Source organism: Bactrocera latifrons, unplaced genomic scaffold (genome assembly GCF_001853355.1).
Source record: "Bactrocera latifrons isolate USDA-ARS-PBARC rearing strain unplaced genomic scaffold, ASM185335v1 scaffold_13, whole genome shotgun sequence".
NCBI lineage: Eukaryota > Metazoa > Arthropoda > Insecta > Diptera > Tephritidae > Bactrocera > Bactrocera latifrons.
The window spans coordinates 2315505-2384970 of NW_017534741.1; the positions used below are offsets into that span (position 1 = coordinate 2315505).

At 36.3% G+C, this 69466-nt stretch overlaps 6 protein-coding genes across 7 annotated transcripts; 4 read left to right on the top strand and 2 right to left on the bottom strand.

Annotated features, from left to right (window-relative positions):
* The first annotated feature begins 5133 nt into the window (after positions 1–5133).
* On the top strand, positions 5134–5709 carry LOC108978957 (glycine-rich cell wall structural protein-like). Its single transcript, XM_018949481.1, has one exon. It carries the CDS (start codon positions 5226–5228, stop codon positions 5607–5609), a length of 384 nt encoding a protein of 127 aa, XP_018805026.1. The 5' UTR covers positions 5134–5225; the 3' UTR covers positions 5610–5709.
* A 17402-nt stretch (positions 5710–23111) lies between these two features.
* On the top strand, positions 23112–25614 carry LOC108978941 (endocuticle structural protein SgAbd-6-like). The gene is made up of 2 exons (XM_018949462.1): positions 23112–23227; positions 24890–25614. Exons 1-2 carry the CDS (start codon positions 23216–23218, stop codon positions 25283–25285), a joined length of 408 nt encoding a protein of 135 aa, XP_018805007.1. The 5' UTR covers positions 23112–23215; the 3' UTR covers positions 25286–25614.
* Positions 25615–34072: 8458 nt separating this feature from the next.
* LOC108978943 (larval cuticle protein LCP-17-like) lies at positions 34073–35285 on the top strand. Its single transcript, XM_018949463.1, has 2 exons — positions 34073–34163; positions 34257–35285. The coding sequence occupies exons 1-2, from the start codon at positions 34152–34154 to the stop codon at positions 34974–34976; spliced, it is 732 nt and encodes a 243-aa protein (XP_018805008.1). The 5' UTR covers positions 34073–34151; the 3' UTR covers positions 34977–35285.
* A 14085-nt stretch (positions 35286–49370) lies between these two features.
* Positions 49371–56694, top strand: LOC108979010 (endocuticle structural glycoprotein SgAbd-2). Of its 2 annotated transcripts, none has more exons than XM_018949573.1 (4): positions 49371–49490; positions 53828–54003; positions 54349–54424; positions 55554–56694. In XM_018949573.1, the coding sequence occupies exons 2-4, from the start codon at positions 53831–53833 to the stop codon at positions 55698–55700; spliced, it is 396 nt and encodes a 131-aa protein (XP_018805118.1). In that variant the 5' UTR covers positions 49371–49490; positions 53828–53830; the 3' UTR covers positions 55701–56694. The 2 variants fall into 2 exon arrangements, with proteins under 2 accessions (XP_018805118.1, XP_018805117.1); XM_018949572.1 differs by having other exon boundaries at positions 49371–49481.
* Positions 56553–57990, bottom strand: LOC108979009. Its single transcript, XM_018949571.1, has 2 exons — positions 57904–57990; positions 56553–57813 (listed from the first exon to the last, which is right to left on the bottom strand). Exons 1-2 carry the CDS (start codon positions 57940–57942, stop codon positions 56791–56793), a joined length of 1062 nt encoding a protein of 353 aa, XP_018805116.1. The 5' UTR covers positions 57943–57990; the 3' UTR covers positions 56553–56790.
* Positions 57991–68801: 10811 nt separating this feature from the next.
* LOC108978910 (shematrin-like protein 1) lies at positions 68802–69461 on the bottom strand. Its single transcript, XM_018949424.1, has one exon. The coding sequence runs from the start codon at positions 69459–69461 to the stop codon at positions 68802–68804; it is 660 nt and encodes a 219-aa protein (XP_018804969.1).
* Between the last annotated feature and the right edge of the window lie 5 nt (positions 69462–69466).

A 69466-nucleotide genomic window follows, 5' to 3' on the forward strand; every position in this document is an offset into this window, starting at 1 on the left:
GCTGCCTGCGCTCCGGCCACCATAAAGCGGCGGTGATGTGGATCGTGGATATGCGTGCGGCGTCTTTTCACATGCAACTTGTTGGCGGCATGCAAACGCTCGATTGGCCTGTGAAGAGGTGCACTGTTTTATTGCCACGAAAGCACATTCAATCTTAAGCGAAATGCCATTGTTATTATTGTACGTATTTGATCTGTAGACCTTTGAGGGCATGCCGTAGTGAGTTGGTCAATATTCTCGTAATAATGAAAAATTCATAAAAATTAGTAATTTCGTTACTCAAGAAATTGCACGATATTTTACTGCATCATTAGTTGAATAATATGTATACGAGTGTGGTTAGAAATATGTATATATTTGAGTAATATTCGAGAAGTACTGAAAAAAAATTTAAATATTAGGAAATGTTAACTTGTATCGTGGATTTTCCCATGAGGATAATTTTACTGACATAAATAGAAACTACAACGTTTTTAGTATATTTACTTTATTTTACACTAACTAAAGTCAACAACGGATTTATGCCTGAGCTTCATTTATCGATTAATAGAAAGTATCAATGTATGATCGCCTACTTTGTTCAAATATGCCAATTTGATATCGCGTGCCTAGACTCTAAAAAGAAAGAGATGGAATAGGAATTTACTTATCATGTTTCGATCTCTAAGCTCTTTGGGTATCTGACGGTCTTTAACAGCTTAATCTTGCCTTTTCACTTTAGCTCGCCTTCAAACGGATGTTTTTTGGCTACCCAAAGGATACTCGGTCTAAGACCGGAAGTCGTGAGTTGCTTGAGTCATATGTAAAACAATCATTTCTGGTCACTCCCAAGTGAATGGCGCTCAGAGAACTTTCTTCACTTGCGTGAACTTCTACAAATAACTCCATCCTCCTTCCTTGTGAAACCTTATATTTCAAACATGATTATCAAAGTCGAATTCAATTGTAGCGAATATATATATTTAAATTTAATTCTCCTCTTTCATTACAAGTATGGCGTGCAATTATTTCGATTAGCTTTGTAGCTTGGTACTGAAAATTTAAGAGCTAGATTCTTAGAATCTCATATCCTCCAGTATATTAGGTAAATAATTGACAATTGCACCGCGACCTAAAGTCCCTTGTGCTCTCACAACGAGTCACTTAGCCCCACATATACTGCATGGTGCTAATGTGACGATGTGATCCCTTGGGCTTGTAACCACCCAATAACAACTTAGCATTGCTGATGGCTTTGAGTTGTTATATCCCTACACACTCTTTCATCCTTGCACCGTTATGGTACCCCAATGAAGGGTTCGGAACCTACCTGTTGATGGATGCTATGGAGCAGACGAGCTCATCAGCCAGCTCATTCTCAGGTGTATCTTTGCGACTGGGTACCCAGATAAGGTGCACTTGGTTACGATCTGTTTAGCCGTTCTGTACACTCCTAAACCAATAGCGATTTGATCACGTATGCAGAGATCGCTTTTAGTGTCTCTTGACTGTCGCTTACATAGCAAAACTATACGTTCGATACTATAGTTGCGTACGTACAGACTTATAGCATAGACCCCTGCTTGGAACATGCTCCAAAAGCTCCCCGTATGTTTGGAGAGTTTGTTTCGTGGTTCTGCATCTCCTGTGGTAATCACTCCGACGTTTTCGAGCCGTTGGTGTACCATTTGATTATACTTTCCCTAAGCTAAGCAGTAGTTGGAAAGCTAAATCGTTCCATTCAGTCATACCGCTGAGGGTAACCTTGAACTTCCTAATATAGCTCACACTTTTGGTAACGCTGTCCCTTGGGAGAAGAGCCAGTCGTATTTCACCTCGTAAGTCCCTCATGCGCTGTGAACAGATTACTTTACCTCTGCTGAACCCTTCTTCTGTGATTTGTGGTTGACAACCTGACCGATTACTAGGTGAAGCGCATTCCCCATACTCACAATTGATTTATTGTTTCCGATTCTTCAGAGACTTTTTTTTATTATTTTTAGTCCTATTACGCTTAACACCGCCAAAACATAATCTGTTTTTCTTTTCTTGTAAATTAATGGGAGGTATAACTTGAAATTTTTTAGATCAATTCGAAAATTCCAAAATAGTTCTGTGAGAAGACTCAGAAATGCGGCAAAATCGTTGAAAGCTTGCTGCCCCTCAGTATTCTCAGACACAGGAGTCGAACTCATGTTTACCTGTAGACAAGATCACCTTATTTTAGTGTGTACAAATTTTTCATATTTAAAATATGATTCTTCTAAGTACATTTTATATCTATTAGCAATTCAACCACATTTTTATACAAATTAAGTTAAATCGGAAACAACATTGTTTATAAAACTCAAGTCATGGAAAGCATCCGAGAAGAATTCGTTCAATAAGCTCATTCTACTATTGTGTGTATGCTGTCGGCCATACATAGCTTCTTTACGTGACATGCTTATACGTATGTTCCTTATTGTATTTGTTGTTGTTTTTACATTTTTACTTGCTACTATTTTTTTACAATGACCGTAAGTGGTTTTATGCGTTTTGCATATGGATCTGCAAATAAAAGTCACAATCTCATTCCACTCTAATATTTGCATAAAATAGCAATAACAACAACACATCTTACTAAGATTCATCACTACACTTTGAAAATTCCCCAAAAATCGGTCAGAAACTGCCGAACGAATTGAGAAATATTGTGAAATAAAACAAATCGCTAATGAGGCATGAAATTTTCCAGCAAAAAAAAAAAATAAAAATTCTGTAATATAATGAAATGCAAGTCCACATATGTGTACCGTTTGGTATACGTGCCCTTACTTACGTATGTACACATGTCAAATAGTTTAGTGCAGCTTCCCATCGTAAATCTATTCTGGCAACTACTGTTTAATTGAGGTGTTAATGAAGTACATTGAAAAAATAAACATTGGACATTACTTTGTGTATATTATATTGTATTGGTAGAAACAAATATTGAAGATGGCAAGCCTTTGTTTTACCAAGAGCTTAGTTCGAAAAATACATAACATTTTTGCTACTCTTGACCTTGTTGACATCCTGAAGTCAATTTACATTAAGTTATGTTAGGTTATACTGGCTGGCTACATTCGATACATAGACCTATTGGTCCTCGGTAATACTAGATTAAGATTCAGTTTTATTTGAGCTGAAGTATTAATCTTAAAGTTCTTCAGTCTTTTAGAAACCATAACCATTTGAGTAAAAGCCATGCGTGTCACTCTTGGGGTTTTTGCACATAATTTTGGCGATCCTGCATATCCTTAAGGCATTTAATCTCGCCCTGATTCATCTGTCAGCCATTTCGGAACTTTCATCGAATATCAGTTTTAGTAACTTTCTTGTACTTGTTCGATAGCCAGACGGATGGCGGTTTTGGCAATCTCAACAGCTGTTCCCTGAATTTTTTTCTGGCATGCAGTCGTTACTTTTATTGCCTGCCTGCCTGGAAAATACTCCAGTCATTTGAAATCCAGCTACGAGCAATAGATCCCCGCACCCACTCAACCATTTTGATACGTCAGGCTAGGTGTTGTAAGTTCCTCTGGCACGTCACATGCTCCAGAGTCATCCATCCTTTTATAGTGTGACTTGAAATCTTCTCTCCCAAAAAAGAGTTCTTATTGAGCTATGCCCGAAAGTCCTTGTGGAGAATTCACATAACCCCACCAATCCAGCAGCTGATTTTGCTGTAGAACTATATTGTCGATTGGTGGCAGGTTAAATAATCTTTCTAGTACAGCCATTGGAGTGGTGATAGGCCCATTTATTCCACCACTGGCATTTTTCAATATATCCTCCACATCAGTTTCCTATGCAAAGTTACTTTGAGGTACTCGATACTTTCCTTAGTTGTTAACTCAACTCCGTTAAGCCGCGGGTTTTCCATGATGGGAGGTCGTACCTCCTTGTAAATATTACTATATACGCCTTATTGGCACTTACCTCTAGACTAACTGATATCGTTCATCGGTGAATGAACCTTAAGGTGTTATGCATAAGGTTACTGATTAATTCTAATATCGCTATGCCGTCTGCATATAGTGACCATAGGAGTAGTGACAGTACACGACACTGAGAGTTTGTGTTCTGAGTATACTGGCTGCGTTCCATTCCGCATGAACAAATGACATTGAGTGAACTCGTTTCTAGAGCGTCGTATTAGAATAGAACTTTCCGGTTCGAAAAGTTTACCACCGTAGTACATGTTACACAACTCCACTCAGCAAACTACCAAACCTCAATACAACCCGTCACATAATTGGAGGTAGCCATTTTGCGGGGTCGAAAAGCTTTGCCATAGAGAAAAAAATTTGTCTCTTTGTTAATGCGAATAATGCTAGTAAAAACTAGTCAGATATCGCATTCCATTCAATTCTCGCAGTTTTTGTTGCACTATCCTTTTCGAAATATTGGAAATTAGTGTCCAAAAAATTTTCATTTTCATATTTCATACATATATTTTAATTTCTTTGGCGGATTTGCCATCATCTTAATAATGTCAATAAAATAAATATTATTTTGAGTGTAATGATGTAGTAAAAATAATGGGATCTACCGCGGGCACAACTCACCTGACAATATTATTTGAAGTGTGAAGCATTACACAAAACTTGAGCAAATTCACAGAAGAGCTCGTCAGCAATGACGTTCAGAAAGTACCCTATACTTGAAACTGCCTACTACTTTTTTAAGTGTTGAACATCTCTTGCCTAAAGCATACTGAGCAAAGTGGATTGCGAGAATTTATAAATATAGTATGTAAATTGTTTATTCATGTAATTGCCATTCAATATATTAAAACAGAGATAATAAATATATAACTAAATGAATAAATAACACTATACTGCATTATTCAGAAAAGTAATAGGTGTACGGCGCAAAGTTCACTTCTCAGCTAATATGCCTCCCTCATAGTGCACTCCTACCAAGAGATTATATGCATTATGTAAATATGTCAGAGTATGTATAGATGGTTGCGCAAATGCATTTTTATTGTATTTTAGTAAACAATTTTATGTCGGTGTGTAAAAATTACCCACAAAAGCACATCAATATATACGAACATAATTCAAACAACGACCCGCCAGCCACCTGTGCCCAGAAGCCTGCCGCAGTATAAAAGCGCTGGTCAGTCCTGTGAAAGAAATGCAGTAGAAATTTGGACTTCTTACCGAACAGAACACTAGTGTCGTGTCATCGAAAAAAAACTAAAGAACTCCGACAAAATGCGCTTTTGCATTCTATTCGCGCTCATCATTGCGATCTACGGTGACACCGACGCCCATAAAGCGTCCGAACAATCGGCGGTTGCAGCTGCGAAGGCACTACCCACTGAAGAGCTGGCTAGCGCTGCTGTTGACGTGCAACCCAACAGATTGCTGGAAGATGTGGATGCCGGCGGGGAACATGCGGAAGAGGCCGAGCGTGCAGCGCGTAGTTTCGGCTGGGGCGGTTTCGGCGGCTATGGCTACAAGCGTTGGGGTGGCTACGGCGGCTACGGGGGCCACCGAGGCTATGGTGGTTATGGTGGTTACGGTTACCGCCCGCACTATGCTGTTGTTTATCGGCAGCCTTATTACCATGGCTATGGTCACAAATATTGGGGTTGAATGCGGACTTGTAAAAATATTAGAATGTAATTTAATACGTTCATAGAATGTACTAAGAAGAAAAAAATAAAATAATTTTAAATAACATCCCAGTAATGCAGCTTTTTTCGTACGTTTCGTGTGTGAAACTGTGCGCTTGCTTATTGTCTAGAAAAAATTCACAGCGATTTTAATAGGCCGAGGCGATAATTGGGAAAGTGCTTGTCATCGATTATTGCAGCTTGTGAAATTAATGAGATATATGATAGTAGATAATTTGTTTTCCTTAGCAGTTCTTTTGCTGCTCCGTGTTTGTTTTTTTGTAGGCTCTTTTAAGCAACACCCAATAAAATGAAATAAATCGCTTCGTGTAAATTAATATTTATGGCCCGCGATGCGGACACGCCTAATAGAAAATTAGAAATTTCTCAGGAATTCAAGGTAATGCTGATTTTACTTGCATATATTAATATATTGTCAATAGAATTATTTACAGAGAAGTCTAGTTTAATAAAACACAAAGCTGTGTGCAAACTTAAATGCTCAAGGCAAGGGAACGTGAAAGCTCGCAGTGTTTGTACGATGGTTTTACGAGGAATTGTTTCGTCGAGGCTACACAAACATTGATTAAACTGAAGAGAGGTTATCCAAAAATATTAAAAAAAATTCAGTGAAGTGGCAGAAAAGTTTAACATCTCTTTAGGTTTCCTCCAATTCTTCCCTTATCTCTGTATCTTTTAAGACATTAAGCATTATAGACCATCAATTGGGCCCGAAAGACTTTATTTGTGGACTCTCAAATCATTGATTTTGCAAAAAGTTCAAAAGTTAAAACAAAAAATATCAAAATATCGATCAACTGCCACCGAAGATTCTTTGCTTTATTTGCAATATATATTTATTTATTGGATCCGTGCTTAAATGCTTAACTTATTTCGTTAGTAATTCTATTTACTTGCTCTATTGTGCCATGTTTTGCACGAAACCCGAATCGGTGCGTTGATATTCTATTATTTTCGCGGAGGAAAGGAGACATCTTTGTTAGCAACGCTTTTTCAAATATTTTAGAAAGGCAGGGTAGAAGACTGATTGGTCTCTAAGAAGGCGGTTATCTGAAGTGTTTGCCGAATTTATCTATCAATATAATCTGCGACTTTTTCCACACAATTGGATAATATCAGAAACTAAGAATTGCATTGAGAGCACCTCTACAGCAATATTTGGTAACTCATAATATTATTTTGTCCTGGTGTTTTTTTTTTTTTTTTTTTTTTTTTTTTTTTTTTTTTTTTTTTTTTTTTTTTTTTTTTTTTTTTTTTTTTTTTTTTTTTTTGGTTAAGTTCTTTTATGATTGTAAAAATTTTAGAAGCTGAAGTCTTAAAAGACTCTAATTCCTCGTTAGCCTTGTTGTGTAACATATCAATAGTATTCTTTGGGCAATTAGGTTGATATACCTCTTCTAGGTGATTGGCAAAAGAATTAGCCTTTTCTTCGAAGATTCCTGATATATTCTCTTCCGAAATACTACTTCCGTTCAATAGAAATCAGGATATATACGATAAATTGAAGAAGAAGATTAAAATCGACCAATCGAATTATAGACTCATGTTTCATTAGGCTACTCGACCGAGTATAGCAGAAGTAATCCAAACGAGTAACAAAAACAAGGAACTTAATGACCAAGCACTTTTAATATCTTTACGTAAAATTTTTTTAGAGGAATAATGTCACCGAGACACAAAAACTTTGCGTGAGAGCGAGGCGATCATTGCATTTAATCGATTTTTTTTTCCAGTTTTCAGTAGGTTTTTTATGGAAATAATAATTGTATCTAACAGACCCTTAAAAATAAAATTTATTTTCATCTGAAAAGTCAACATAGAAGCAATCCGATTTTCAGGCCTTGTGCTCCGGTGGAAAACGTAATCGTGTTTCTTTTCGAGCATAGTTAAGTTGTGGGTTTCTTCTTTAATTTTAACATTTTTATTTTTTTAGAGTAGATAAGCTCATTTTGGCACCTGCAGTTTTGTCGCTCTTGACGGTCGATGCATGAAAGTTGGAGTTCTCTAAATAGTTCTCTTGTCAAAATCGGAAAAACCTTGAGTGTAACTGTTTTTATTATTTCGACCACATTCCGTCTTATTGCGCAAGAAATAATAATAATATCTAAGTTTCTTTAGTTATGCCGATTCTTCGATATTTTAATTATTATAAACTGTAAATTTGGATAAGCTTTGATTATTGTCTTCTCTTTATCTATTGATTGTCTAAATTATTATTGACACCACGTATTCAAACTCCGAAGATAAATGCAAAGACAAGGCAAAATAAACACATTTTCGACTTTCGAAAATGGCAAGAATCACATAGTCAATCATATTATATATGTATATAGCATGTTCCGTGATTTATCTTACAGAAATGAGGAAATCATAAAACAATAAAGTAACAAATTAACGGCAAAAAAATCAGAAGCAGGTGTATTAGAGTGGTTAGCAAGCAGTTAGTTGTATGATATCTGTAGTCATATACCCATCACCATAAAAACAATTTAGCACAGCGGTGTTAGCGTGATGGGCTGGGTAGCATTACCTTGAAGCACTTGTACGGATAAATGGAAAAATGAGCCAGTGCCGAAAGCGCTTAGGCTATGCTTCACTTCCACCTTCGTCCTGAAAATCGAAAACTCGATTCGTCACATTAAATCGTAAAAATAAGTAGGCATTTTACGAATTTCTTAATTTTAATGTTCTTATGTTTAATTATCAATATTAAAATCGATATATTTAGACTAGTATCTATACTAGGTACAGTTCTACCCTTCATACGTTCTGCCCTTTCTTGAGTGAGAGTGGCATTAATATCAAAGACTGTCGTGGGCAAAGCTATTACAATGCCAGCAAACATGAGTGGGATATACTATACATCGGCTTACAAGCCCGAATTAAAAAAATAAATAAGTATGCAGAATACATTCCCTGTTTTGCACATTCATTAAACTTAATTGCTAAGTGCGCTGCAGACTGCTGTACAGAAGCATTACTTTTCTTCGATTTCATTGAAATCCTCTTAACATTTTTTTCTGTTTCTACCCATCGATGGGTTCGTCTTACGAACGCACTTAAAGATTCTACGTCAAAAATACCGATTTTGAAACGGTTATCGGACACTAGGTGGTCAGACCGAGCTGATGCTATGAAGGCACTTTTATTTTCAACATTAAAACGTATTAAAAATGAATTAAGAAACACAATGTTCAAATAACTTCTTAATCATTCGTTCGTTGTTCGTGGTTGTGTACGGTTGATTTTTTCATATCGAGCGCACATGTAAATACTCGCTGCATAACTCCTCGTTACTTGGTGTACGCGCAATTTAACCTAGCTTTGACATTTTGAGCTTCAATTCGTTACACTTTCCATGTGCTTTTTGTACTTTTAATTAATAAGTTTAATTATAAAGTTAAACCCACAATTTAATCGGGTACGAACTTAATTTCTTTCTCAATGCCCTCTGGGGCCAACAGGCTGGGGGATAGTAGGTTTGCACTATTATCCCCGGGTCCTAAAAACAAGAGGAAAAAGCCAGAAAATTCAACGCTGGAGTTCTTCCCGGAATTACCTATTTCTAAGAAGGATGATCCTCGTAATCAAATCACAGGACGCCAGAAAACGTATTGCATCCACTTCTTGCTTTGCAGCACATAAAGGTATTCAGGCCATAAGCAAAATCACATCGCTTCGTGACGGCAGCCTTCATCTTTTGGTCAAGAACCAAACATCTTCCCGGAGCTGGTGCTCTTGATATACCTCTTCACAACTCTCTGAAGTCAGTAAAGGGTACAATTTACGCTCCATTTATCTGTCAGCTTGCTGATGATGAAATAATTGGTGGTATAAAGGATCAAGGAGTATCCGAGGTTCATAAATTTACGATGATAAACAATGGTAATCGTGTACCTACTGGTGCTTTATTATTAACTTTTGATAAATATACTTTACCTAGTCGTATTGAAGTTGCCTGGTGTATCCTCGATATCCGTCCCTACTATCCTAATCCCATGCGCTGCAAGAATTGTCAGTTGCTGGGTCATACTGCTAAGCGATGTAACAAGTCCCCATCTTGTGCTATCTGCAACCTACCTCCAAATCATACCCCTCCCACTGAATGCTCTAGAGTCAAATGTGCTAACTGCGATGGTGAGCACCCTTCTTCCTTTAACGCCTATCCAAAATTTGTCCAGTCTAAAGAGATACTTAAAATWAAAACTATCCACAAGTGTTCAATGCGTGAAGCCATCAATTTATACAAATCTCAAATACCGTCTACTCCCTCACCATTCTCTTATGCGAATGTAACAGCTTCCAACAACAATACTCACTCAAAAAAATACATCAACATCGAAAAAACTTCAAACACTAATAATTCTAATGACAAAATTAAAGCTACAACTTCAAACAATAATTCTTCATCCCCCAACCAACATCCACTCAATCCATAATGATTGCCCCGAAACCCCTTCTCCCTCCGTTTCTACCGTGTACAATTCTCCCTCTCCACTATAACACGTTCCACAACTTCACCTGTACCCTCCTGCCATCCACAATCACATACCCAGGTATCCATAGATACATAATTCTAGATATTAAATTTCAATTAAAACGTACATTTTTCATACATATGTATATACTTTAACTCCACATTTGTGAAAAACATAATTATCATTTTCCACCGATTTCATTCAAAAATATTTCATGTTCTCCTACACTTAAGTTTCTTGGATTAATTCTAGATAGTAAATATGCATTCAAACAACATTGTCAATATATTAGAAATGCAATTACTAAAAACTCAAATATTGTTAAGTACCTAGCATGCAAGCATTCGCTCATTGGCCCATCTTTGCTAATTAATGTTGTCAAGGCACGCATACTCTCCGTCATCAATTACGCTCTTGAAATATATGGGCATCATCCAAAAAGTCACCTAAAATTGTTGGCAGCACCGTATCACTCCGCTGTTAGAAGATCGCTTCGAGCATTCCCCACGTCACCTATCAAAAATATATTAGCAGAGTCCGGTCTTCCCTCTCTGATAGACAATATGGAAGACACCACATACAAATTATACCCGAAGATCATCCTTGGTTTTAACCTTGTGCTTCAATATGCCTTTTCTTCATCATCATCACATATCCGACCTCCAAAAAATTGAGCCAGCTATATATAAATGCACGATTTTCGCCAAAACAAACAGCTTGCAATTAAAACCTGCTAAACTTCCTAAACCTCGTCACTTAAAGAATGTGATCTACTGAGGAGAATTTAAGCCAGCCCATTTATGCAACGGACAGTCGATGGCCTCTGAAGCGCTGCATATTTTAGGTTGTACATATGTTATTAACGTTGCATAAGCTTTTATAAATAAATAAAAAAAACTTCTTAATCATTTTCACTTTAATGAATACAAAGCATGACTTGCTTAAAAATGTCGATATTGAGAGTATTAGATCTAAATTTGCCCATAATAAATACAGAAAAGTTTGTTTGTAACAATTTTGCTTTATTAAATACCCTAAACTTGAGAACCTATAGCAAACAACAAGCCCCTTGACAGAATTAATCCGGCACTGGAATGAGCCTATTTTCATAACATATTTAATAAATTTGCTCAATTTGCGCAGAACCAGCCTACTGTGATATTTCTTCGTCAAGACCTAAACACGCAATTGGAAATTCAATAATTTTGTTTAAACAGTACTATTGAAAACTATTCTTCAATTTATGTGATGATATCGAATAAATTTAATTTGCTAAAAATCATAATAAGCGTCTTATTAGATTCTCAACGTCCACTATTTCTCTGTCCCCGTCTGTATATCCTCGTTCCTCCGGCTGCTTTCAACAAAACCAGATAGGAATTTTTGCATTAAGACCAAAAACCCAAAAGCTACCAGTCCATATATTCGCCCATCTAAAATCGTCGAAAATGGCCGGACTTGTGGAACAACAATTCAAAGATTTTACCAGATGATAATGTAACATCGCATCGAGCCCCAATTGTGACCAAATTTAGAGCCAAAACGCCATGAATACCAGTGATCAACCACCATTTTCACCAGACTTGACTCCGTGTGAATTTTTTCTTGTTCCTCAAATTGAAGTTTCTGATTCTGCAGTCAATCGAAAAGATAAAACAAAATTCGTTGGAGGAGCTGAAGGCCATACCACAAATTGCTTATGAAAAGCGTTTCGAGGACTGGAAAACCGCCAGTCAGTGCAACTTAAGCATTAGTAATAATTCACGTAAATGTCGAGTTCATTGATCTGAGAAAGCACGACTTAATTGTTTAAAAAATAGCAAGTCAAGAACAGCCACGTCAGGAGTGGTGATAGATATTTGGAAAAACGACGTTAATAAAAAGACATCACTCTTTTAACTCAACTTTACTCGTAGATAGTGTAAGATAAATCGTCCTATTTTTATCGAAATTTTGTTTGCATTTTGTATAAGAATAAAATCTATATTCCCTGATATTTTGAATCCGTGCAGAGTTTTGGGCTTATACAAGGTGGGTTCCAAAGTAAACAGGACTTAAAAAAAAATGGTTTTTTCGGCAAAATCAATTTATTTTATTCAAAGTCTCCTTCTGCTTCAATACAGCTTTTGCACGATCCAAAAGCATATCAAACGAGTGTTTTAGCTCGTTGGCAGGTATGGCCGTCAATAAACCGGTGTAAGCCTTTTGAATGGCCTCAACGTTGTAAATGTATTTTTTCGAAAAGGAAGAATACGCGCGGTGCCAAATCAAGTGAATGCGAATAATAGTTAATGGTTAAAATGGGATTTTTGGTCGAATAATCGCCCTTCGAATGTTGGATTCTGAGAAATTTTTGGTCGTCAGTCAATTTGTGTGGAACAAACCGTGCACACACCTTTCGTAAGCCCAAATGTTCGTTCAAAATGCGCTAAATCGATGTTTTGGAGATGTTTAATTCCATTTCCATGAATTTCAATGATGATTCGATGGAATTTTCGGTGATCACGGTTTTTGATTGGCCCACATGTTGATCGTCATTTATGTCCTCACAGCTACTTTGAAAACATTGAAACCACTCTTGCACTCTGTGGCCAATCATCGAAGCTCATTTTCGCACCGATAATACAAACATAATGACACTTAAAACGCAATAACTTCACTTCCAATCTAAGAAATGTCATGAAAATCTCACTGGACAATTGATAAAAATAGCAGATTCTAACGCACCAGTCGACTTACAGATGGCGTCACCAGGGTGAGCTAGATTCAGAAAATTCTGTTTACTTTGGAACACGCCTTTTAAAATATTTGCATAAATTATATTTAGAAATGCTTTCAATGCTCATTCAATCTGTTCAATAAATTCCATATTATAACACAAATTAAGTTAAATACATATACAATAATATTTTTATGTATATCAATGTATTAGTTGTTCTATTGGCTGATATTAGAAAAAGTGTTAAACACTAAGTATACAAGTTTTAAAATCGTTGTCTTTCCAGTTGTCATAGATTAACTGATAAGTTGATAATTTAAAATTTGGCAAATCTATCCTTCTCTCACCATTTATCACTGTAGAATTAAAAAATATTTTTTTCGCTTAAAATATGCTTTGCAGTCATTGTAGCGGGAACATTTTTTTCGAAGTCTTTAGGCGTATATCTCAGCTATAGCTATATGTAAAACTTTAAACGCATTTTTCTCAAAACTATTATTTTTTCAATTGGCGAGACAAATTACTTCGACAAATTTTATCCGATCAACTTTAAATTTTGATATTATCTTGCAAATTGGACTTCGCATAGAAGCACGTAGGGAAATTTTCAATTATTCAAAACGTATTAATGGCTAGTTTATTACGAAATTGTTTACTAAAAATTCAGTTTGTCTCTTCAAATGCCTATAATTTTTGAAGGAAACAATATTTTCAAATTTCCCTATGTACTTTTATAGGTATTTTCATGTAGGTTAATGACGTTTTTATTAATATCCCACAGCGACAATGTCTCGCCGCGCTTAAACAAAACACCATCATCGTTCTATAGTAAACATAGTCAACAAAATTAACCGAATAAAGTACTCCTTTGAAAATGAAACCGGTGTTAATGTTATAATCAATGGAGAACGTTATATATCAATGATTAATGACTTTATCGTGCCGGAATTGGAGGATGTTGACGTGGGGCACCATTGAATCTACGATAACTAGGCAGCACTGCACCATTTACAGCCTACAAAAACATAAATTTATTGAATGAAACTTTTGGTGAGAGGAGTATATTGCGATATTGCTGCACTATTTTTTATGGAGTTATGTGAAAACACTCGTTTACACAGATAAGCCAGTGACCATTGGCACCTTGAAAGATAATATTCGACGTGTTATTGCTGAAATATGGTCCCAATTGCTGAAAAAGTGGACGACGATTGGGTCTCTCCGCTGAAACTTATTTGAGTCAGCCGCGGCGGTCATTTGCCCGAAATAACTTTTTAAACATAATGAAAAGTTCTTATATTTAAAATAAAGCTTTAAACTTACAAAATATTAGTGTGCGTTAAGCTGGTGCCCGCCGACCTAAAGGTAAAGAATTTAATTGTAAATACACCACAAAGACAATTAAAGATGGGCCAGAAACATAATGGTGTGGGGATGTTTTCCTCTTAAGATGTTGGTCCTTTTTTGGATAAGGAACATAAAAATAAAGCCTTTGAGTACGGACATTTTGCAAAACGTTATGCTACTAAATGCAGAAAAAAACATGCCGCTGAGATGATGTTATCAACAAGATAACATGACGAAACATACATCGAGGCTGGTATCTGAGTAGTTCAATAATGCAAATAAGAAACCTAACCTCAACCCGATTGAGAACTCGAGGAGAGATCTTAAAAGGCGACTGGCAGACTTTTCATTTCAAAATAAGAAGCGATTGGGGCGGAAAGCAAACGAACTTTGGCATAATATCCTATTGGAAACTTCCCAAAAATTAATTCAATCTATGCCGAATATAATTGTAAATCTTATGAAAAACCACGGAGGATACACAAATTATTAAAAACCCGCATACGCAAACAAAAATAACTTTAACGTTTTGTTTTTATTAAAAAAAAATATTTTACACCCATTATTTTGACCAATGCTTTTTCTTATTTTCAAAAATTCTAGTTTTAATATTCGGAGCGAATGATTTTCGACACATTTACATTTAATAAGGTAACGAATAATTATAACCAAAATAAAATTTCTTAAAGTTATATATTTCAAAGTGCATATAGCTGTGTACGGAGCACTTGAATATGCACAAAGTGTGCGCGAAGAGGGTCCCATAGTGCTCATTGGCAACCAGAAATTGAGGCGAGTGGAAGTAAGTATGCCAGGGAAATTTCAACATGTGTGAAAGTAATTTTGTAATTATACCCTGAACAGGATATATTAATTTTGTCACGAAGTTTGTAGCACCCAGAAGTATATGTATATATAAATGATCAGCATGTTGAGCTGAGTCGATTTAGCCATGTCCATCTGTCTGTCTGCCCGTCCGTCCGTCTGTCTGTATATATACGAACTAGTCCCTCAGTTTTTAAGATATCGTGTTGAAATTTTGCAAACGTGATTTTGTCTTCAAGAAGCTGCTCATTTGTCGGAACTGCCGATATCGAACCACTATAACATATAGCTGCCATACAAATTGAACGATCGGAATCAAGTTCTTGTATGTAAAGCTTTTGCATTTGACAAAATATATTCACGAAATTCGGTATAGATTATTTTCTAAAGCAAAAATGTAATCTCCGAAGAAATTATTCGGATCGGATTAGTATAGCATATGGCTTCCATATAAACTGGACACATAGTTTCTAAAAGAAATGCCCCTGTGAAGGGTATATTAGCTTTAGTGCAGCCGAAGTTAAAGTTTTTTCTTGTTTTAAATCGACTCAGTCCTATTACTTTCCGGACAAACTTTGTATGTATATATATGACAAATATCTACAATACAGTATAATATATAAAGTACACTTTTAATATTAATATATAGTACTTGTGTACAAATACATACATATATGAAAAAATCTTACTTTCATATATCTTTTTGCTCAACTTAATATCTGTCTGTTAAATTACAGCTAATAAATTGATAATGTGTTTCGCTTAGCGATTATCCATACATAAATCAGTTAGCATTAGCTTACTGCTCACGCCTAGGGATGGCAAAAAAAAATTTTATCGTAATTTTAATGTAAAATCGATTAAGTACAATGTTTTCAAATAATACTAAATAAAATTTTTCAAAATATGTACAGCAGTCTTAAAGTAAAAGAATTGCCTCTTGCTTGAAAGACGATGTTTTGCAACTTTGCGTAAAAATAAAACCAATAAAATATAGGAGACTACATTCTTATTTCAGCATTCAAATTTTTTTGGTATATACCCAAAAACAAAAACGGAAATAAAATTAAAATATCGTATTAAAACTTCATTTGTCTTATCGTAAATGAAAATATATTCATTGAGGTCGAGAAAACTTGTTCTCTGTTCAACCAAGTTTGAAGAATAAGCAATTTCGATAAACGTTTTGTTGTCAAACGATTGCGTTTTTCGGTCGCAGTTGCACCTGCTTTTGAGAAAAACCGTTCAGCTGGTACTGAGGTACCAAGTAGATGACAATAMTTTTTTGAAAGTCCGTACAGTTTTGTGTAAACGGTTTTCATTCTTCCCAAGCATCAATAGTGTTTCGACTTAGTTCTAATACCTGACAATTCAAATAAAACCTCAATTCATCTTCTGGAAATGTAAAATCGTTGTCCTTCCTCCTTCCTTTGCGCACTATAGTTTTCTGAGGAGCCCAGAGGTCAAACTCATTCTCTGCCACTGACGACGCGCTGCCCGTTTCCATAGTATCAACTGCAAATATTATTTCAGTACGTAAAAATTTTATAACTGGGGACAACGCTATCGCAATCCTAGATTGCAGAGTCTAATTTGTACACATATATTTATATATAACTAGAAGAAATTTAAAATGTAATACAGATTGGTCCAACTTACCACCAATTTGCAGGCTACAGTAGCATGCTTCAATTTTAAATGCTGCAACATACTTGATGTGTTATTAGAAAATTTAAAATTTTTGCAGCAAAGTTCACATTTAACGTAGTTATGGCTTATTTTGTTAAAAAAATTTCCACACTTCGCTTTTAACTGGCGCCATTGCTCTTCAAACAACTGAACGTAGAGTGCGTTTGACTTAACTGTAAATGCAGTGTTACCAGACATTCATTCGTTGATATTAAACTACGTCGACATATTAGAATTTAACTATGTTTACACTGTTCCCAGTCATTAATGATTGATGCGACCAATTTCGACCCTTGTACGCTAGTAACTTAGATGAACATAAAATGTATTAAATTTCAAAATGCTGTTTGCGATTATTTTGCAATTATTCGAGTAATAGTCGAGTAATTAGAAAAGGTGTTTCGATGCAATTAAATCGTAAATTGAATGAAAATAACCGATTAATTTAATCAAGTGATTAATCGTTGCCATCCCTACTCACGCCCCATAGTAAGCTATAAAAAAGCAAACAAAAAACAACAAACAGATAATAGTTTAAAACTCAACAAGCAAATTTGTACAAATATTTTAATCTTCAGTGACAAATTGTGCAGCATTTAAAATGCAAAATTTCTGATTGGCTTCAGCGCAGCTACAAACTTTATATATATACATTGTATGTATTTATGTAAATATATATTTATGTACATATATATTTATACTGCCATAATTATTGTCGTAGCAGCAAAAATGGCGTGAGGGATGAAGTGCGACGCGGAGCCAACAGCTACTGGAGTTTCGAAAGTTTTCACACATAGTTAAAAGTACATACATACTATATTATATACCATACATATATACACGTAAAAACTCCGCAACTATAGCTTTTTCAGCGCTTTGTTCTATGCAACCATAATCAAGAATTTGTGGGATTGGTCGAGCCACACATGCACCGCTATTACTCGTACATAGTAGCTTCTTCACATAACTGTCAAAACTTCACACACATAATCATAAATATTCATAAAATGCATAACTAAATAAAGTAACATCAATATGCATATATACATATGTAAATTTAGACGCATCTAGTACGAGCATCTGCGCTCGCTCGGGTATGTGCGATTATTGAATTCATTTGCCGTTCATAGTGTTACGCTCTTCGGCTTCAGGCGGCTTTTATTGGTGCAATTTGTTATAGCAACAGTAATAACAATAGTTGGAGGCGATAACGGATGCAACAAATGCAATAAATTCTATTGGCAGGTTTTGGGAGTGCGCTTCGCACATTTGCTGTTTTATATATACACAAATATAAATTAAACGAGTATATGTAAATATGGTATATGCATAATGCATGTGGAATGCGTACTGTGATCTAGCACTCGAGATGAGAGGTTGGTTTCACCCACGGCGACGATTGGACAGAGCGCGCTTGTTAATGACAATAATTATTTAAGTGATTAATCTCTTTAATTGTTGATTGAGAAAGCATGAATTAAAATTATTCATTTGATGAATGTAGTGATCGGACTTATTGTGACTTTAATAGAGATTTTATCGATAAAGCAAAAAACGGTTTCAAATTACAGAAGTAAAGTATAGTTGTTTTACGCTCACTGGTTAATCTTTTTTGTTTTTACTTTTTTCATGTAGCAGTTACTTTATATAGATCCTGCTAGCTTCTATTACTTTTATAAATTAAATTATTGAAGAATACATAGCGGTTGGTTGCAGACTAAAAACTGTTTGGCTATATTTAACCCTTCGACATTTTAGTACCGAAATATCAGCATAAGGGGTTAAGAATTTATGTTATGTATTTATTTTATTATGTGTAGAAACGGAGGTGTAGGTGTACTTTTAAATTAGTTTTATGATTTTTAATGATCTACCGGATGTTATATGTTTTTTATATAAGGGCTAGATCAAGTTTTCATCCATTTTTTTTAATTTTAGGCACGGAGATGCATTGATAGGCGTAAAACACTCTCTCTCATTTTCATTGAGATACCTCACATACTTACCGATATTACGGTATCAAGTCAACTAGAACATCCCAAATCGTTTTGTTAGGCATATGGGGGCTATGAGAAGTATTGACCCGGTTCAACCCATTCTTGACACGCGGACATACCATTGTTAGCAGAGGATTATCTCTGAATTTTAAATATCTTCTTCTTGTATATTAAAAACCGCTTACGCGGTTATAACCGAGTTAGCTCGAGTTTCTTCAATTCGAGATTCCAAGCTAAGCATGGTCCTTCTCCATGTGATCCTTTCAACGGCGTGGTATTCCTATTCCCCTGTTTCCCCCGGCGGATACCGCATCGAATACTTATAGAGCTGGAGTGTTTTCTTCCATTCGGACGACATAACCTATCCAGCGTAGCCGCTGTCTTTTAATTCGCCGAACTATGTCAGAACTTTTCTCTCGACAAAACGGCGACTCATCAGTTGTTGTTATCGTCCATGCCTCTGCACCGTATAGCAGAACGGGAATAATGAATGACTTATAGAGTTGTGCTTTTGTTAATCGAGAGAGGGCTTTACTTCTCAAATACCTGCTCAGTCTGAAGTATCAACTGCTGGCAAGAGATATCCTACGTTGGCGTCATCAAAAGGGGGTCTCTCATCTGAGGCTGGTTGTTATTTTTCATTGGGGTAGTTTTTTACGTGGCGGGTCGCAAGCCCAGCGCACAACCCTACAAAGGGAATGTTTCGCCTTTTCACTACAATGTCTCGCCTTCAAAACGTTGTTCTTAGCATACTTGGTCAAAGACCGGAAGTCGTGAGCTGCTTGAGCCATATGTAAAAAAATGCTTTCTGGCCACTCCCAAGTGAATGGCGATCAGAGAACTTTCCTCACTTGCGTGAACTTCTACCCATAGCTCCATCCTCCAGAATTTTAAATATACATATATCTCACATATTCATCGATATTTGAGGGAAAGAGGGGACTATACGTACTGCAGTTCAAATATTCGGTATCTAGAGGCAAAGTTTTATCCGGTTATATATGTACGTGGCAATTTTATATCTCTGTCTCTTATTTGGAGCTTAATTGTTACACTTTTTTCGCAAAATGACGTTTTGTGGGCGTGGCAGTGGTGCATCTAAGAAATTGTCTTCCGTTTTTCGCCAAGAAATACGTGTACCAAATTTAGTTACGATATCTTAATTGGTTCTCAAATTATAGTTTGCACAGACAGACGTACGGACGGACAGGCAGACACAAGGAAACTCGTCTAGTCATCCTGAGAGCCCTTCACCTCATACAGATTCCATAGAACATAATGGTTTTGACTACGGTGTCGCAGACCCAGAGGACCACTTTCGGTGAGAGACCCCACCTTTTGCCAATGGATTCTCCACAGAAGTATAAGATGCTTTTTTTGTTCTCTCTTCGACATTCGGCATCCATGAAAGCTTCTTATCCAGCTTAAGCCGTAGACATTTCACAGTATTCGCCGGTTGCAGACACATGTCTCTCGTTTACGACAACAGTGCCTCCGGAATGTTATATCTTCTAGTAAATAAAGCCATCTTGGAGAGAGAACTTCAACTTGGGGTTTCCCTAAATACATTTCGTCGAGGTGTTTGAGATTTGATTCAAACCCAAGACCGTCTAAAGCAATAACGACTGCTTCTGGCAAGACGTTACCGAAAGCTTCGTCAATATTCAGTAAGGTCCCAGCGAATTCTTTACGCATAATAGCTTCCCCAAGCCATGACACGACAGTAGCCATAATAAGCATGTTGCGCTTCTGAAAGATAGTCCCTCGGAATGCTCTAATGGCTGTCCCTCCACTTTTCCACTTGCAGAAGCATCCATGGGCATCCTCTTTACCTTTCTCATCTCGGACATAGTCATTTCACCCCCACCTGCGGGCCTTGTTCAACAAAAGTCTGCCGGATGTTCTGATTTCCGTGAGTTCTGTAGTCCACCAGAGAGGTTTCTCTCTGCCCTTCAATGTTTTCAGCAGCTGTCCAGTGCAGTTTTACACGCCGAGTTGAAGATTTGGACCCACCCGTTCGCCGTGTTGGTGGTGACCAATGAGTCCTCGCGTGGAAGAGTTTGTTCATTTATATCTAAAAAAAAATGTTAACTGCGGTTCTACCGAAGAAATTACACCTCGAAAATCAAATGAAAAAGTTTCCACACAAAAACTTGTTTTTTAATCACTTTGTATGACAGCTATACTCGTATGCTATAGTCATCCGATCTGAACAATTTATTCTGAGATTGTAGCATCTTATGAAATAAAAAAAATTTGATCGCTAAATGTTTAGTAACAATAAATAGAATAGTAATATAAATAAAATTTAAGGTTTCCGCGCCGTTTGTTATAAATACGCTTCCTGGTCGCAGTTGTGACAGACTTTTAACTTTTAAGTAGGCTAGCAAAATAATAACATTCTCATATCTACACGCTACAACAAAAGTTTCTTGAAACAAAGTTTCCTTATAAAAGTTAAAAGTCTACTATAAAATTGTTTTACGATCACTTAAGCTAAATAAACAAAATTACAAAATTCTTTCCATTTTGCGCGCATTAAATTGCTTCTCACATTACATAACACACCCAATTCTAATGGAGACAGTAATCAATTTGCGTTGGCAATAAAAAACTTGATGCTTCCTGCAACGCAATATTTGCTCTTGTCTCAGAGGCGGCATTTATCGCCACATCTCCACGACAAAGAACTGCAAAAAATCTTGGCAAAAGCACAAAACTAAATATTTTGAAAAGCGCGACAATAGAGCCGAGCTTTGCACCGCTTGTCAAGTTGATGAAATCGCGGCGCGCCGGCGCACGCTTCGCCTTGGCCATAACCGCGCCAAAAGATCGCACTTAACGATCAGCCGAAAATTAGTAAACTTCACACGTAACCACAACAAAGACGCGCATTATGCGAAACACATCAATCGCAGATAAATCTCATGGCGCACAAATGCCCAGATGTTGTGGCATGTCGTCGCGGAAATAATAGAAGCAGAAGAAGGCGGCATGAAGATCAAGATGAGCGCACAATTATCGCCGACAATCGCCAGACGCAGTGACAATAAGTATATTAGGGGCGCCCTTAAACGTAAGATACACATATGATTTGCTGACTCTTTTGAATTATGTCCTCAGGAGATAATGGGATCCCTCTAGACCTAATCGGAACTTAATTTATAATATGTGTGCTTTTCGAACATAGTTGTTTTTATATCCAGAGCTGGATAGTTGACCAAGAAGTTTCTCCCTCTCTGCTCCTGTCTGTCTGTGTGGCAGTATATACACGATTTAGTCCGTCAGTTTTTAAGATACCGATCTAAAATTTGGACACGTGTTATTTCACTCCAAGAAGCTGCTAAATCGCCGAAACCACAGATATCGGACCACTATAACATATAACTGCCATACAAACTGAACGATCGGCATCTAATACTTATGTGAAACCATTTTCATTTTACGAGATATTTTGTCTAAATTCGGCATGCAATAATATCTAAGGCAATGGTACAATCTACGAAGAAATTGTTGAGATAAGATAACTATAGCGTATAGCTGCCATACAAACTGACGTATCAAAATCAAGTTTTTGTAAGGCATCTTTTACTATTGTAAAGCCGAAGTTAATTTGTTTTTCACTTCCACGTATCACCCTAATGTAATCAAAACTTATGTGGCCGCGTTCAGTCTTACCGAACATGTTGTGGCGCTCCATTAGACATACGTACCCATATATCTGTACACACGTGCGGTCTTAAAAGCACAATTTGTTAAAACTCCTTTTTGTTGTTGTGTTAAGTGTATGTGAACATGTTTTACAAGAATTTCGTGTGACTTTTTGGGTGAGAAGCGTGCAGTTATGAGCAGACAAGAAAGTCGCACCTTTGCGCTTCAGCCGGCATCTTTCTCCATTTCTTTCCGCTAATGCGCTGCTCCGTACAGTGAGTACAATTGTCCACAATTCACAGAGTAAATTGTGTTGTAGTCTTTAATTATTTAACCCTGACATTTAGAAATGTGCAAACACCAAAAAGCACACACATACAAACATTTATAGACTGTCTTAGATCCATGCAATGTGTTAAATGATTTTTTCATACATTTGGTTTTGTATATATTTTTGTTGCTTTTTTATGATTTCAACGACCGTATGTATATGGCCTTTTTCTTCTAATTTTACAGTTAGCGCTCTCCAAAGTCATATTAATGCCGGCTGTGAGCAGCGTAGCGTCTAGCATAGCAACACGGACCGCGCCATTGGTTGGGGCGCAAGCGGCCGAGACGTCTGAGTTTTTGGCTTTAAAATTCTGAAATAAAAAACAGGATGTGAAACATGTTTGGCATATTTAAATAATTTCATGCAATTTCATAAAATTAGTATAAAAGCCTGTCGCTTCGAGACAGTTGCTAACATTATTGGTTTTGGATTCATCACAGTTTTTTCTATTTCGCACTCTCGCTTTTGTTTCACATTTTAAGTTATTTCCTACCCGTAAAAAAGTGTAAAAAACACACAACGCGCAAAATGATTAAAATTGTAAGTTTGAAATTTAACCAAGAAGTGTTCTAGTACTAGTGAAATTTTCTTTGGAAACCCGATTATCAAATATTGAAAAGTGATCTAGTGAAAAATTTGGAAATAACTTTAAAGAAAGCAATAAAAAAACTCAAAGAACTTGGCGTTTCAAAATGTTGAAGTGAATGAAGTATAKGCAGTAAAAGCTTTACTCGCTCTATTAAGTGGGTATCTCCATTAACCGTGCACATTGGCCAGTCCCAACATTTTTTGATGTTAATTAAGGAAAATCTGTTAAGCGAACAGAAAATCTGGTCCTGCCATTGTACGCTTATGGGAGCTTTCACTGTATATGCAAGTATAATATTCCGAGCCGAACAAACAATTGAAACTAAATTACAATTCATTCAAAATAATCATAAAAGGCACTACTCTTGTTTGAAGTTATGGATTGAATAGTTAATATTAAATTAGCTTCACTTCTGCCTTAGTTCATTCTTGTACATTTTACGAAAGTGGCTCTTGTTCACATAGTCTTGTTCATATATATATATATGTATGTATATTACTTTTGAAGAGTTAGAAACCGGTTTTCCAACAGAAGTTAATGGAATCCCACGATATGAAAAGCTTTCGCTCTTAAATTTAGAGCATTTGAGTAAACTTTATGGATATTTACGCCCCTTTCCTAGGAGGGCAAAGCATTTCTATACTATAATATAAGTACGTACTTCTTTCCTTGACTATTTTGACTAGGTTTGTAGGCTTCACGTGTCTGAGAATTGCTTTTGGAATTTTTCGACAATTCTCAACAAGCATAAACCACTCGAAATTATATATTTGATCTAATTACTTAGAAATTTACTGTTATGCAGAACATGCTATAGAATGTATATTAAATTTTCAGTGATTTTAAGTCGTATATATACTATTCCATATAGGATATCCCAAGTGGAGTTTGTTGTGAACAAATATTTACTCTATCGACACATATTTACCGTCAGAACTACTTTAATTCTAGACGCTAAATTTATAAAGAGTGTACAAGCGATCGTTATACTTTTTGCAGAGCTTTCTAACGAAAGCTTTACTGATACTTGTTTTAACCGAAAGACTTAATTTTCCTTTCTTAGTTTGAAACTGATCTGTTTTGAATCTGGTCTTAAGAACTTTGTAATATTAAATTGCACTCACATATTCTCACCTTTCAGCTATTTAGTTATTCTTCCAGTGCAGGGTAGAGTTTTATTACAAAGCAAGGAAAAAACTTAAACTGTGACAAAGTACAAAAGGTTCCATACAAGAACTTGTTTTTGATAGCAGCTATATGATAGAGTGCAATTTCAGAATGGTATCTCAAAAACTGAGGGACTAGTTTGCTTATCTACAAATAAACAGGTGGACATGGCTAACTCGACTCAGCTCGTACTGCTAACCTTTATATACATAACATACTTGTATGTACATATCTTAGTGGGGTTTCCTTTCTTTCAGGTATAAAAAACTTCGTGGCAAACTTAACATAACCTGTTTAGGGTATAAAAATGGAAAGGAGTTTTTTTTTAATAGATTTAAAAAAAAAATATTTTTTTGTTTATTTATTTTCTTTAACTATTTTTAAACTTATTATTTCTTAAACACTGAAATTTTTTCATTTAATAAACATATCTTCAACTCATCCAGTTCGTACTTTTCGCTTGTCTCGCCGTCGTTGCTGTCTCAGCTGCACCAATCGAAGAGCCAGAACGTGAGGTGGTAGCCATACTGAAGTCCGAGATCAACAAGCACGATGATGGTTCTTACGATTTGCACTATGAAGGTGGTGATGGCACCATCCGCAAGGAGGCAGCCAGCGTAGTTGACGAAGGTACCGAAGATGAGGCACTCGAAATTAAGGGCTCCTACAAATACATCAACACCGAGGGTGAGGAAGTCGAGGTCTTCTACACAGCTGGCAAAAATGGTTTCGTGCCCTACGGTTCAATCATCAATCCAGAGATTTCCGCTGTAGCTGAGGCTGCCAAGGACTTGCCCAAGGAAGAGGTTGTAGAACCAAAAAAGAAAAACGTCAGCGTCTAAAGAAACTGTTACAACAACAGAAATATTTATGATTACAAATATTAACGAAGAATGAAATTAGCGTATATGGAAAATTGTAAAGGGAGAAAGAAAGAGCGGGTGATGGTTCTATTAGTCAGTTAAGTGATATGATATGAACGACAAGAATTGACACTTTTGGTTTAAGAGTTTCTTAGTATAAATTTATGTTACATTTACAAATAAGTATGATCTGTACTACACTATATGTACATATGTATATCTAAGCATAAGTTATGAGTATGTCCTCTAATTATATATATACTTCCAAACAGCGACACCCGAAGTAAAGATAAAAACTGAAGAAGAAATGCTTTATGGATTTTTATTGACGGCGATTTTAGCTATCGCAAAATCTAGAGCGAATATTGCATATTAATTAGGCGGGGTGATAAATTCAGCACACAAAAAATTTCTTAAGTTGCATAACTAAAGGAAAGATTGCATAATCACCGGTTTGATGAGGTGAAATGATCTAAAATGAAACTTGTTCAATGGTAATTTGCAAACAATTTGGCCGTTATCGCATTTCGATCTCTACTCCAGTCGCGATGAGCAGACAACTTTATTTATTCTGCTAAAATAAAAAGTTCTGATTTCTATTCTAATGAAAATGGGCAGCACTATTATTATTTCTGTTCTTAAAGTAAAAAAAAACAACAACTATGAGGATTTACACACGTATATAATAGGTGGGCTATTCACCTTCTATCTTAGATAAGGTATGTATATGATTGGAAGTTAATAAAGTGAGCCCATTGATTGTATAATGTATGCAAAGCATGTTTCTGGTACCGTTAGATTGTAGAAATCATTATGTTGTGACATTATGCAAGACTATGTTGCTTAATTTGCCTATAAATGGGTTTTACGGCTTGAATTTTATTGATGAAAAAACGGCAAAAAGTAAACAAATTGGTTTTCCTACTGGTAAATACATATGTATTTATGTTTGTGTGTTTATATAGAGGTGGTTGTAGCTAAATATTATTAACATTTGTAGTTAAATAATAGTTCCACGAAATTTCGTCGCAAAAATGAGTTCTAACTGGTTTTAGAAATGTTAAGTTTTTAATCTCTTTAAAAAATATCTAAGAATATGTCCCCAAAGTTATAGATGGGAATTCGAAATTTCGTCGAAGCTGGAAGGGAAATAGTGACCTATCATCTAGCAGATATACGTATGAGTGCTTTGGCGCGCGAGCTCTCATTTTTTCTTTTTTACGATTTTTCTTATTTGGCGGGCAGATTAGAAAAAAACATCGCACATAGGAGTATTTGGTCTCAAAAATTAATTTGGACAAAATTATTTAAAGTGATTTAATGAATAAAAATGCATTATAGAATGTAATAATGCAACTCAAATAAAACAAGTAGGGAAGGGTTAAGTTCGGGTTCAACTGCGCATTTTATATTGAATATATTATATTTGAGTTGGGGGTAGTATCGACTTGATTTTATCAATTTTTGCTCATCCCACATACTACTAATATGCCACATACTCAAAAAAATGTTAGCTCGGTTTCATTAAGGTACCTTACATACAATCCGCAATCATATGTAGGAAGGGCAAGTGGATGTTCAAAAATCTTGGTAATAGTTATATGGGGCGCATCAAGTTTTCGCCCAATTGTATCTATTTTAGCTGCAAAGGTATATGTATTGCGGATATATCCAGCATAAAGTTGCCTAGAAGTTCGAAAACATTTATATTACCTATATGGGAGCTCAGGGAAGTATTGACCCGATTCAACCCATTTTTGATATAAAGAAGTACTATTGTCAGGAAAGGATTTTGTTTGAATTTCAATTACATATCTGAGATACTGACCGATAAAAAGTCGACTATAGGTACCGGGGTCCATATATTCAGTACCTAGGGGCTTTAGCAATTTTGGTTGGATTTCTATAGTTTTTGGTCAAAAGGTTGCACACTTTAAGGGAATTATTACTGCAAATTTTTACTCCGTTATATTAATTACTTCTTTATTTGTGTACTCGAAAGTGAAACAATCAAATATAATTTTAAATTCTATTATATGGGAAGAAAATAGGCGTGATTGTAGTCCGATTTCGCTCATTTTTACACTGTGATATAGAAATATTAAAGGAATATCACATACTAAATTTATTTGAAATCGGTCAGACGGGTTTCGAGATATGGGATTTAATTAAACAGTGGGCGGTGCCATGCCCGTTGTTAAATTTTCGCACCGGTTCCGATAAAGCCCCCTTATACCATTTATGTACCACCCAAAACACTTCACGCAACACAAAACACAAAACACCAGTTGCAATTTCGATAATAATAGAGAGTATCGAGAATAAGAACGTGCGTACTGAACGAAGTCCAGGTTCCGACTACTTGTGTGGCAATATATCGCACTGAAGATCAATCATTGTCAATTGTCAATTGTCCGCATAGATTTTAGACTTTGAGTTGAGCTAACAGTTAAGGAGTATAACAAGTACCTGGAAATTTTTGCGAATGGCAAACTATTGAAACTATTGTGGAAAAACAATGTGGTGGAGAGAATCCAAAGGTAGTGCCGTATACATTGGTGTTGCATAACGATAGTCAAGCCAATTTTTGATTTACAGTGCTTTGGTGTAAAGAAGGCTGACAACAAAATTTCTTACAAATAGGATACAACTATTAGCTGTTCTCTGCATAACGGGTGCACTTAAAACCACTATAATGGCTACAGTAGAAAGATTACTCAACCTACCACCAATGCAATGTGTAGTGGAAAGCTCTGCAATATCTTCGAGATTAGCAGCGTTATGTGAAATTTCCAAAAAGTCGAACAAGTGCAGGTAATGTGTAAGTTAAAGGTAATATAGTACATTGAAAAATCCAAAACGGGTGATAGACGGATGAGGGCGAGATGGAATGTCTTATGGAAGTGCAATGCCCCAAAGAAAAACATGCATGACTTTCTACATTCAAAAAGTTTGTAGAACGGTTGTTGGCCTAATGACAGGTTACAATCTATCGGCATCACATAAGATTCGGATAGTCTTAAGTAACGACGATACACGTAAAACTTTTAAGAGAGACGAAGGAACACCTCCTATTCTTCCAGCTTTTCCTAAAATTCAGCTAATATATCTGTTAGCTTCGCAGTTTAAGGGAGTAATACGAATACTTCATTCTAATTAAACTGAACCCTGGCTTTAATAAGGACCAGTAGGTCCATGTAAGGAATAACAGGCGGCCAATATAACCTATCCTAACTAATTGGCGGTTATATCATATTTCACATACTTGCAGAAAAAGAGCTTCGTCTTTTTCTTTGACATTATAACCGTTGATTGTCGTCGCGCGTTTGTCCAAAAAGTAATAGGACTGAGTCGATTTAAAAAAATTTATTGAACCAATCGATACAATTCTTTAAAAACTTTTAAAATAGGTTCCTTCTGCGTCGACGCAACGCTGCCAGCACGATTTCCAAGTATTAAAGGCATTACTAAAGGCATTCTTCCGAATAACCTTGAGAGTCGAGGTGCATGCTGCTTGGATCCTTTCTGTCATCTCAAAATGCTTGCCCTTCAACGGTCTTTTCAGTCAAAGAAACAAAAAAGTCCACATCTGGGCTGTGGAGCAGCTGCGGAAGTGTTAGGATGAAAGCCTTGGTTAGGTAGCTGTGCGCAAAAAAGGCGGTGTGAGACAGCGCGCTGTCGTGGTGCAACTTCCAATCGGCTGCGATGTCTTGTCGGTCCCGATTGACCCTTCGTTTGAGGAGCAAATTCATGGTGGATGATGCCTTTGATGTCAGAGAAGAAAATAAGCACCGATTTCACTTTGTATTTGCTCATTATTCCCTTTTTTGAGCGAAGAGGCGACGGCGTGTACCGCTGGACAGATTGCCTCTTTGTCTCGGGATCATACTCAAAAATCTATGACTCGTCACCTGTGATTATGTTATTTAAACGTCTCTGTCGCAGATTACCTTGGACACACTTTAATAGAAAATTCTGCGGAATGTGTATATATTTTATTTATGAATCCTAAATGAATGAGTGGTATATTTTAATAAATTGTTTACATGTAGAATTTCTGCGTATTTTTATCGAGTTGTTTTTTTTCCATTTTTTGTGATTATTATTAATTATTTGTTAGTATTAGTTTGAGTTATAAAAACAACAAAAATAAGGTTGTGCAATCCATGCTCAAAAATACTGCTGACCGGTGTTATCTATGTTTATTTTTAACCCACCTCATTGAACTTGGAAAAATAGTCGAGTTTTAGTGTTGTCTTAGATAACTGATTCATTACTTCGATTAGTTAGCATATTAGTCAAGCATTTTCTCTAGAATTGTGAACAAATTTATATGTGATGACACACTTTTTACTTGCTCTGGTCAATAAATTAGTTTATTGAATAAAACAATATGACGATATGGACGTTACTAAGATTTGAGATTGTTTGAGATTGTTTAATATAATAATTTATATAATATATATAGTACGTTGCTAGTATTCTTCTGCATAAACAGTTATCGTGAAGTATAAAAATTGGGGAATTTCAACGATTTTGTTTTCTTAAAATGTAAGCGTTATTTTACGCGGCTTCTTTAAAGCTATTAGATGTTTACGTTGCTACTCACGCGCACTTCTTTCGTGATTTCTTTGTTAGTTAAAGTTTTGTATTTGGTTCTTACATTTACTCATATTATTTAAATCATTATTTATTCCGAAAACTTCTTTGAATGGTGTTTATAGAGAGGAATAAACAATTTACTATGGATTATAATATTAATGCTTTAACAGTATTATTTTTCATACTTGTTAACTTTTTTCCACATACAGCAAAGTGATAGTTTAGTGACAACGACATCCTACATACATACAATCTGTATATACGCTGAAAGTTATAAGCACAGCCCTCTATCTGAGAATTTCATTCTGATTTTGGGTAGCGCTAACCTTAAATTACTATATACATATATTATTCTACTAATTGTTAGCTTGAAATTAGGTAACCTCTTACGCTAAAGGATAAAAAAGGGTGATCCATTTATAGGTTCCCTACTTAAAAACAAAAAAAAAATACACTGAAACTTCAAAATTAATGGAGCATGTTTATTATCATTCGAAAGGGCATCATTTGCATTTATTTCTTCAAGATTATCTCTTTAAATGTTGACCGCTACTGAGGAATCCAATCCATGACTTGTTCTGGCATTTCGACTGGTAAATGGTGAAAAACCCGCATTCTCTATGGCCTGAATCGAAGCGGTATTGTTCGCATAGACTTAGACTTTACATATCCGCACAGGAAAAAGTCGAACGGTGTGATATCACACCACCTTGGTGGCCAATCGACCGGACCGGCTATATGTGGAAAGTGGCGCCGCCTTGCTGAAATAAATGTCGCTGAGATCACTAGCCACAGCTTCGGGCATTAAAAGTCTTATGTCCATGGCCGCCATGGGCGCTTACGTTGTCATGTTTACGTTCTCACCGGCAGCATTATTGAAAAAATATGGACCGATGATTCCACCGGCCCATAAATTACACCAATCCCTTATTTCTTTCTGAATGAAGTGGCAGCTCTTGTGCTAAATGCTGTAATTTTGCTCGTTTACCTGTTCGTTGAGCCTGAATTTCGTCTCATCGCTGAACAAAATTTGGCTCGAAAATATCGAATATTCTTATAACTTATTAAGAGCCCATAGAGCGATGCGGTGCCGCTTGGGAAGGTCGAGTGGCTTCAGTTCTTGCATAAGCTGTATTTTGGACGTGTTAATTTAAGATCTCGACGTTGTTTAGAATAGTACGCTTAATAGGCCGATTATGTTGACCATAAGTTGAGTGAAGCGTGCGAAACACATTAATTACAAAACGTAATAAAGTTGAACAATTTGTAAAAGTTGTTCTGGCAAAAGTTTTTCCATTAGGAAATACCAAACAATGCTGAACAAAAATAATACGGCAGATTGTCACTGTCAAAAAAAGGTTATTGGAAAAATTAGCTCTAATAAGATCAACCGTTATATCACAAACAAAATTCATCTGAAAAGTGTTCTCCATTTCTCGATCTCATCCTTAGGACACCATTAGCTCCGACAAAATTATTTTTGCATTCATTTTCGTCGCTAGAAGATGTTTTTTCAGGTCTACAAGATTTCAGACCCATGTCGTTTAATCTTCCTTGAATTGTCCGAGTGCTGCATGTGCTTTCCACGGGGTTTCTCTCGAAATTTTGAAGCAGGGGTAAAACGATAATTGTTATAAATACCTCTATTAACAAGAATTCAACGCTCGGAGTTTAGGACAAACGTATGGGTTTATAAATAAGCCTCTTCGACTTTCACCGAATAACTTTAAATATAATAACGTAAATAATATTGTACAGAATATAAATATGTATCTATGTATCTAAGACTTTTTTTACAACCTATTATGACTTTGTTCATATAATATATTCTAATCTTTAATAAACAAACAAATATTATTTTTACTTGAGTTTCTACTAGAACTAATGTTAAAACTTGCTTACGGTTTCGGTAACGAACTTAATAGCGCTCCCTATAGTTTATACTCATAACTCATTACCAAAATACTAATTATATCAGATGTCTGTAAAGAAAAAATAATAACACTTAAGTAGTAGTTGTGTGAAATGAAGTACTAATTATAAAACTTTACTATAATTTAGAAGAATTCAAAAAAAAAAAAACAATATATATATATATATATATAAACACAAATAAATCAATAAGTAAGTCTACAATAAAAACAAATATGTAATATGTAAACAAATAATCAGCGAGTTTAAAACTAGTTATGAGGATTAAATGAGTTAATATTTTTAACGTGGTGTAACAATAATAAGGTGATGTCAGTCGCAAAGTGTTTTTATGTAATTAAGAAATATTGGAATGAATAGTCATTATGTTATCTACTCTGAGCATAAAAAGTAACACGACACAACTTCCATTGAACCCTTCGAAAACTAACAACAACAATTAAAAATCCATTATTTCCTTGGGTCGAGAAAAGCTCGATGAATTTACGGATTTATTACATAGGGTTGGTCAACGAAAAACTTTTTTATTTAATTATACTTGTAGTATTCTTTTTCAAGTAATAATTACTTTTTATTGAAAACATAACCCAGATTTTTAGGTTATTGAATTTTCTTTTTTACTAAAGTATGCATCGAAATGATCGACACTAGATCGGGTCCAGAGCAACTATTATATTCTTCATAACTCACTTTAGTTGGTCATTTTGAACGACGCGATTTATTGATCGATGGTCATGAAGAAAGCACTTGTCGGAATATTCGTACTGAAGTTGGCTTGGAAACTTTGTGAAAGGGTGTATCTAAGCATTATTACGGACAAACATTTATTGGAAACACATTATTTTAGGTATTCGTTTGAGTGCGTTGTTCGGCTACACAGTAGACACTTTGACAGTATTCCAGGTTTCCTGAAAATATCTCGTCAACTGTAAAGGATTTCTATTCATGGTTCTGTTGGTATATGCCACAGTGGTCCGATATCGGTTCCGACAAATGAACGGCTTCTTGGTTAGAAAAGGACGTTTGAAAAATTTAATATCAATATCTCAAAAACTGAGGGTCTAGTTCGGGTGTATAGAGACGAACAAGCGGGCATCTATTAAAAGAATATATACAGCAGGAATACGACAAGCATAAAAAAACCGAACTGTTGACTTTGAAACTTACAAAGAAACTGTCAGTGGAAGAGTGATATGTCAAAATAAGGGACCATATAATTTTTAAGAAGTGTTTCAAAACGGGTTTATGTATATATGCATAGCTTTCAATCCGAGTATCATGAAACTCTACGAGTATGTTTGGATGTAAACAAAGGTAATAAAAACGAATTGAGATCGTTAAATGAAACAAAAATTATTAAACGTCCAACAAAGAGCCACAAATTGAAAACCAAAACGGTAGACTCAACAAACCCCTCCGCAGCTCCGCCTTTGTGATACTATTTAGTACACAACACTTATTAAAATATTGAAAAACAAACAAAATTTAAATAAATCGCCACGAAACAAGTTTCCACTGGTAGATCATCATCGCCCCATTAGGTTACGTGAATATTATATTTATACGTCAGCCAAACTCAGGTTAAAAAAAAATTTGCAAAGAAGTGGAAAAAACACAACAAATGCGCCGTTTCTTTAATTAAAAACATTTTGGTTAGTACTTCTTCGCAAATTAATCCTGCGATAAGAAATTGGCGCAAATTAAAGGCCGGAGAGTGAAAGGTTTTGTAAGCGAATTGTCACCAAGCTGAGAAAGTTTAGAAGCGATCTGGAATATGCGAGTATGGTCCGGCTAGCGGTCGAGCGGCTGCGGTACTTATACAGAGCAGAACTCCCCAAAATATTACTTACTAAAGCTCGACTAATCTCTCTCAACGGCGCTCTGCCGTGCAGTGGAGAGTATGTGCGTCTGCGCGCCGGCCGTAAGAGTTACCCTCGTAAATAACACTTCGATTTCGCGCATACTAAATAGGACGCTGCTTAAGTTTATAATGATTTAACAAAAACAGCAATAACAACAAAATGTGTATGTTAATGAGCGGTTATTCTTATTGTTATTATCAACATTTTGGCTTAGTGTGTGAGTCAGTATGAGTTAAACAAATGACACGAAATACAAAACAAAAGAAACACGCATAAAAATATCTCTCTTTTTTGCGCCGAAAAAAAAAATTAAGTGTAAACGATGCTAAATTGGATGATTCTTAACTTTTCTTTAGTATAAAAGTGTCGAAGTTTGAAGAAGCGCATAAGTGTGAAGCTGAGCTTTGGCGAGTGTGAACGAGTGCTGAGTGATTTGCGAAGAACAAAAAATGTACAAATTTGTAAGTTTCGTTAAAACAGTGTACTTGAAGCAATGAATAAATTTTGATTACAGAAATATTATATAATATTAACACAAATCCTCTACATTGCAGATATGCGTGTTGGCCTTTGTCGGTGCCGCCTATGCGGCTAGCATCGGTGCTGGCGTGGAATCGACCACCGAAAAGCGTGAAATTATTCCGCTACTGCGCTATGAGACCGACAGAAAGCCCGATGGCTCCTTTAGCTTCTCCTACGAGGGTGGCGATCAGAGTGCACGCGACGAGGCTGGCGTAGTGGAGAATGTCGGCACCGAGGAGGAAACGCTCGAAGTCCATGGCTCCTACCGTTATATTGATGCCGATGGCAAAGAGATCGAAGTACACTACACCGCCGGCAAGAATGGTTTTGTGCCAATCGGCACCAATATTCCCGCTGAAATCTCAGAAGCCGCTAAAGCTGCCGCTGATCAGCCCAATGAACCTGTGGAAACGGAGAAAGTAAAGCGTTCGGCGCATTCGAATAAGAAAGGCAAGGAGGAGGGCGAAGAGAAGGAGAAAGAAGATGGTAAGCAAGAAAATGAGAAGGAGGGCAAGGACGAGAAAGAAGGACAGAAGGAAAAAGAAGCCAAGGAAGAAAAGGAAGGAAAAGGAAAGCAAGAGGAGCAGGAAGAGCCCAAAGAAACCGCAAAGGTGGAAAAAGAAGAAAAATCTGAGAATGAAGAGAAGGAGGGTAAGGCCAAAGAAGATAAAAAAGGCGAAGCGAAAGAAGTAGAGAAATCGGAAAAGCCTGACAAGTCCGAAAAATCAGAAAAATCTGAAAAAGAAGAATAATACGGCACCTTGGAAATACCGTGAAAACCTCTACAACTGAAAACTGGCAAAGGACTTCATGTTTGTGTTACACATTTACGAAAGACAAAAAAATCGAACAAAATAAAAAGTTGAGTTGTAAGGTTGAAGATTTTATCTACCGGCTGACTCAATGACATGTATAGTATTTGTAAAAATTTAGTTTTTGTAAGCGCGTCTGACACATTTCAAAACTGGTTGTTATAATTACATAAGTATCTAGTTGTAATGTGAAATTTATTTTTATAAACACAAATATAAAAATAAAACAATAAAAAATACGAAATTAAATTGCTTATCACTTGTATGCCAGCTTACAACCAGTTGTAACAATTTACAACTCTCAAAAAAGATGTTAAAAACTCATTTGTTAGCGGCCACAATGGGCAGTGGCAAAGAACGCTCTTATTTAATTAAAACAATTATTTATATATTTCTGCGCAAAAAAAGTCGTTTTGCTGCATTTTTGTGCGCGAACAAACAATCGCGCCAAATGATAAGGGAATGAATTATTGAATGCGAAATTTCATAATTATTCTCACAAAACGTATTAATAATGATAGCTCGAAAATTATAAAAAGAAAGGCACTGGAAGCAGTGGCTGAGACAAACAGCCTCACACACACACACAGAAACCTTTCGGCCACAAACCGCCAATTAAATTCATTAAGATGCGCAGCCGTGCACCAAATTAACAAATTATACTGTATGCAAGTAAGCACACACACATATACACTTATACATACGAATCCACACACATACGTATGCGCCTGCATATATTCACATTACGGCGATATTTATGCATATATCCGCTTGTACCGCGCTGGGATATGGCTCATTTCAGCCCACTTACCCACTTTGTATGCATTCTATGATCGGTTGGAGCATTTGCTGCGCCGCTGACTCGGGATGGGAACCAAATATTCGAGAATCATCGTTACGAAATCATCAAATTCGCTGTTGTTTACTCATTACCTGTCTTACATTTGTTTGCTACTTATAATTTTCGGTTTGTGCTTATTGCAATGAAGATCAGCTTGAAATATGCAAAGCAAATAGTGCCGAGAATGCTGTGAGAATACGAAAAAGGCCATTAAAGAACATTGCAAGCTGATATAAGATACATATTTGCGAATGATTTGTGATTTCAATTTTTTCATTGCAGCTGTGAGGACTCCTAATTAATGGTGGGAGAGCGGTTACTGCAATGGCGTTGCAAAGATCCATTGATTGTAGTAATAAAACCTTAATTGAATGAGAATGGTTGACTGGTTGATGGCTGCCTTTTAGGTATTTGCATACTATACAGTATCAAAAATTAATTAATGAGCATATGTTAGATACACTGGATTCTGTACTCTCTTTGTGAAATGATAGTGGCAAAGTTTAAATGTAGTGTAAATATTTTAGATTAACTCTATTCAAGTTAGGTGAATCTAAATGTTATACGTTCGCAACAAGTGATAGATACAGAGTTATTCTGAAGAGCTCAAGTCTAGGTGAACGTTAATCCGTGTGGTGATCCTACGTCCGTTTGTGCAAGCAATGACTTGTTTAAAAATTAAGAAATGTTGATGCCAATAATGGATTAGTACATGAATTCTTCAACACTTTGTGTTGGGAAGCTAACGGATTTTTCATTAAGAGCGCTACAAAAGGTTTTTTTTTTTTTTTTAATAAATACTTTGTTCCTGTGAAAGTACGATCGATGCTATTATGTATGGAACTCGACGGTTTTCAAGCATAAATCGGTTAATCAGTCGCCGGTGACTTGTTGGCATACATAGACCTTCGACCAAGTTGAGGCCATTGACTCGGAAGTTCAGTAGAAGATTATAAAAATTATTGGTCTACTTTTATAGCGTCCCTCTTAAAAACCCGTTAGTTAAACAGAGAATTTTTGAGGAAAAGGTGGACTTTGCGAACAGTACAAAAACTAAGTCAACCCAACATGGATCTTCGACACTACCAGCCAAGCTGTGACATGGTCGTGCGGAGGCAAAGCTTTCCAGGAAAAGCCGCTATTAAGAAAGGCCTATTTCACACGAGCCCTTCTGTGGAGTCAACTTTTGTAGCTGCTATATAGACCTGGCGCCCCTGTGAGAGGATACTGGATGATCTTGTACCGGAAACCCCAACATCACTAAGAACATACTAGTAAGTGATGGGGAATTATTAGTGCGAAAAAACGAGGAGACGCTCGGTTCAAGGCCTTTTCGCCGCTCGAAATGGTACTATTAAACTCTGGAAGTAGGAAAACCATCGAAAAAAATGGTCTAGACTCCGTGTTTGACATCGCGGTTGTTAGCAGCTCGTTGGTACGATCAACAAGTTGTACCTTTATAAGTAAAGTAACCACCTGGCCATTGTAATAGAGATCTAAAAATCCAGCAGTGGAAAATATACACACACCAAGAAGGTACATGCAAGAGGATGGAAAGCCGAAACTATTGACGAATATCTCTTCCGACTTAGGCTGGATGACAACCTTGCAACTGTAGAAGATACGGAACGACAGCCGGAGATATTGGTGAGGCCTAGTGAAGTCGACAGCGTGAGAACTGATTGCAACAAAACCATACGACTCTGCTAGAGAAGACAGAGATCGCCAGAATACTCCGACGTGCAGTAACACTAAAAAAAAGAACGCCGTGATCTGAACATGCGTACAAACTAGTGATGACAAATCTCAAAGTCCATAAAGGGGAACATCAATCTGTTACGCGCTATTGAAAAGCGGCGTGGAAACCGTTTTCCCTATGCAGGTTAACGAAAGACCAATACGAAAAATACCAGTGCTTCACCAACGAAGAAGCTTAAAGATTGGGAAATACCAAAACACCGAGTCTCGATGGAATCTACAACAAGATCTTAAAAATTGCTATAACACACGATGCGAGTCCCTTGTCAGAGCTATTTACCCACTATTTGCAAGACGTCTCTCCGAAAATATGGAAGAAATAGCGATTGGGTTTTATGCGTCCAACTCAAGAAAAATCTGGAGCAAAAAACTCCAGAACATGCTGAAAACGAATTTGGTTTTCGTATACACATCCATAACTGCGATCAAAAATGTAATCAATGTCGCAAACAAGGCTCTCGGAGGAACGAGGTGGATGTACGGCACTAAAATGTATAGCATAAAAGAGTCCAAACGTATGATGTTAAAAATGCGTTCAAGCCGGCTTATTTGGTGACCTTATTTGTTTAGAATTATCTCCAAATACCTGTCAGTTAGGCTGTTATTTAATGATGCCGACGTAGGTGGACTTTTACCCGGTCGTGGTCTCGAAAGAGATGAAGCGTCAGCGAGCAGTATGAATCGTGAATACCGTCTAGGACTGACGATATCTATGAAAGTTCCACTTCGAAAATATCCGTTGTGGGTGGGTATTACAGCTGGGAGGAAACAAACCATTGCACGCCCACAAATTGTTGTTAAACTATAACTAACTAAAGCAATAATTACGGCAGAATTTAATTGTTTTTAAACTATAATCAAATAAATCAATGATATTCATAGAGGATATTTTCCTCTCCTTGGGTCTAAAATGAATAAAATTGTGTCATAGTGCCCCAAACCACCATATATGTAAAATTTTGTTTCCTTCCGGTTGCCATTATACGGTGTAAAGCAGTAAATACATGAGCTATATTTTCAAAACTCTTTTAAGGTCTTTATTTAGTAATGTCATGCCTTGACATCGAAGATTACCTTTAGTCCAAAAATCTAATTAAAAATTTCATATTTCCTGTTGGAATTATACAGTTGATTATATATCGATCAGAATATAAGTTATCTTAGTAATGTGAAAATTTTTGAAATCTGTCCACAGAATAGCACGACTTCGATATACTTGTATTACTTTTCTTTCCAAAAATACTCGTACTCGATGTAATGATTTCCAGCTGATTTATTCCTCTTTATGTAGGTATGGTAGATAAGTTTTCTTAAAAATAATGCGATTTGTCGAATAAATAATTACGTTTGTGTCTTATTTTAGTCTAAGCCCCATTTTAAAATAATGATTTCCGATTCTCTGATTGACTCTTTTCCCTTACTAGTTTATGATTGAGTTTACGTTATGCATTTCTCATTTTAGTAAATAAATTGATTTCGATATAAATTTCGTGGAAAGTATTTCGCTGGCTTTAATAGCTGCACATTGCGGGATGTCCTTCGTTTACATCAAAATTAGTCTTTGGTATCTTGCTTGAAATTATAAATAGTTCGAAGTTTATTTTATTCCTTTAATATTTATACAAAAAACTTAATTTTTATAAACATTCCGAAGTCAATAAAATTTGTATGATCTCCAGTAGAAACTCGTTTATCGGGGCCCTAGTTATACGGATCCGCGATTATCCGGACTACCAACCCCGACCAATTTATATTTACCTACAGGTCGAAATTGTGGAATCATGAACGTGTCGGAGCTTGCATATTTCGAACGCGCTGTGCGGGGTCGCTGCCACCGCCCAGAGCGTTGCATTATTATTTTAGGTCATTGGCAATTGTGATTCCGCTCTGACGTGCGTGTCACGTCTACATATTTAAACATGCCAAAACGTAAGAAAGTGGTGTTATCGCTTAAATTCATTAAAAAAAGGAGAAACCGGCCGTAAGTTAGCTGAAAAGTATGGTGGACGTACATACACGTTAAGTGATATTAAGAAGAATACCGATATTCGAAAAATGATGAAGAGACCGAAATATGAACGTTTAGAAGAAGCTCTGTATTGTTGGTTTTTACAAAAACGATCAACTGGGCAACCGATATCTGGACCTTTGCTCTGTGAAAAAGCATTACAGTTAAATAAAAAATTAAGCGGCGAAGCACCATTTGTGGCAAGTAACGAATGGTTGTACAGATTTGAATCACGTAATGGAATTCGTGAATTGGAAATACAAGGTGAAAAAAAGTCAGCTAATGCAGATGCAACAAACTCTTTTAAAGCTAATTTTAAAAAGAATTTGAATAAAAATAAGTATGACTTCGATTTTGTTTATAATGCTGATGAAAGTGGATTAAACTGGAAGTCGTTACCTTCAAAATCTTTAGCTTCTAGGCGAGAGAATTATTTTTCGATATACGTGCTTTGGTGCATCGTGATTCTGTTCAGGAGGAACAGACGGTTAATTAAGGCATTTGAGTGAGAACATTCCTCGAAAACGGCCGGAACTGTCGAAAACCAATACATGGATTCTACACGATAATGCACAGTCACATCGAGCCACGATTGTGAATTTGAAGCTAAGAACGCAATAAATACCATCAATCAGCCATCGTATTCACCAGATTCGGCTCCGTGTGACTTTGTTCTTGTTCCCTAAGCCGTAATTGACGCTAAGTGGTACCCGTTTTCAGTGGATCGAAGAGATAAAACAAAATTCGCTGGAGGAGCTCTTTGCCATCACAGAAATTGCTTATAAAAAGTGTTTCGATGACTGAAAAAATCGTTGGCATAAGTGTATTAGATCTGGTTGGGATTACTTCGAAGGTGTCAGATAAATTTTGATGAATAATTAAATATTTTGCATCGCAGGGAAAATATTTGTGGTCATTTTATCCTGAACTAAGTTTGTCACGATGTTTGTAGCACCCAGAATGAAGCGTCGGAGACCCTGTATAAAATATATATGGTATATAGTACATAAATGATCAGCATGACAAGCTGAGTCGATTTAGCCGTATACGTTTATCCAAGTGACTGCATATATCCACAAGAGTGAAAGCGTCGAAATCAAGTATGAAAAACTTTTTCAGTGAACGATATAAATTTGGCTTGGAACTGATGTTTTATATTATTAGTTCTGTGCAAACCAAGTTAACGTTTTTCTTGTTTTTATACTATCCCAAGACTAAGGCCAGTCAATACAATACAATATTATAAAGTCTTATGACTTTATTATTGTGGTAGGATTACTATTGAAGGACTATTTATTAAGCTAAAGCAAGGAATGTAGGCATCTATTGCTGTTCATAGAATAGACATTTCTGAAGTTCTCAACACGCCAAACGCCAATTCACTCCTACATGCTACATAATCTCCACTGCAACTTCCGATTTAAATGTAAATCCATTTTTGGCTTACTCTTTATAAATAACTGACTTCCGAATATAGAATGCTAATAAGATTTCATCTTATCATGCGCATAAACTTAAAGCGACATTTTTGTGCAGCGCATGCCAGTGACGTAATTTGTTGCTGCCAAAAATAAGTTGAAGAAATGCTTTTATGATTAAATCACAATATGTTTCATTTAATCCCAAGTAAATTTATGTATCACCTAATTCAAATTAGTTGAGAAATATTTGAGGTTTATATAAGTTTTCTCTGAAAAGATTTTTAGCGTTACCGCGTGCTCGTCAATTGAATAAGTACCAGTCCAAACTCCACAACTATTGGGGAGTGAACATTGCGGAGTGTGGTGCTCTCACTAGACCTTTTAAGATTGACCTCAGCTTTCGACTGAATGTAGGCTAAATGCGCGAACTTCTTATTTTCAACTTTTTTCACAGAGTTCATTCGCCGGTAACTTAGCATCGACTGTCCAATGGCATCGAGTTAAGAGCTGAACGTAGTTAAAGCTGGGCAATATGATATCGAAAGTTCGAGATTTACATTAATTATACTTTATAATAGACACAACATCCGAAGGCGTAATAATCTTAAATATTTTAAATACTTTAACAGCCAAAAAAGCTCCAAATCTCACTTGCCAAGTATTTTGCGTCTCCGACTTGAATTTTAAAGGTGTGCAACTGCAGCTACGATCACCTAGATTCGTAAAAATTTACGCCAAGAATAAAGTTCAACCAGTTGCTGCGCACCCGCGTCACCGCCACCACCCGATACCGAAGGCGTCTACTTGCTATTACAAGCGAATATTAAGCAACAGATAAGTGCAAAACACAAGCGAAGGTTTGCTGCACATTCCAGACACACCTGTGCAGCATTTGGGGCAGCATCGCCTTACCACGCCAAATAACCGTACGCTTGCGGATGGACCGCGCCACAAAGCGATGGGCCGCAGCACACACCACCAGCGGGAGTTGACGACCAAAAGTGTAGCGCAGAACTGGGGAACTGGGAAACCGAGCGAATACTTTATTGCTTCGCTTTCTGTCCAAGTGGTTGACTGGCTCACTGACTGACTTTCTGCTTGGCCTATTGTGCTTGTTGTTGTTGCGGCACGCCGTTCGGTCAGATAAAAATTTGATTTCTTCTCTCTGATTACTCACTCGAGTGCCGTTTTGTAAACTCTGAACTTCTGCGCGCGCAGCCATCATTTGCCATTGTTTGGCTCTTTGGGGGCAGGCATAGACAAATCTAAAGCACTGAAGTACATGCATATATTTGCAGCAGTTTGTGGCGGGCACAGAAGCGTGTAGGAAACGTCAGTTGTTATTTATTAGCACTATAACAACATAATGATGCGCTAACATGATCATCGATCATGTTTTCCACTGATCGCACCAGCAGCCATCGACCACATTATCATCCGCAGCGTCAGAGATATCCTCATCATCTGCACTCCTTTTATTGTTGCTGCTGTTGTTGTGGTTGTTGTTATTGTAATGCCTGCAACTTTATGACAGGCCATTAAAAGTTAACACAGTTTGCCAGCATTCAAGCATTCGATTTCGTTTCGATTTCGTTGACGTGAATGCGGCATTTCCAATGTTGGCCGCTGAAAAATAATTGCAAATCCATACAGACATGCACAGAGGCATGCAAACGTAAAAATGTACATATGTATGTATGTATGTGTGGTATGTGAATGCGCGCCACTTGCTGATTGGCCTTCATTATTACAAGCAGAGTATTTATGTATAACACGGCACATAAGTAGATGCATGTGCTGTTGTAATATAGGGCTATCCATACACGCATTAAAGAAAACTATTTCTTATCCATTTCTTATTAGTTCGATAAAATTAGAGCTATTTTCATTACATTTACATGGCTTCGCAGCAGCTTCAAGAACCCGGCTTTTCAACACCATGAAGATTCCATCTAAACCAAATGCTTTCGAATGAGCTCTTCGCTTGAGATAGTGCTCATCGCAATAAATTGATTAGACCTTTCCATGAACCTCTAGACATGAAAAACTATATTTGAGGATTCACTTGTTGGGAATATGAAATGTATTTGGTCTAAGGTTGCCAGGTTCTTTCATATTTATTTTCAATACCGTAATGTTATACCAAATATTCAACCGATGTTGTGTCCCAATTTCACGTTCTGAATCATTTGGTGTTAATCACTAAATACTATTCTCAAATACAGAACTTAACTCACCTTGGACACTACTTTTCGAAATTCAAACAAAGATAAATCGGCTTCGCACCACTTTTACTCTAGTGGATAATGGACACAAATGATGATCGATCTAAGGAAACCCGAATAAGTCCAGCCGCCATTACGCGCAACATTCGGACCTGTGGCCATTTACTTTGTGGAAATTTTTGTTTAAGGATCTTTTTTGGCGGGCTAAGAAAATCGTCTAGGAATTGAAGCCGTCGCGTTGTCGGTGAGTGCTACGATTTTTACAAGAAAATTTTGTTCATCGATGAAGCTCACTTTTACTTAAATTTGAACATTAATAAAGAAAATGGTCGCATTGAAGTGATGATAATACACAAGAAATTTTTAAGACGCCGTTTCATCCTCAAAAAACGTTTGGTGGGCGCATTATCTCCTGTCGTAGGCCTCTGTCATGACCTCCAAAATAATGCGTTTTACAACCGTTCAACTATTTTTTGCAGTATTATATGAGTTCGCTTGTATATGCAGATAAGCATGAAACGATTTACGACTTGGAAGAAAATAAACGGTGTGCTTCTACTGAAATGCGACATCAATTGCTAGCCAGCAGCGGCCAACACTTGCCTTAAAATCTTCAAAATCCTGGCAAGTCCTTATCGTTGTTATAAACGTCGTTTATTTCAGGTTGAAAATACCCAAGTGTATTAAGGCGAGTCAAAAATAGTGAATGCTCTTTCGTTTTGTACTCTGAAAAATTGTGCGATAGACGAGTCCCTTAATTGTTACGGAAAGGTCCTCCGCCTATTGGTGTTCAAAGTTTCGTATTATCAGATTGTAAATTTTATATCTCGCCTCCAACCACTTAGAAATTTATGGATCCTGTAGGAAATTGAAGGCTCTTCAAAAAAGGTCCAAAACATTTTTTTCGTAAACCCAACCGTTTAAAAGATATGAATAGTTGAACTTTTACTATTTTAAGGCAATTAAGAGCTTATACTGGCCTGTTGGGGAAGTGGTATTCGATATGAGTGACCACTAAGTTCAGTTACATATTTAGGGATAGCAGTGAACAATATGGTTTTATGCAAAAGTTTTTAAATGATAGAGTGGCTTCGTGATCCAATACGTTTATTTATTACTCACATACTATAGTGTTAAAACTGGGGAATTTGGTTAATAACCTCGCACATTCATTTTAATATCAGGTTTTAGTTTAGAGCTACGCTTATGTAGAATCTGAATTCTTAATAGAACTACAAATATTTCTAGAAAATCGTTCCTATATCCGACTTTCGTTCTCAATACTCTCCCCGAAAAAGGGGTATCCGTATAACAAATTTCCTTGGAAATGGCCGGCGTTAAATTAGATCCACTGTTAAAATTACATGTTATTATAAACGCTTCCAATTAACCACCCTTTACTTATGTGTATTCATATAGTTACTTGCGTAAAAAGCCACGGCAATAGTTCAATCCCATTGGGTATCGATCGCCACTTGTGGCATCGCATTTTTCACATTTGACATACAATTAAACGCTTTTTTACGATCATTGGGTATCGTTCAACTCAACATTCTCTTGGTGGTGTACTTGTATGAAAATAGTTGCATTTTTTAATTTATTAAACACTGACGAATTGGTTTTGATGATGGCACTGAAGGGAAAATATATCTATATATGATTGCTTTGATTGCACATTTGGTACATGTCATCAGGGTGTTAAGAAAATATTATATACCGAATTTCATTGAAATCGGTTGAGTACTTCCTGAGATATGGTTTTTGGTCCATAAGTGGGCGACGCCACGCCCATTTTCAATTTAAAAAAACCTGGATGCAGCTTCCTTCTGACATTTCTTCCGTAAAACTTAGTGTTTCTGACGTTTTTTGTTAGTCGGTTAACGCACTTTTAGTGATTTTCAACATAACCTTTGTATGGGAGGTGGGCGTGGTTATTATCCGATTTCTTCCATTTTTTAACTGTATATGAAAATGCCTAAAGGAAACGACTCTATTTAGTTTGGTTGACATAGCTATAGTAGTTTTCGAGATGTGTACAAAAAAGTTAGCAGGGGGAGGGGCCACTCCCACTTTTCCAAAAAAATTACGTCCAAAAATGCCCCTCCTTAATGCGATCCTTTGTGCCATATTTCATTTTAATATCTTTATTTATGGCTTAGTTATGACCCTTTATAGGTTTTCGGTTTCCACCATTTTGTGGGCGTGGCAGTGGGCCGATTTGGCCCATCTTCGAACTTAACCTTCTTATAGAGCCAAGAAATACGTGTACCAAGTTTCATCATGATATCTCAATTTTTACTCAAGTTACAGCTTGCACGGACGGACGGACAGACAGACATCCGGATTTCAACTCTACTGGTCACCCTGATAACTTTAGTATATGTAACCCTATATCTAACTCTTTTAGTTTTAGGACTTACAAACAACCGTTATGTGAACAAAACTATGATACTCTCCTTAGCAACTTTGTTGCGAGAGTATAATAATAAAACACGTCGTAAAACATATTTAATGGAAGAAGAATAATCCACCCATATAATATTAATTCAAATCATGAGTATCAATATTATCTGAAATTTAATTTAATACCACGATTCATTTATTGAGATTAGGCTCTTACTGCTGAAGTATTCTAGATCAAATTTTGATCTGAACGAACCTTTCTGCCGTATATGTCATGACTTTATTTCTCATTCCTGCGCACACACAATTTAACAATTTATGAGTAATCGCCGTTTAAAAACTTTCTGGGCGGGAGGAGGGTCGTATGAATTATTATTTCACTCTATATTTCACGTATAGACAGAAAATATTGCCCATCTTAGACGCAGAAGCCTTCGCAGATTCGACACAATATTTAGCAGCCTGGCGATAGCAAAAAGAATATATAGGAGGATTAAAAAAAATTCCTGGGGAATTGGGTGTAAAATGGTAATGAAGAAGCCGGTGTTTGAGCAAAACCGCTTGACTTAACCTTTATCAAAATGAATGACATATTAAACGCACCCTTCCCAACAGAGGGAAAAAAAGGGGAAAGTGATCGAGAAAAGATTCTAAAACTTCCGCAAATCCCCTGTTCACTGCAACTACCCACCAGCAAACTCAAGATCAACAAATCACCCATTCAGGACGGAATCCCAACAGAAATCTTGAAAATAATCGCTGCAGAATGACCGGTAGTATTTTTGAATGTGTACAATGCCTGCCTCTAAGGCTGAATATTCCATGAACCCTTTAAAATCTGGGTTTAAGTATGTTAGCAACGGCTGGTGCTATTCAGTAAAGGCACTCCACTATGCATTGACATAAGAGAAAGCTTTTAGAAAGGCTACTTAAACCCAGACAGCATGGCTTTAAACCCAACAGATCAACTCCAGGAGCAATAAATACAGCACTAAAGTGTAGAAGCCACACAGTATAGGTGGCATAAATACAAAAGAATTGTGTTGCTGGTCACTTTAGATGTCCGAAACTCCTTGAACAGCGCTCGATGGGTGGATATGATCGACGATCTCGAAATTAGCTTTAAAATCTTCGACTACCCTAGAGCTGTGGTGCGGAGCTACATAACTTAGTAACAGAAAACTGCTAAACCAAACTAAATAGCGGTCAGGAGCAGCACAAGGATCCATTTTAGGGCCAGACTTGGAAAATCTGCTGGAACGCTATACTTAAACTCGAAATGCCAGACGAATCGCGGAGGACATTGCAGCAGGAATTACAGCACGGGACACTGAAGAAGCGCGAAGGAAGCTTAACCAGGTCATGATGCGGATGCACGCATCTCTCGACTCACACAACCTCCAGCTCGCTACGGAAAAAACAGAGCTACTACTAACTTACCAGACTAATGGCCAACAGAGAGGGTCACAGCCAAGGAAATAGAAATCAGCGTCCTATTATACGGAGCAGGGATCTGTGCAGATGTGCTTACAAAGGAAAACCGGCGTAAGGTAGTGGCCAGCGTACACCGTGCCTTAATATTAGTTATGGGCGATAATGCCAATGAAGAGGAGAGAACGAGAAACACGGAATACAGACAGCAAGACAAATAAAAGACCTAATCTTATGGACCAGTTTTACACAACCCAGCCCTGACCTACAAAGTTCAAATCGGTTCCAATAGTTGCTGATCTACTGTATTTTATCTGAAAGTAGGCGGTGCCACGCGGTTCCACGCCTACTTACTACTTTTACACTTCAGAGCATTATCGAACTTATCGTTGTGCTGAAAAATATTTTGGGGGGCGTCTCATATCTATGAACCGATTTTCCCAAAAGCGATTTTACAGAATACAATTACTAAAATATAAATTGATTTTAATGTGAGCGTCATAATAACAACGAATTACATTTTTTATTTGATTTGACTTTTTACGAAATTTAGCGCGCTCATGTGCGCTTATGTCACAAATAAGTCATAATGTTAAATAATAATAAAATTATGCAGAACGTTTATAACCATTTTCGTGTCATAAAGCTTTTATGAGCACATCATTTTCTATGGCATTAAGCACCTTCCGTAGATAGAGAGAATTTTTATTATTTATTAGCTACTTTGAAAGTTCACAGGGAAACTAATTTTTCATTTGTTAAACTAAATGAGTGATTGGCAATAAACAGTTACACAAAATTCGAAATTATCTGAAAATCGTTTGCAAAACGCCGCGCCATATCACTGCAAATAAAAGCGATAACGAGCTTAGCATTTTCCACTTAATTTTGCATTTGAAAAACATTTCTAAAATTAATAACTAAAAAGCGCTTACGTAAGACCGTTGTATTGTGAAATAATAAATAACTTAACTTAATAAATGGCGAAAATCGGGAAAAAAATAAAGAAAAAATATAATAAAATAAATGTATACATTTGTAATAATGAAGTTTGAGCAGAAGTCAGAAATCCGATTTGCGGTGCAAAAGCCTGCGCATGCGCACCACCAACCAGCGCACCACACGCCTGCCGCACACAAACGCATCTCAGCTCATCCGAAATTATATCACAGGCAAAGTACTTGTAATAACTTGTAAGGCGCTGCAATAAAACGATCGCATTGCCAATTCACATAAATTAGTTGTGTGTAGATCTGGCGGCGATTGCTGCGCACCAAAAAGCCAGCGCGCCAATAGTTGCCACTGCCACTGTCGCTGCCGCTGCCGCCGCTGGTTGCCATCGGCGCCGCCAGCGCTGATAATGCTAATAAAGCGGTTGCTGTACGAACATGCGCGCTCGTATGTTGTTGTTGTTGTTGCTGTCATTGTTGCTGCCGTCAAGTTGTGTGTGCTGCATACCACTTGTTCTTGCCACAGCTAATTTTGCATCGGAACTGCTTCAATCAGCAGTTCGCATGGCACTGGCGGCCCAAACACACACACACACACACACATATGTCATGTACTTGTAGAAATGTGTTTGTGTGAATGTGCGCTCATCTGCTTCACAGCGCATTCTGCATGTTCTCACACCAGCGCAGTGCACCTGAGAGGTGTGTTGTTTGCCATCACGTTTTAGTTGTTGCTGTTGTTGTTTTTTCGATTGTGTTCTCCTTTTCTGTGTTTGATGGGCGCATGCGCAACGCCCATTTGCATTTCAATAATGAAATGTTGCGCATACGACACGCCGCACGAAAGCTATGCGTCGCTAGCCGCTGCGTCGGTAGCAGCGCTGCGCTGCTTGTGGCTCTGCCGTTGCTGTGATGATGCGCTCTCGCTAGCAGCAATAAAAACACAATAACAACAACGCTGCCATTAACTGGTTGTTGCAGATTCTGTTACTGACTCAATGTTGCTATTGTTGTTGCGCTTCGCATCACCGTAGATGATGCGGATGCTCTTTCGGCTCTAGCTCTAACTTTGCRCTGCATTCTGCAACTGGTTGTTGTTGTTATTGCTGCTGGTGTCGACTTGCCGCTATTCTTCTCTCACCACCGGCGCTGTTATATTTATGCTTTGTTGTTGCATTTGGTTTGACAAAGTGCACAAATTGCATTGCGGCAAATGCAAGCGTTGCCGCTCCGATCGCGCCACAAAAGTATAAAAGCATTTGATTTTATTTGGTTAGCCACAACTGTTTTTTGACGAGCCTTCAAGCGAAGACGATCTCAAGTTTTAAGCGCGAGCAAGTGTCGTATACGGTTTGGCTAAGAAAAGCTGCACGAGTACTAGAAATCTAATACAAAAGCAATCCTTGAAGTAATAAAGGTTCAGTTGCTAATAAATACTTGTGTGTGATTGTGTGTGCGTGTGTCCATATCCTTTGGAATGTTTTTCACATGATTTTGTATTTCAAACGAGGAGGATTCTTGGATTTGTTGGTTTTGAGTTCCGAATATAAGAGGCTAATAGTCTTTGAACTGTTAAAAGTGTTGTTGCTCACGATCTAAATATATAAACTTAACTGTTGTGTATATACATATTTGTACATTTCGAAAAAGTGTGTAATTTTRTTGAAATCGAATGTTTGTTACTTACAAAATTCCAGTAGACAATTTGAAATCTGSGAAAGAACAGAACATCTCTCTCATATCTCATAGCAATGTTGTTGTTTGTAGTTATTATATGAAAAGAAGACAAAGTATTTGAAAACTAAGACAAAAACCTATAGCTTCATACACATAAAAAATATCTTGCTTTGAATTGACTGATTTAAATCGATAATTGTCGCATCTACATATAATTCTGTAATATAGGTTAGGATTCATAAAAGTGTTTTTTTTTTTTTTTTGTTAAATTATTGTTTCCTAAAATGAATCTCTAATCTGTATCTCATAAGGATTTTCAACTGACATACAAATTCCGTAACAAACAAGAAACCTTAAATTTAGAGCGCTTCGAAAAGAAGCCCGCCAAAAAATCTTATTTTCAACATCTTCCGGGATGGAAATCAGTATATGTTGCAAAAAGAGGCGGTATTGAAAAAAAATAGAGGCTTGAGTTTTTATTGTAAGTTTAAATTAATTATTGGACCCCAAATACCCCTTTAAACGATTAAAAYTTCCTTTTTTATTTCTTCTATTAATTATTATATTTTGAAGCAACCCTTGTTTAGTAGTTTTWCATTTTCTGAGAAACTTCACTTTATTAATAATATGAATTGTTTATATCATAAGAATCTTAAGAAGCACAAAACCTAAAAGCTTTAAAAAAATCTGATATTAAGTGAAAACAAAGTTTCTTTCCTAATATTTTGAATAAAAAAACACAATTGGCTTGGCACATAAGATGATATGTTTACACACAATTTTGTAAAGAAAAATATTTTACCAAAAAAAAAAAAAACAATTTTTTTCCAACAAAACAGCTATTTGACTTAAATTGCTGATAATTCTAGTATAGGATAAACCAAAATAAATGTGTTCAATATGCAAATTAGTTGCTCGGTGGATAGAAAGGGTAGTGAAAAGAATAACATTTTTGTGGTTGGAATAGTGCAATATTCGGATCTARCAACAATTTTATTAAAATTATAATTCATATCGTGTCAGAAAAGATATTTCGAATGAAAATAAAATATTGATAAATTAAACAGTATRATTAGAACATTATATTCATAAATGCTTAAACGATAGCTATAAAAATATTTAGCACATATACACAGTTTAAGTAATGAATATTTTGTTTAGGTTCAATTTTGGTTAAATAATTTGATCTGAAGACCCTAGCAGCCAGTGCTTATAWAACGGGTTTTTAAATAAGAGCGCTACAAACGTTTTTGTTTTTATAAAACAGAAACTATTTGGGGTATCAATGAAATTCTTTATTATTAATTCTTTATTGATGTGAAAGTACAATCGATGCCATTATATATTCCATACATAATGGAACTCCAGACGCTGATCCCATTTTCGATGATTTCAAGCATAAATCGGCCGATAATGCTGCAATTTCACGTTCGACATTCGAACGAAGTTCATCAATCATCGCGGCTTTGTTGTCATAGACCTTAGACTAGCTSCACAGGAAGCAGTCTAACGGCGTCAAATTGCACGACCAAGGCGGCTAATTGACTGGCTCATTTCGTAAGATAGCACGTGCACCAAACTTGGTTTTCAATCATCGATTGTGATATTGGCTGTGTGGCTTATTGAAACCAAATATTGCCCAAGTACATATAATCTTTTTCTTTAAAATGTTGGACGCTGTTACGTCTCAGATGGTCCATAACATCCAATGGTCAAATATTCAATGACTCTCTCGAGCATTTCGACTGGTAGCTGGCGAATAACACCGTGTTGCTTTGCTCCAAGGCCTGAATCGAAGTGGGATTGCCCGCACAGACTTCAGACTTTACATATCCCTACGGGAAATCATACATATAATACATATAAATTATTGTTTGGGAATTATTTACCTGATTTGTTGATTGATTATATTTAATATTTTTTTATATCTTAAATACTATTTTAAAATAAGTTCCTTAAATATTAGGTTGTCAAAAAGTCTTGCGGTATTTCTTACGGTATTTTTATTGAATTTGCAATTGTTCATAAAATTTTTTTTGATGACTCATGCCCAGCTGTTGACCGATGCTACGGCTGCTACTATGCCGSTCTCTTTCGACCAATTCAGCGATTTTATCGCAATTTTCGACGACAGGCCTTCCGGAGCGTGGCGCATCTTCGACCACCTCTACACCAGAACGAAAACGTTGAAACCATCGTTGTGCGTTGGAAATGGAAACTGTATCGGGTCCATAAACTGCACAAATTTTATTGGCGGCTTGAGATGCATTTTGCCTTTATCGTAGTAGTACTGTAAAATATGCCGTATTTTCTCTTTATTTTGCTCCATGTTTGCRMCGCTATAACTCACGAACGACTTAAAAGAAACGACAATCAATCAAACACGTGTTAGCGCGTGAAATGAGCTTTCCAAAAAGGTACAGCATGACCCGATGCGACGAATAAAACTAGAACTACGCGCTCTCAGCGCCAACTAGCGAAAATACCGCAAGACTTTTTTGACAACCAATAATTGGGGAAAAGCTTTGAAAAAAGTGTAATGTTCTATTTCATGAATTTTGAATGAATACATTATAAATAATTGAATTAAAATTTTAATTTTTTGCTTTTTTGGTTTGTTTTGTAATTTCAAATACGGGGTAATAAACTAAAAAAACAAATTAAAATAAAAACTGATTAAAAACAAAAATTAGTACTACAAACGGGATTAAAAAATAGGGATTGAAAATTTTAATATAAAAAATAAAAATGTAAAACAACAACAAAAAATCAAAATTGAGCTTTTGATTTCTTACGATTCGCTACACCTTATGAAATATACATTGAATGAATACATTAAATTTGAAGTTTCCACTATCAAATATAACCGATATACTATATAACCATTTTGTAACCAAAACTCACTAATTTTTTGCATTTTAAGTAAATAACACCGGATTGAAAAATACAAATTTTAATCCCAAGCATTATTCAAGAATAAAAACAAAATTGTAGAATTAATAACAAAGACTTCATGTTTTATAATAATCTATATCGCATTTAAATTAAAAAAATTGTGTTTCCAACTTTCAATTTCTAATTCCAACAAAATAATATATTTTCAATTTTTGATCTCAAAATTAGGATAAAAAATTAAAAAATTAAATTTTAACTCAGAATATTTGTATTTAAAAATTCACAACGTTGTTTATCCATACAAAACCATTATTAAATTTGCCTAAAAGCCTACAAAATACAATTTGTTAAGAAATTCTATCATTTCTTCTAATATTTACATTCTAAAGTTATTCAACATTTACATTTTATACCATTGTTTAAGCTAAGCTGTGCCAAGGCAGTAAATTTATCCTAGGCCCTCTCTCCGTTGAAAGTTTTCTTCTTGTTTTTAGAGTCGGCAGAAAATACTCTGACGTGTTCATTTCACTCAAATTTATAATTTTGAATTTTTTATAATTAATAATTAATAAATTTTATGAGATTACTAAGTACTTGGCGCAACTCAAAAATGTATTCTTCAATTTCTTAGTTATACTCGTATAACACAATTGAATTAAATAATATAAAAAATTATGCTCTTCTGCTGGTAAAGAGCGAACATTCTTGTAAATATTAAGCGCAATAAAAATATTTTCCACACCTTTAAAAAATTTTTGAGGGTGAAAAAAGATATGAATTAGCCATAAATAATGTAATTTGACGCGTTGGATGAATATGAAAAAAATGTAAATTGGATTTCCGAAATTGCTGTAAAGAGCACGCTTCGAGCAATCAATATGCCAACACACGCCCACGGTCTAAGCGCGTTACCTAGCGTTGCGCTTCAAGGTAGCAAAGACTATTTGTACATGTATGTCTATGAACACACTCATACACATAAATACCACCTACACACCGTTGTAGCGCCAGCAAAGACCATTGACACCACTTACGATTTGCAAAACATGAAATTTTGTGCGTTACTTCGCAVAAAATATTAAAAATAAACCAAATAAGTATTATGCTAATTATAGTTTAAGGTGCAAATTTGATAATTTGTAGTTTTTAAATTTTGTGTGTTTGTATTTTCCGCCTTTKCAGATCATGAAGACTTCATTCCTGTTGTTTGCAGCCGCCGTTGTGGCCACACTCTCATTGATTGGCAGCGTCGCTGCACAACGCGGTTTGCCGCTACCACAGGCACGCGGCTACGAAGCCAACGCCGTCATTCTGAAGCAAAACTTCGATCTGAATCCCGATGGCTCGTACGCATACAAGTAAGTTCAAGATGCTGCTGTCAGCACTTGTAAATGTGAAGTGTAAAAAAAACARAAACAAATTAAAACCAACGGTAAAAGGAAGTCATTAAACATTTAATAACCGTTTGATCAAAATAACGGTTACTCACAATCGTTAATATCAATTTTTAACGACCGCTTTGACAGGTTAAATGAGCTTATTGGTGTAAGCGTCTAGCTTTAACTAGAAGATCCAACAAGTTACCATTCTCATGAATAAATATAAATAAACATTAATAGATATACATACATACATAAACAAAATAATTAATAGGTACATTATTKTTTATATATATATTCGTTTTTTACCGTTTAAACTCGCAGCTATGAGACAAGTAACGGCATACGCGCTGACGAGGCGGGCTACTTGAAGAATCCGGGTACACAAGTGGAGGCGCAGGTGAGTTATTGCTATATTGATCAGTTTGTACTTGAATTTGCATAATTCGGCAATAAATTGGTTGCACATGCGCAGTGCGCAAATTATATGGTCTTTAGTGCGCTTTTAGGCGCGTTGTAATTKCCCGATCCAGCGTTTATATGTTGCTGACTTGCCAGTATGCTTCTAGGCGCTAAGTAGAAAAGAGGCTGACTTTTAGAATGAAACGTATTCAATTAAATGCTTTTTAGGAAACAAATGGTGCAATAGAATTAACAAAAATTGTTTTCCAAAACTTTTCGTTAAGTTTCTGAAACATAAATTTCAAATATATTTTKTTACAAAATTGTATATTTGTACTGCATTTATAATATCAATTCACATGAATCAAATTTTCAAGTGACAACCTCTCCCAACACAAKTCTGAAATTAAAATTGGTGGCAACACTGCAACAACTTTTTTCAACTGTTAACTAATTAAACCGCATATAAATTTCAAATGTTGTATTTATATAAAAAATTGTACTCGATTTTAGTTTYTAGACAGGTAGCAACCCTGCTACGATCGGTTTGAACTCCAAGCTTTCTCCTTTCCTTTTTTTTTTAAATCCTCCATTAAGAAATTATTAACTGCTGAAATTTATTTAATTTCAGTTTGGTGACAACCCTGAAAAAATATTTGTAACTGTAAACTACAAAACTGCTTTAATCAGGCATTCTAATACATTATTTATATTATCAATTTGATTTGATTTTAATTTTCAGACAGGTGGCAGCCCAACACAAAATAAAATTTCACTCTAAGCTTTCTTAAACGATTATCACTTGAAGGGTTTCTTTACCTTTTATGTCTCTTGGGTTCAGGTAATAAACCAGGTGGCAACTGTGTCACCTCGTAAGAGAAAATTCAGTGCGCATTRCTTTAACGATAGCTTATAGTGGCTTTCGCACCACAATAGTACGTGCGATTGATTTGTTGTGTCTTACCAAAATGGCAATCTCCTACCCGAAATTCTAATATTTACTCTATACTTTARTAGTTCACTTTTTAAACTAATTACATTATTTTTGAAGATCTCTTGATTCATATTCATTCCATTTATCAACATCCTAAAAAGCACTCATATTATCTCTCTCTGCCTCCCCTCAGGTCATGCAAGGATCTTACTCATACACCGGTCCCGACGGCGTCGTCTACACAATCAATTACATCGCCGATGAGAACGGTTATCGCGCTGAAGGCGCACACATACCAACACCACCCCCACCACGTGCTGGTGGCAGGTTCTTCAAATAAGTTCACCAAGAACGAAGAACCAATTCCTAACTTAATAACATCATTACTTACATACATACGTACGAATTCATACAAGTAAGACGTGATCAATGCTAATTAACGTGATATTTTGCAACAACCACAATGATACAAGACACAGCCTTAAAACACAACTAATTTAAAACCGGAAGCAACAACACAATGCACATGAATAACGAAGAAGAAGAAAGATGCGAAGAAATGCAGTAACTACACTACAAAAGACGGCAAAATGTGGCAGCACCGAGCAGCAGAGCTTAGCTATGGACGAGGCTACTGATGAGCTTAGACCTACATATATACAGCTTATATCGTGTACGAGCACACGTAGGCCCATTACTGTTGTTGAGATCTACTGAAATGACCTCGTGTGCAGAACCTTTCTTATGACCACCCACACATTTTCTTGCTACAAACACACACACACGGCTATATTCTCACTCATTTAGCTTCTAACACTTGTTTTTAATTTTTTCTAACACATTAATCGATAATTTATCGATGATTAATATATTTCTATCCAACTTATTATTCGATAAGTTAATCGCTAACATGGTTTGTGATTTCGYAAACTCTTCTTTAAACTTTTCTAACCTCACTTTCGCACTCTCAACTTATTCCTCACGTCCACATTCCGTCCTTAAGCGCGCTACCAACTACCGATGCGGCGGCGTGTGTTGGCAATCTCCACGTATTTTCCACTTAACCCTTAAACGCCAGCGCACACTGTTCCATGAAGACAGTTAGAATACCTACTCATGTACCTTATCTCCAGAAACATACTTACATACATAACGATTATATGTTTGGTAATTTAAAATGCTATTTTATATATATATTTTTTGTTGTAGTATTTAAGCAATTTATGTATTTTGAATATTTACGAATATTTGCTAAAAACGTGAGTGATTACAACAAATTTTCGATTTCTTGTAAGTACAGCAATCAGGCAATAAATAAATTGCGTAAAAACTCATTAAATTGGTCTTTTCATACATATAGACACCATATACATATAGACATTCACGTATAAGCAGAGAATACAATTCTGCTGCTGCCAGCTACTCTCAAACTACTTTCTCAGTGTTAAAGTAGAGGCGCGCCGCGAGAGATTGCGTGGTATTTGCGTGGGTGGGCGTGGACTCGTTGCTTTACTTTTCGGGGGACTACTGGAGCGTGATATAATGCTGCGCGTAGGGAAGCCAAKACTACTCTTCTTGCTACTGACCGCCGAGAGGGCGGTTGGTGAAATACTTTTCAACGGATGAGCGCGACGYTGACGCATCAGCTCCTCATAGATCGGATCCTCTTCGAAGATTACCAACAAATGTAATTTACGCGAATAGTTATTCATAAAGTTCATCATCTTCGCTATTGTTTCGGTTTTGTAGTCGGTTTTTATCTTCGAGTTCATTTCTTGCAGGCGAAATAAGCGCCCGCTACAGTGCGTGTGACTACCGACAATGCCGTCGACGAAGTTCAGTTTGGATGCGACTTTCATGACCAATGTGATGGTGCCGTCSGGTGCGAGCACCTCTTCGGGTTGTATAATATGTCGTACGCGCAATCGCTGCAACTCGTATTTCAGCACGCGTAGATTACGATTGATGTAAGCGACTGCTCGCTTCTCGGGCACAAACACAGCGGCGAGCGGATCGAGCGGTTTCTCCAATGACTGGCCGAACTTGCGATAGGCGAATATTGTCGTGACCARTAGCGTGCCGAGTGCCATAATACCCATGAGCGAGTAGAGTATTTGCCAAAGTAGCACATTGGTGGCCGCTTCGATGGAGTAGCGTGGCGCGCGCTCCACATAATCATTGACGATGTCCAGGAAGAGCGCATGACAGTCGCTAACCGATAAACGATTCGGATGTATGCTGATGGGTATCTTTTGATTGAGCAACGATGTTTGGCGATTGGGAAAGATAAAATTCTTCAATGTTGTCCAGAAGGCAGGTCCACGTCTTTTCTGCAAAATCAATTCCGTACAGTGTTCGGTGGCCTGACGAAACCAAGTGACACATGTCGTACTCAGATCGAGGTCTGGGTGTAGCGCTCTGCAAAAGTGTTCCATAAATGTGATTGGCGTTAACTGCATCGGCGCGCATATTGTGGAAGGTCGATAATGGAATAAATTAAATATTTGACCTTTGAATGAGTTGAGAACTCGCTGTCTACTTACATTTTCTTTATGTGAATTTTTGTTTATTTTACTATACATTGCCCATTTGACAAGTTTAAAAAAATATAATTCTATACTACTATGACATTTTCGATAGAACGCGTAGACAGTTTATTGAACAGTTGCCACAAAGGCATATTTTAAAAAATGACAACAAGTTTTTCGCAAACAATTTTTGAAAGAACTGCAAATATCTGATATGGAAAAAAAACATATTTTTTATAAACAGTATCCTCTTTTTTCCTGAACTTAGTGCATTAAGTTTGAGACGAAATTTATAACACACAGAAGAAAATATAGGAGATATGTTATCTACAGAACTTAAAATATTCTTCTCGACCAAAAAATTAAATTAAATTTCGAGCAGTTTCCTGCGATTATTTTTACAACTTTCGACGTGAATTAACTCATCAAGAATAATTAAATTTATGGCGAWCAAGCTCCATCAAGAACCAGTTTTTATTGATAGTATGGTGGATTCATTCAAGATTGTAGATCACTCCAAGATGAGTTTTGGGGAGGTTGTCCAAAATCTGTTGTTGTACCGGAAACTATTGATGCTGTGCGCAAACTCGATATTCCAAGATTGTCATGTGAGTAGAACTATACATCTAATATTGCATATTTTAGAGATATCTCAATCAGAGTGGCAAAGGTGCTTCGACAATTGGTTCAAACGCATGCAAAAGTGTATACAGGGTTTGTCCGGAATATAATAGGACTGAGTCGATTTCAAAAAATTTATTGAACCAATCGTTACAATTCTTTAAAAACTTTCAAAAAAAAGGCTCCTTCTGCGTCTATGCAGGGCAGCCAACGCAATTTCCAAGCATTGAAGGCATCACGGAAGGCATTCTCCGGAACAGCCTAGAGAGCYGAGGTGCATGCTGCTTGGATCGACTCGGCGYCTCAAAATGCTTGACTTTCATCRGGATCAWACTCAAACATCCATGACTCGTCACCTGTCAWATTTTCTTGACACACTTCACCTCGCCGCAATTTCTGTTCGYCCGTGAGTACTTTTGGGACCATCTTTGCGCACACCTTGCGCATGTTCAAGTGCTCCTTCGCAATATCATGAATCATAGATTTTGATAAATTTAATATCTGGGCAATTAAACAAACCACTTCTTGCTAAAGCAGCACCTTTGTAAGCCTACTTGATCATATAGAACATCTCTGCCGCAGGTAATCACGTCCCTCTGCTATAAAGAACGCTGTATTTTCGGCTTGCACCACTCACAGAAAAACGTCGCGCGAAAATGTTTGTCCTGACTCTCCGGGTGCTCGGAGACAACTGATCATGTGTTCGTACGTTAGCTGGGAACCCCCTCTACCGTATACAGTCGGTGCACGCACGCTCCGAAGTACAGTCGCGGCGAAAGAAAATCAGTCCTATTACTTTCCACACAAATCCCTTATAAGAATCCTCAATATGTAGGGTTGTGGAAGGATATAATATTGTTATACAATTCCTTTTTAGTATCAAAAAACTTAACTTTAGATGAAGCTGAATACATATGGTGTAAAGTCAGAGACACGAAGAGTATTTGATGTATAGTGCATATGACAATATGATAAAGATATGCGCCAATAAGCACTAAACTTCGGATAACAAAACGGAATAATTTTATTAAAATTTCTCTGTTATCTGTCTAAGGTTTGTATTGACTCATAGTCAGTCTTTYAAGACGATATTGTTAGCATAACAGAAGGTGCCAAGTGGGCTTATACTAAAACCAGGAACCAATGGTAAATATCAGTAAAGAACAGTATTGAAAYAATATTCCCGATTTGATGGCTGAAATGTGATTCATAACCGATTGATTGGCATAGCACATTTGACAAGAGTTAAAGAGGAATATCCCATAGTAGACTTGGTTAAGTAGAAAATAAATAAAATACAAATAACAAAGCTCAGTGATATGCGTCGATCTTAAAATAATAAATTTTCTTTTGGATAAACAAGGAGGATAAATACCCCTGTTTTATGTGGTTATGAGAGAGATGAGCCAAGAGAGAACACAAAGTATGAATGTGATAAATGCCGTTCTAGTAATTATAATCAGTGACRAGTAAATATTTCTGAAATTTCGAATTTTAAAAATGCAATAGAATCTTCATATTTCAAAAAATAGAGCTGCTACAAATAAGTTTTGCTATTTTCACAATATAAAGCAAAACCAAAAAATGTTATCACTTCATTCCTTGAAGACGTCTTAGCTTTTAATTTTTAGTGTTATCACTACTAATACTTTCATAGTAGTAATATCCTTCTACAATAGCTTCTCCTTAAYTTTAGAGCCATTAGGTCATTATTCATTGTCCAATTGGTGTTMAAGCGGTAATTTTACCARAAGCCTGTTGCCAAAACYACACAGTGGAAGACTAGGTAGAAACATTTCAATATTTTGTTCTTSATTATGCCAATTTTCTAATCTCCAYCATGAATMTCATACCATCAGTCTTCCAGCYGAACTGTGSAATAGAGAKAACAGCTTCGCAAAATGGTTCAAAGCACTGTGTCCATATCAAAGGAATTTTTCTGGCCCCACAGTTGATTCTCTTTAGCCGGGCAAGTGTGAACCTTACTTGAAAGTATCTTTATATACAAAAATTTCTTGCTACAAAGTCTATTCGAGAGGTAGTTATTAGAAGTTCAGCAACATCCTTGAGTAAAAAATATTGTATAGAATATAGCAAGAATGAATTTAATTCGTCATTTCAATATCGAATTTCTTATTCTCTTCACTTATATGATTTTTAGAACTATTACTGTAGGACTAAGCTCAAAAAAGAAGTATTCAATAAGACACAATTAATTCAAAATGATTTGKGGATGATTTTTTAATCGCAATTTAGGCATCTTCCTGCAAACGATATTTATACAGTGTTAACACAATACAGCTTGTGCAAGAACTGAAGCCGCTTTCCCGAGTGACATCGCTTTGTTCGATGAGCTCTCGAAAAGTTCCAAGAAGATCCGATTTTGTTCAGTGATAGGGCACATGTCATAAATACGCAAAATTGTCGCTTTTGGGACGAAGAGCAACCTGATGAGATTCAAAAACTGCCATTTCATTCCGAAAAAAGCACAACGCTTTGTTGTGGTTTGTGGTCTGGTGGAATCATCGGTTCATATTTCTTCAAAATTGATGTCGGTGAGAACGTAGCCGTTAATGGCGACCGTTATCGAGTCATAATGACAGACTATTTGATGCCTGAAATTGAAGCTCGTGATCTCGGCGATATTTGGTTTCAACAAAACAACGCCACTTGAATAAATTTATTGAGAGAACACTTCGGTACTCGTACTTCTGTATTARTGCATCAGCATGTTTGTGCAAGTATACATTAATATTTTCATGGTCTTCTGAAAGATCGCGGCGCTAATGGTAACGAGTACACCTCCCCGGGTGGCGTGTGTGGAACTGCCTGTCTCAGTGGTTGTCTTTGAGCGACTTGACAATTCAGCGGACCCGGCCGACCAGGACCACCGGTWCAAAGAGGTATTTGACGAGCCTGGCGTAAGGGTGTCGCATCGGCGTCGATTGTGACAAAACAATTTACCATARGCATAACGAAAGTAAACAGTGAGACGAAATTTGCGCTGTACATGATGGTTTTGTAAACGAAATTAAATTCAGGCATAACCGCTTATTGCTTTTTATAGAAAAAAGTTGAATTTATTTGCATACATTTTCGTGTAATGAGTACGAAATATTAGCTAATAACAAACAGGTTTCGGGCTTTCATATACAATTTTTAAGAGAACGACAGTAAAAAAAGAGAAAACTTCTTTTTTTTTATTAATTTACTCTGCTAATAATTTTTGTTTGTTTATCTATTTTAATGGCATTGCTTTGTTATATTATAAATGGTTTATGAGTYGTATATTTCAATATACACATTAAAAAGATCAATTAAACCAAAAGTTGTAATAGGCTATTATTAGAATCCATATTTTACTTCGCTACCATCTATCAAACGTAAAACATTTAATTACTCATGGCAAAAAATTTTGTTTTTACTTCGTGACCGAGTGATTTAAACATTTAACTATCGGCAGTCAGCCGAAGAAATGGAGAAACCAGAAGATATTTAAATACTCGTCAAAGTTTTTACTCACTTACAGTTAAAGAAATAGATTTGGCTTAATTATCAGCGGATGACTTTATGTTAAATCGACAACTTATTTATTCATTTATTTGGATTTTGTTACCGTTTATTTTGTGTTGCGTTTTTTTCTCTTAAATTATACAGGGCTAATCAATAGTAATGCATTCATTTCTGTTGTAGAATATTTTCGAAATTTGAAAGCTAATTTTCGGCGAACAATCTTACCAATGTTATAATTAATTGTCTTGAAATATATTCAAAATGACACCGAGTCAGAAAGAGAGCTACGATGTTTTTTATTTGACTTCACAAATACCCAGTAGCGGCTAGAGGCGAAATAAACCTCGACTGTTCGCGTCAGCTCGACTATATACCAAACATGTAGTAATTAAAACAAATCTCATTTCCTTCTCGGATGTTATATTAAGATTGACCATTTGTGGAGTATCTGTATTTTCCCGAACATTCTAGAATCTCGAAAAAGGAWATCACACATCATGTAGCTGGGAATGTCTTGGTTGTTGGAGTATTGGTTTSCTAAGATCTTAAATTCATATCTAATAGATCTGTCAATAAATTTTGTTGGGTTAATCTCTCAAATTACTTTCAGCAGTAAACCTCCTATTGTCGGAGACCAAAAGGTTATTAAGAAATATATAACAAAGCATTATGGAATAATTTCCAGCTTGAAGTTACAGGGGAATTAAAAACTACTGCTTTGATTTTTAATAATGTCAAGTAACGCTAAACGTTTATATACAATATAGTCGAATTCGAGTACAATTGTTTTACTCTAAAGGGAAATAATACTTTATGCTGAAATTGTGTAYATCAGTTTACTCTAAGTAAAGAAAGCAATAAAGGAGACTCTTTACAGGATAATTGAAAAATAAATATGCTTCGCAATATATACCAAAAAAGTACCAGTTACAATGCGGAGAATAGTAAAATATTTTGTGGTATTTCTAACCAATAAAGGGATCTTCAAAAGCTTTTAGAACCGTTAAGGGCTCAATATTATCTTCGTTTTCGGAGAAGAGTGGAATAAGGGTGAGGTGATCAGGAATAGGGATAAGTATTTACATGGTGCTGTCTTTTCTGCCAAACTAAATACCAAAATCACTTTCCGACYACCTGACACTGCAGTGTCTTTCAAGCAGATATCACACCAATTAAAGAAAGCCTTCTGGTTCTGACAAAGAGTGTGCTTACAAAAAGTACTATATTTATATATAAAGATAGATAATATCTAACATCCTATTTCACGATAAATCTGCAATGGGAATAGTAGTATTCTTGGCAGCTATGAAGCAGAAGAGCCAGAGCAGGAACCACCCTTGAATTAGAATCCGATAAAGAGGAAATAAAAGTATATATTGCCCCTAACGACTTGTGAATATTTCATTAGCAATCATATTTTAGTTAGATATAGCTGAGACTAGTGGAGACTATCCTCAGCTTACTCAAGAAGTAAGCAACCGTGACATGATTGGAATATGSCCCGCACATGCCGACTATCAAAAATGTCTTATTGGCCAGCTGACAGGTGATGCCATAYAACGCCTATTGTAGAAGATATCGAAGAGGAGAAGGCCATAGAACATCTTCCAAAAGCAAGGTTGAGGTCGAAGTCAAGGGGTTTGACGATGTCTCAAAAKTCGCGCATATAAAACTTTTTGTATTGATGAACTTGTTCGGGAGCACAGGATGATACAGAGAGGACAAAAGTGAGGGAGTTTTAGTCCCGATAATTATACAATACGCCTACTAAAGGCTTATGTGCCTCATCAGACACGCATCCCACCTACCTATACAGGAGCGGTCGTCTATGTGTTATCAACCATTAAATTTTTTTATATTTCAACATTCTATACACATGTATTAAACGTCAACAATTTACTACAGGGAGGCCCTATATTATTTTTTGAAATATTTTTTTTTACATATTTTTTAAATTTTATTTGTTATTACAGCCATACTTGAGTAACTTTGATCACGTTTTTGTTTATTCTGGGTTTCTACTCTTTTCCATCACATTTATTTTTCGTATAAATGGGCAACTACTCTAATTGGCTTAACTAGTATTCAAAAGCCACTTGTAAAGTCCTGTTTGCAGTGCAATTTAATTTAAAATTAACCGCCTTGTACAAACAAGAATGAARTACTTTTCKTGTGTTTTACTAACGTTTGTGRCTATGTCATTAATCCAGCAATTTGTGTGCATGCCACTCGACGTTAGCGAGTACCTCGGCGGTTTGGCAGATATCAATGCGAACGTCGAACATTCGAATGTCGGTTCTCGAGTGCGACGTCAACATTATTCCCGTTCATATCCTGGTGGTTACATTGCTGGTGGGGTATATCAGATCCCTGGTGGCGTGGCGAGCTATGCGCAAAGCGCTCACAGAAGTCCGGCTCCTGGGGCTTTGAATTTTGATTATGACCAGGACTACTAAGCGAAAGCCGTATTTATTTCTTCAAATATCAGTATTCTTCTACCTACCTTAAATGGTGTATATATCTACACTTTGATTAAAATTTTGATACTAAATATACTATATACATATATAAAAATTAAAAAAATAAGCAAATGAAACAAGAATTTGTGTTGTTTATGTGTTCAGCAGCAGTAAGTATTTTGATGATTAATTACGTTTTAAGCAAGATCGGAAAAAAAAGCAAGCAGATGAATAAAAATATATGGGAACAAAATTACATTTAGAAATGGAGAAGTTATAAAGAATATGTAATAATATATAGTACTTATAGTGGGATAAGAAGCTTTTGAAATTAAACAAATATGTCAGAATAGCWTCCTAAGTTTACCTAGTGTCTTCTTAACTCCCTTACGACTCTCTGAACTTCTATATGACATTTGGCAGAGCGCAATCAATGAAATAGTTGGCTGAGGAAAGGWCTTTTTTGTGAACAGTTTCAGTGAAAGGAATCCGGTTGTGCTTATGCAGATACACATGTGTAGGAATCGAATGTTGTGAAAAATCTTTAAATTATTTAAACCATTTTATTACGCAAAACAATTTTAACTTGCATCCAACCTAGATATGTACCAGTTAGTTTTGGTTTTGCATTGTGAAGAAATTTTCAAAAGATTTCATTGGAAATTATATACTTTATATAAAAAGTAATAGAGAAGACGACTTTCATGTATCCACTACGGTAYTGACTAACTGACTCATAATTTGTTGTAGAAGTCTTAGTTTCGACATAATTATAGCTGACGCTTTACTGACAGCTTTCCTTTTATCAGAAATCTGACACAATCATTGCATTTCATAAAGCGGTCATTTAGGTGTTAGATACTGCTACCGCTATGTTTGAAGTTGTCGTAGCCCCTCATTATACATGAAGTTCCATAGTGGGGCTTTAGACCGAGGTTTGTGGTACTCCAGTCGAAATCAGACTACTTCTTAGTGCCTGCGTCCATATCAAAGAACAATCTACACTAACTATTTAAGTCATTATAATATGGGGCATAAGAGAACTCGTATTTCTCTCACATCTTTTTTATATTTKCCTATTTCGCTGAGTTGAACATATTCCTCAAATCCAAGGTAATTGGCGTGCAATATTTTTGTGTGTTACCTTTCCGTATTTTGCTACTTATTGCACATTTCGCAGTATCGACGACTTCTCTGAGCGCATCTATAATGGAGCTCATCTTCATAACGCCGTATTGTCTCTGTCTCTTATACACATCTAGATGTGTATAAGAGACAGCTTCACTTGTTCACAAATCTTTTCAAAATCAATATTGGTTTGAGTCATCGTGATTCTACTGTATATTTCCGAAAAATTATATATTTATAACATAACTTTAGGCGTAGACTTCACATCCGAAATTTCTTATTTTTGCTGAAGAGGTATATTCGCTAAGCATTATATTGGAAAAAGTTAATGCAAGCTGTACAAAATAATAAAAGATCTAATTCATCTTTATTTTTTACTATTTTTACTATTTAAAGTATTACATTGATTATTACACGAGGAATGCATACCCAAGTATTATATTTTCAATTGAATTAGAGGCAAGAGTAATAATGTTTTACATATAAAATACTAATTTTTTTTTTTTAATTTATAATGTTGTCCAGCTGTCGAAACTTTTTTCAAGTTTATCAAAAGTAGTAATSAAACAAGAAATGGTTTTTATAACAGATTTCATCTCATTACACAACATCTTTTCTTCCTATTAACCTGAATATCCTAGCAAATTTTAATGCTCTCTAGTGTCCAGATTAGAAATGTATTCATGAAAGTATTTAATGTGYTTTTGATTTTGTGAATATTGCATATTTTTTATTATGTTCAATTATCGGCTTGGGTGTATTAAAATTTATTTTTCCAATCATGATTATGATTTTTGCACCTTTTCGCTCACATGAACAACACGTTATCCAATTTCATTGGCTTCGTATCGAAAATATGCGAACAATAATGTGAAAAGTTATAAAATTTGAATAAATATCAATCGTGAAGATATCTACACTGACAGCTTACAAATGTCCTATGCTCCACAGAAAAAAGTTTGCTTGATTTTCAAAATTAATTTGTAATTCCTTAAAAAACAATGATGTCACCAATTTTCCTAGAAATCGGTATAATATACAATGGGAGTTGAAACGAAGGGTGAAACTTCTACGCAAAAATATTTTTAATAAAATAAAATATTGTTTTAAATACAGTTGGAGAAAACAAGTTGAAATATTTAATAATTGATTGTCCCCAAATTCCAAATGAATGAAATGTACATTACAAATAGATCTTACATCTCAATAGGCAAAATCATTGATTAATTATTTCCCTATACCATATGTATTTACTTTAAAAGTGCGTTTTACACYAAAAAAAAAMMTATAAGTCCAGAACTAAATGCATTTAATAAGAATAAGTTCGACAGCAATTGTGTAACCTTAAGTACAGTAGTAAGTAATTACCCTTAATATGTAGTATATGTAATAATTTTCATTYATAAAACCTAACTATTACTTTTTCATTTGAACCATTTTGAATAATTAAATACAATAGTCGCCTTGACACTTAACAAGTGGGGCCCTATCATAGTAAAACAAATTTTTTTGAAAACTTTGGTTTTTTTTTTTTTCATTTAACTAACGTAGAACCTTTCAATAGTGATATAGCAACCCTTTCATATTTTCGTATTACGTTTTGTCCTTTGTTTGTAAATTGGCTTTCGGCGTACACCTCTCCATTCGACGATAATTTGAGATCTGRTCGGGAAATAGTCGCCGGATAAAGAGAAAACGGTGGGTGCGAAAGCAACTCGAAGAGCAATTCTTAGACTTTTGCCATTGTTTTCACTGTCATGCGACACGGTGCGTTGTCTTGCACTTTTCTTGAAACAGCACTTTCTTTTTCTTTAAATGCGACCGTTTTTCGTCTATTTCGTCCTTCRAACAATCCAATAACGCTATGTTATAGTCGTTGTTGATGATCCTTTTATTTTCATTTTAGTCAATAAAAATTATTTCATGTCTATCTCAAAATACAGACGCCATAACATTCTCTGCCGACTGTTACGTTTTTCAATGCTTTGGVGCRGGTTCATCGTGTGCAGTTCACTCGGATGACTATCGATTGGACTTCGGASTGAAATGATGGAGCTATGTTTCATTCACTGTTAAATATCGTATATCCACACTGCTCCGAATCCGTATATTCATGAATGATATGGTATACTCGTATGATACATATCTTTGGCGTGATTTCTATCTCAAACAACTTCAATGTACAGTGATACAAAATTTTTTTGTGGACTTTTCTCATGTTTTCGTCGATAACATACTATTTTGGGCGTCCACTGCGTTCACCGTCTTCGCTGCTCATTTCACAACGTCTAAATTTAGCACATCAATCCTTGATGTTTAATATTTTGGTGTCAGTATCTTTGCTTAAACTATTTTTTTCTGCAAAAAGAATTGCGTGCGAAATTCCTTTTAACCCATTTTTCACAGCTGCGAAAGAATTTGTCTTAAAGACGGTCTCTAAGACGGTCGAGAGATCGTTGAAGATATGTCTCCTTCTGAACAGTCTTCGACCTCCTCAGTTGATAGAAATATTAAAAAGCTAAGGATATCTGTATGGTGCTTAGAAGTCGTCCAGAAAGTGTTGGAGAGATGCCAACTGAGCTCGACATCTCTCGCAAATCCGTTCGAATGACTTTGGTGGATATTTTAGGTATGAAATGCTTTCYTGCTCGACTCGTCCCGATAAAGCTGAATTTTTTTCAAAAATGCTATCGTCCAAAGTTCTCGTTGGAAACTAGGTTGTACGTATTCAGATGCCACATTCATGGAGAGCATTACAACTTCCAATGAGACGATCCAAAGCCATAAAACCCCTACCAAACCCGCTCAGAAGTCAAGGTGATACTAATTTTTTATTCGTTATTCGTGGTTTGGTGCATCATGAGTTTGTTCCASAGTGGCAGACAAATATTTGGCCGTATTGAGGCAATTGCATGAAAACATCCATCAAAAATGGTGTACACAAAATAAAATATATAGTAATTTACTGTTATAAATGCAAAACAAAATTTATAGCACTAAATTTATAATATTCTACATATAATACATAGTATCTTATAACGAGGAAACAGCAAAGCTCTTTTTTAATCAAAATAACAAAATAATTACAAAGAACATCAAAAATATCGCTTAATGTATTTACAACAACAATTTAAAACAAATACAATAATATAAAAACTTATGCACTACAACAGTTTGCACACTTATTAATATTTAACCTAACAGCCCCAGTATGCCAGCCAGRCCGCCCGCAGCTCCTGCTCCACCGGCGCCACCTGCACCGCCACCAGACAGCAATGGACGTAAACTGGCACCCAACGCCTGACCCAACTGATTGGCTAGTTGTGCCTGCGAGGCCGATCCCAATCCGCCTGCTGGATTTGTGCTGGACCCCGTAGATGCGCTTGGAGTAGTTGCACCAGTGCCACCATAAGAGCCATAGCTGGGACGTTGGTAGCCAGCATAAGGATTGTAACCACCGTAAATGGGATAATATGGACGCGGGCGGTATGCATATGGACCATAACCAGAAAATAAGCCCGGATAGCCTCCATAGAAGGGATAGCCGCCATAACCACCATAACCGCCATAACCACCATAGCCGSCACCGTAGATGGGATCGGACTGTAAAGCACCTCCGCCCGCCGCACCCAAACGTATTGGATCAAAGCCGATGGCGCTAGCAATTGGGCGAATGGCACCTAAACCACCAATTAATGGTCTGATCAGGCTTAAGGTTCGCCCTTGAGCAACGTCACTGTTSGCCGTGTTACGATCGCGGCTTCCACTGCGGAAGCCACTTCGGCGCGTCGACTGGCACGAAGCAACTACGAAGAAGCAAGCCATTAACAGGGCTTTGTTATACAGAAACATTTTTT

Coding starts and splice junctions, on each gene's coding strand:
- LOC108979010 (XM_018949573.1), top strand. CDS start 53,831: ATGAAGACTTCATTCCTGTTGTTTGCAGCCGCCGTTGTGGCCACACTC. Junction 54,004..54,348: donor GATGGCTCGTACGCATACAA/GTAAGTTCAAGA, acceptor TTAAACTCGCAG/CTATGAGACAAGTAACGGCA. Junction 54,425..55,553: donor GTACACAAGTGGAGGCGCAG/GTGAGTTATTGC, acceptor GCCTCCCCTCAG/GTCATGCAAGGATCTTACTC.
- LOC108978957 (XM_018949481.1), top strand. CDS start 5,226: ATGCGCTTTTGCATTCTATTCGCGCTCATCATTGCGATCTACGGTGAC.